The sequence below is a fragment of the Mesocricetus auratus genome, unplaced genomic scaffold (genome assembly GCF_017639785.1).
Source record: "Mesocricetus auratus isolate SY011 unplaced genomic scaffold, BCM_Maur_2.0 Super-Scaffold_100026, whole genome shotgun sequence".
NCBI classification, from domain to species: domain Eukaryota; kingdom Metazoa; phylum Chordata; class Mammalia; order Rodentia; family Cricetidae; genus Mesocricetus; species Mesocricetus auratus.
In genome coordinates, this window is record NW_024429207.1 from 16388252 (window position 1) to 16460340 (window position 72089).

The following is a 72089-nucleotide window of genomic DNA, read 5'->3' on the forward strand; positions in this document are numbered from 1 at the left end:
GAAGGCAGTCCTAAGAGTGACATTTGTAGTTCTAAGACCCATATTAAAAAATCAGAGCTACCTCAAAGGAACAACCTAATAATGAATATGAAAGCATTGGAAAAACAAGAACAAAACAAACCCAAAGGTGCTAAGCAGAGAGAAATAAAGTTCAGAACAGAAATTAATGAAATAGAATTGATGATAATAATAATAATAAAAAGAACCCATGAAACAACAGTTGGCTGTTGAAAAGATACACAGAATTGACAAACTCTTAGCCAAATTAACCAAGAGGGGGAAAAGACCTAAATAGTAAAATTAGGGATAAAATGAAGGCATTATGATAAACATGGAGGAAATTCAAAGATTCATAAGAACATTCTTTAAATTTTTATATTTCTCTGAACTGGAAAATCTAAAAGAAATGGTTTAGAGACAGTAATTTAAAAGTCTCTCATATAAAACAATGCTAAGGCTGGATAGGTTCAGCACACACTTCTATCAGACCTTCAAAGAAGAAATAACACTAATACTAGTTAAGTTGTTCCATAAAATAGAGAAGGAAGGAATACTTCCAAGTTTCTTTTATGAACCAGTATTACCCTGATACCAAATAAACAAAGACCCAGCAGTAAGAGAATGCAGTCTCTGTTAGGAGGATCCACTCTCCAGTAGATGGCCCATGCCCATGAACATTTAGGGCACCACTAACTAGATTGTGTCTATTATTAAAAAACAAAAGAGGTCATTAAGTAGAGAGGGTGGAGAGGTGGCGATGGATCTTGGAGGAATGTGGAGAGGACTAGGGAGTGAAGATAATCAAAATACATTGTGAGCATATATAAAATTCTCAAAGAAATAATAAAATACGTTTTCAACAGGAACAATTACCAGTAATCTGCTCCTCCCCTCCAAATCTTGACATTTTGACCTTGATATAGGAGGACCACACTATCTCAGGATGGTCTGAGATGGCTAAGTTAAGATTGTTTCTCCCTCCTGGACCCTGAATCATATCAAAGGGGACAGAGCAGAGATAGAGTTTTCCAGCACTCAGAGGAACCCTAATCCTTTAAGGAGTTTGTTTAGGGGCAAACAGAGATTCTTGACTTTGATAGAACCAGCATGAAGTGGAGATAGAATGTATTAATGATATTTTAATACAGATTTTAAGTACCAGTGTTAAAAGAAACAGGCAATTGTAGACATGGGCGTGGGCTTTTGTAAGAGCAAGTCATTGTTTTATTAAAGGGCATTTTAAACACAGATTTTTTTTTAGTATGGGAATTGAGAGAAAGATATCAGAGGAAAATAAATAAGACATCCAAATGTGGGGATCCCTGTCTCAAAGGAAACCCATGCTTCTTTGTCTCTACTTTATACAATGTATTCTAGGGATTGATGGGGAATATAAACAGTATCACAGAGCAGTTGGCAGGGGGTGGGGGGGCAGAGATGTGGGGGGCGTGGAATGGGTCCTGCAGGACAGGGGATTTTTACTGTAAGCAAATAATGATCTTGTTTGAGATTTCCAGAAAATGTCTGGAGAAAGGAGTGAGGCCCTTTCCAATGTCAAATACATTTAGACCTTAAGCCTGGCTCATTGCTTCTTTAACATAAAATATCTGTCTATAAATGCAATTAGCATCTGTGTCGGCAACCTTCACAACAAATATTAATTATGCTGGAATTCTTGCTTCTCAGCTGGTGAGAGGCTTCAGCCAGACTCCGGGAGAAGGGGCTGCTTTCTTTTGTCCCCATAAATTTTCCTCTCTTTCTATCCTCCGTCAGTTAGACTATGCATCCTAGCTCCCCTAGAGGTAGGACTGTAGTTGGGGGAATGCAAGTAGAAGGGGGGGGCATGAAAGCTGGGGCACAGCGGAACCGCCGAACTAGACCACTCTGTGGGTAGATGAGAAAGGTTTGTTGGGATGAAACTGCCAAGACCATCTCAGGAGCAGGAGAGGGGAAGGGAGAAAGAAGAGAAAAATGGCAGAAAAGGAAGCAGGAGGGGGCCTTTGAGCTGATGCAGGCTGTCCAAATAGACTGAACTAGGTGCCCTGGACCAGGCTAGTTGAATTTTGGGGGAAGATTAAGGGCGATTCCTGGTAAACAGAATCCCATCTTAAGATCCGTTTTTCTGGTAAACCGAGAACTACCAAGGTCATTCTGTTTAGGGCACTGTCCCTAGCACCACTGTTTGTGGGGGCTCTTCTTTGAAGCTAACAGGAGGATGTGCAGCTCTTCCAGATGGACCAGTCAAAGCTACCAGTGTGCATACGGGTGTTCACTGTGCTGATGCACGGGATAACTGGGTAACTGGATGCTACCTACTAGATCCCTGGAACTCTTGGGTTGTGCAGCAGTCATAAAGCATTCTTCTAATGTATGTTTGATGGTCTCTGCTTCATGAAATGGAGCTGGAAACTGGAATAAGGCCAAAAAATAATAATAAAAGAAAAACAAAGGTCTTGGTACTTGCCACTGCAACTTGATCTTGTGGTTAGCAATGGGATTCTTGCCATTGTACTATGTGTGTTTTGGCCCTGTCCTGACTTTGGGGTGCTGCAAGTATTTATTTTAGTTTCAGAGAAGACTCTTCCTGGGGTACGTGGCCTACTTTTAGAAATGTGCCTCTTTTCTTGATCCCAGAGTTGAACTGAATGGCTCAAATAAAATGGAAAGAAAGACAGTATTGACCTTTGGTGTCAAGATAACAATAACTTATCATCGTCTGTTCAATTGATGAGATATTAGTCAGAATATTTCTATCATCCACAATTCAAATCACAGCAATATTCTGCAAATGAGTTTTATGGGACCACTTAAGAATAGCATTTTCAATCAATTATAGAAGTCAGAATATCCACTATGTATTAATTAAAAATGCAAAGGAAAGAAAATGAAAAAATATTTTCTATAAAGAAACAAATAACAGATACATTTTTTACTTATTTTACCTTAAATGGATAATCTCATTCATTCTGTATAGTGATTTTGTGAAGGTCCTTTGGAAGTAGATGCTGAAATAGTCATATCCCATTTAAAAATTCACAGCAGCTTACATTGTACTGAAAGGTCAAGATTTGTTTACCTAAGGAGCTGGAGAGATGACTCAATGGTTAAGAGCACTGGCTGCTCCTTCACAGGACGACTGTGGTTCGAGTCCCAGCACACACATGGCCGCTCACACCTGTCTGCGACTCTTGTTCCTGGGGACCTGATGCCTTCTTCTGGATTCTGCCAGCACACTGCGTGCTGTTTTCTTTTTCTTAGCAACAACAGACATTTCTTAATTGTGGTAAAATGCACAGCACATAGCCGACCATTGCCACCCTGACCGTTTGAATGTGTAGATCATGAATATCATTGTGCTACATTAGTTGCTTTTCTAATCATTGTGACAAAACACCTTTCGCCATAGTGGAGGAAGGGTCCTTTGGGCTGAGTTTCAATAAGATTTTTGAACCTTCATAGCCAGGAGGTCACCGTTGCGGGGGCAACTGAGTCTGTGACCTCAGGAGCTTGCTGTGATGTGTTCTTGCACAAGAATGGTGGCACAGGGAAGCAAAGCACTTCAGCCAGAACCGCGTGTGGGTTAGCTTTCAAAACTCCACCTGCTAAAGACACTATGGCCTTCACAACAGCATCACAAGGGGAACATCTGACACTCAAGTAGGAGCCCGTGAGGGACATTTGCATTCAAACTGCAACGGCAGCCATCATCATCACTGTCATTCCTGACACCACCCACATGACTGGGTGTTCTGAGACCACAAGGAACCGAGTTCAAATCCCCAGCCCCCAACCACAAAGCCAGACACGGCTGCATGTGCCTGTAACCTCAGCATTCGGGGGCAGGAACAAATGAATCTCCAAGAGCTTGCTCACCATCCATCCTAGCTCAAACAGTTTCAAGTACAGAGACCTGTCCCTGGGCAATACGGGGGGAGAGCAGCAGAGGGAGCTATCCGTCATTCCATGTGCTTGTGCCCATATGTTTATGTGTATGTGACATACACATACACCCCAAACCCAACATATCACACACATTCACGGAACTCATTTCATCTTCCAAATGTACTCTACAATATTTAGAGAAAGGCAAGAAGAGCGGTCCTATAAACAGCTATTTGCAGTGTAGAATAACATATCTCCCCATGTATCTACTGGGGGAGTACAGACGTCCTTAAGTCTTACTCCTAAATAAGAACCACCTATCTTAACTGGGCAGTGGTGGCTATGTTGTCAATGGACTTGAAGCCCATGATTAGATCCTGTAGCCTGTGTATATTATATATAATATGTACACAGAATGTACTGAGTGTTCTGCAGATAGTTTTGAGGCCTGTGACATCAGTATGTATATATGCGTGTGAGTATACATGCACATACGTATACAGTTTCCATTTGTGTCTCATATTTGTGTCTCATAAATACACATATATGTATTTATATACATATATGCATATATATACATATATACACATATATATATATATACAGTCTCCATCTCTCACCTCAAAGTTTCATTGTAATAAAAAGGAGTCAAAGTAAATTAGAGGCCACACGGCAGGTGTGTACACATGATTATACACCTAAATGGTGACTTAAATACTAATTATAACAAGTCCTGCTGTGTTGAGAAAAACTAATGAAATTCAGTCTTGTAAGGGAAAGACTTCGTGAAAGACACCGTAGTGTAATGTTAGTGTAAACGTTTGCTCTAAACTGATACATTAGCCTATGCATAACTCAAATTTACACGACACACAACGACTCAGACCTCTGTTAAGCTCCTTCAAAGCCATTATAAATCACTGTGTCTAAGTACCTCCAAACAGAGGAGTCTTACAAGAAAACGTCATGAAAGCTAGCAGGCGAGTATTTTGTTGTTGTTGTTGTTTGTTTGTTTTTATTTTAACTACGAAGAATTTCTAAATATATTTCCTTAAATCAATGCATATATGGAATCCATGGGAACTGAATTCGGGCTTTAGAAGCGCAGTAGGAGCAAAGGAACCTATTGCAGATCTGCAGGAGGCACATTCCCAAGGTGAGTCCTCTCTAGTTATAGATGCCTCAGAAGGAAGCTGTTGGGAAGTGCTGAGCACTGCGCAACTTCCCTTCCCATCAGTTAGCACAGCACAATTTGGCTGGTGCCCTTGGTATTGACATTACATAACATAAACACAATTATGTAAGGGGATGGAGCCGGGTGCTGCTCGATGCCTTCTGAGCATGCATGTTTGCAACCGTTTTTTTTCCTCTGAGGATGCTATGCAGAATTGCAAGGTATCTAAAGTGACATCACATCCCTTCCTGGCACTGTCACTTCCTACTGCATGAGTCTATCTGTATTACAACTAGTCCCTAACTGTGTGTGTCTAGGGGCCAAATGGTTGGTTTGTTTTCTCTGTCCAAAACAAAACCGTCTATACTTGTGTTGCAGGTATAACCTGCTCTCTTCCTAGCTTTACACTTGGAGTTGATAGTTCCAGGTACCACCCCCTCCTTCTTACTCCCTAGTCTCTTCTCCCACAAATGGCCAGATACCTACAGCTGCTGTTAGGAACCTTACTCTGGTTTGAATCCAGGTTTCCCTTCTCATTAGCTCTGCAGATTTGCATAAGTTACTTAAGGCAATTCCCTCATTTGTAAATGTGGATAATAGTGCCTGCCTCAAAAACCAGAGTAGATTAACAATCTACACAAGTGTCAGCTGACAATAAACTTCCATTTCAATTTTTTTATTGCTGGTCTATCACATGGACCAGCTATTGGAATATCTAAGTGGATTGCTTTGCGGTCTTGAGATTACTTTTTATTATTATGTGAACAAACACTTGATTTCTAATACTTTCTAAAATGCTTTCTCTGGGGAAAGTTGTGATTTAACCACCTTCTTTGATTGCATTTGCGGGTGGGATGCCTGCCCTAGGATTAACAGGGATGCTAAAAGACTCTGGCTCCGGACAGAGGAGACTCACAGTGCCTTATTTGTTATACCTGCCCCGTGCAAGAGGAGGACAGGCAGGCTGCACACAGGAACACAGGGAACAACAGGGAACTGTGGGAGGCATGATTTAGAGGATCCGGGATGAAGTGTCTGCTGCTTTTGCAGAAGACATGACTGGCTTGCTCGAATAATTCTGCAAGTTGGCAGACCGGGAGCTGCCTCTGTTGCTCTTGATAAAGAACATTATTCACGTAGGAGACCTCATCCATGGGAGCAGAGCAGGGAGGAGAAAGTCCAGTTAGAACAGTCATCATTTTTATTTCCTCAAGTCTAGGCAGCACGTGATTCTAGCCCTCAATTTTAGAACTTTTAGTATATGTGCCAACATGAGAGACTTTCCTTCTTAATATGCAAGCAGGTACATATGACTATCCTGAAGATAGCCATAATTTGCTAAAAGTATCTCTTTTAAAATAAAATCTTTCTGGTGGTTAGTCTTAGCCTTCAACTTGACAGAATTTAGAAACATACTGGAGACTAACCTCTAGGTATATCTGTGCTGGTGTTTCCAGAAAGACCCACCTCAATATGGGTGGTACTATCCTATAGGCTGGGTCCCTAGAATGAATGAGATGGGGAAAGTGAGCCCAGAGCCCTAACTCCTACCTCTCCTTCTAGACTCCAGTGGCAATACAACCAACCGCCTCACACTCCTGCAGCCATGATGGATTATGTCCACCGATGCCCATCACATGTAGACTCTTATTCTGGCATTTTTTAATGAATGAGTATCTACTGAAGCTATGACTAAAACGAATCAGTTCACAATCCAACGAGATGTGCATGTTTACAGCAAACCCCACAGGGCCAACTTGTCCACTTTCAAGGCCAATTCTTCAATTGGATCGAATGCTGGTGTTTGCCTTGAGCCCAGGTCTTGGATCATCTCCATCAAAGCACCTGTGGTGGTCCTACTGTGTGGCACCTGCTTCACTTGACTCAGGCTTAATAACTGATGTTTACTGGAGGAAAAAAAGTATTTGGGGTGGTTTAGATCCTTGTGATAAGTGATACCATGTGTGCATCACACAGAAAAAGAAGGCAAGATTCCTTTCTGCCCACCAGCAGAGGGCCATTGTGTCACCTTTCCACTCAAATTGTGAATGACTGTTCCTTCATCTACCTGAGACGGCTCTTCTCATTGACACATGCCCGTGACTTCCTAAAACAGGGCCTGCATCCTTGGGTTCTGCTTTATAGGTTTGTTTCTTCATCTTTACTATGCTTTGTTTTTGTTTATTTTCTTAAACCCCAGACCAGCTGAAATTGAGGTTCCCTTGGCCTCCATGCTCTGGCTGTATTTTTAATAGACTTCAGAACTACTGTCCCTTTAGTGTCAGATATGGTACCAGTGATCCCCAAACCTTGCTATATTCTTCTCACTGCACAGTCACCTCTAGAGAGAGACTGGTGATACCCCGGATACGGTGGATATACCCTCCTAGTGTTGGAAAGCCCCTGTTCCAACCCCCAGGGGACACATACTGTGGACATGTTGGTGTTGGTTTCGTTTCTTCCCCAAGTCACCATGAATTTCCTTGCTGCTGCAGTGTGCCCTGTCTTGAGACTGGGTGCTACCATTCCCACACTGCCTCTGGGGATGCCAGATGTTTCTACCACAATTGCCAACCCCACTTGCTGTTCTTTTGTTAGGCACTGGAGGCGCTGTAATTAGAAAACAGCGTGCTTCCAAAAAACACACATGCTCAGAGGGCGAGTTGAACCAGTACACAAGATAGGAGATATGATGGGTTATTATTTTGTATCAAAATATAATTAGAGGTGATAGCCTCACATCAGTAACCCTGAAGAACGGATTCCCTTCAATGAGTTCTGTGTGCTCTGAATCAAATGTCCGTAGTTTTCTCGGCTGAGATGGCCTAGGTATAGATATAGTCCCGCCCCAATGAACATTAGATATTACCTCTGAGGTAATAGACCTTTTGCATCTGAAAAGGGTGCAGTCAAAAATGAAAGACAGGTGCCTCTCGCAGGCTGCAGTACTCGGGAGAGCGGGCTTGCGCCTACCTTGTCTAGGCAGCACAGTAAAGTAGGCTCTGGTGGACCGCGCACCTGCAGCAGACAGGCGAACTGGCCCTGCCCTCATAACCCCCCCCCACACACACACACCTTGGCAGCAAGGGAGAGCTGGCTCTGGAGGTGTGGATGCCTAACCTGGCCCCAGTCCTTATGTGGTGGTGTGGGAGAGCTGGTTCTGCCTCTCTCCTGGACAAAGACAGATAGCAGGCAGGTGAACCAACTCAACTACCACCAAGGCCCAGATCCGGGGTTTTGAACTGGCCACTCCAACATCTGCCCCATCTAAGAACTGCTTGGAGCATGTGAAGAGGCTGGTCCTACAGAACCAAAACTGTATGACACAGAGCAACAACAGGATATCTGAGAGACATCCCCGGGGAGATCCAATATTGATAGTGTGGCAAAAGCCAGAGGCCTCGAACCAGACCAGTTGCAACGAACATTTTCAAGCAAAGCCATTTGGGCAAAAGCGTGACACATCACAGCTTCCAGGGAGAGACCTTTTTTCCCCTTCACTTTTAGTTTTTGTTTTCTTTGGGGAGGGAGTTTGCAAGGGTGAAGGGCAGACATGGAGGAACAGGAGACAAGTGGGGTTGGGGAATGTGATGCTGAAATTCACAAACAATCAATAGAATGTTTAAAAATAAATAAATAAAAATTTAGAAAGAAAATGAAGAACAGGCAATATGGAGCCTTTGTACTCATTGCTGTAGTTGGATGGCCTCACAGGTGTCCAAAGAAGTAAGCCAGAAAGTCTGGTCTTTGTAGACCTGTGACCTCTTTGGGATGTGTCACCACCACTTCTGGTACAGCTAGGAGCACGGCATCAGGTGTCATGACATTGGGGTTGAGGCTGGGGTTGGGGCTGATAGATATGAGGCTCATAGTAACTATTCCCATGGTATAAACATGGATCAGACGGTACCCCCTCTTTTGCTGGTAGAAAAGGTTGGGAAGATCACTGTGTGGTTCAGTATATTGGTCATTGTTGGGTGCTCCCTGCAGATTTCCCATGAAATAATTTACTAAGAAAACCCTTTGCATGATTTTTACCCACTATGTAATATAGTCAAAGATTCACTGTTCATGGATTTTTATCAAGGTAACTCTGTATAGTTCCTCCACTGCCCCCTTATCCACACCTCACAGGCTACCCACGTTCTCCAGATTGCTTTAGCACATGGGTTCATTGCCCCGAATCACCTCAGGGGAAGCTGGAAAAGGACAGAGATGATGCTTGCCCATCTCTTGGCCCTGTATGTTAGTTGAGAAGGTCCTAATGTCTGTACACAGATTGAGGCCACCAACGACACAGTGATGTGGGAACACAGTGCATGGCCTGAGATCTGGAATACCGCTGCTGCTGCTTTCTCATGCTCAAGCTGGGTGTCAGGCCACAGCTGTTTTCCTGTGAAGCTTCCTCTAAACTATCTATCTCTTGTCCATTGTGGCATGTGTGCCATCATGCTGCCCTTTGCAAAGCTCGACTCCCAGTTGTGGCTTCTGTGATAGGATAATAATGCCCTGCCCAGTAACGGTCACCTAGTTAGAAGGAAGTGTTCTGATACAGGAAATAGTTTAGCTCTTTGGGGAGCATGGGTGATTTCACAGCCACTTTTCTTTAAAAAAAAATAAAGAAAATGAAATAGTACACGTGGACACATAGCTTCATTTTCCTCTAGAAATTTATCTCTAGGTCAGGATTCTCATTCAGATACAATCTCTGTGAACTGAAAGGCTTTTAGAAATGATCTCGACAACTCTCACAGCACACGGCCTTCCAGAAACTTCTTTCCCGGATGTACAGACTCTTAAGTGGCTTACCGTCATGATTTTTAGCGTTGTTTCATGAACAGTGTCCAGTTCATACCAGCATGATTGTTGTCAACATGTTTGCTGTGTGTGTAAGGGCTCTCTATTCTTTTCCACAGATGCACCTGCACAGGTTGGATTCACAAACCATCCTTCTAAGCAGGTTGCTCAGGTAAACAGACACCGGAGGACTCTTATTAAACTCGTCTATTTCTGGTTTTATTTGAGCTACCTAGCTATATTTGGAGCCAGATAACTTGGCTGGATCAAATTTAGGGGAAAACAAACGTGCAGCTGTTTGGTTACTTCGAATGTATCAACTGCCTGAAGAGGCTCTGTCTAAATCTGGAAAGCGCTTTCTACCGGAGATGCCTGTGTTGATGCCATAATGAACAAAGATAGAGGGGCACGTGGTGCTCACGAACCTGCTAAGAGCCAAAGACACTTGAGTCAAAGTCAGCCTGGGAGGATTTCCCAACCTCTATAATGAGAGCAAGTTATTATGATTTTTTTAAATGTAAGTTATCATTTAACGATTCTATAACGATTTTTTTGTTATAGAAGCAGGAACAGACTAAGACATTTGGATTACACATTAGATGAAATAGCTCTTTGTGTTGCTTAGTGTCGTCTACATTTAAGAGGATTCTCTTTACCTACTTTTGAATGGGAAAAGAGATGCAATCTCCTTTTGTCCAAGGCTCTTGAAACAGCATGGCACACACTGACACCTAGTCAAGCTATCTGGTATAGCCCTTATCTTACTTCTTGTCTCTTCTGACTTTCTCAGCTGCTGTTTTAGCTGCTTATTCTAGCATTGAGTTCTTGTCTTGACTCTGATCTGTACATTTGCATCTCCTGGCTATAAAGTGTTATAATTTAGTCTTGAATGTACTTAAAAAGGACCACGTGGTTAAGACCTTGTTCCCCTAAGTGGTAGGTTCCCCCAACATTCAAAAGGTTGGACCTAATGGATTCTTCAGGTTGTTGGGGGTGTGTCTTTGAAGGAAACCCCAGGTCCCTGCCCCACCTTGCTCTTGGGATATGAGGGGGGCCATTTGCTCTGCCCTGTCCCCCACCATGATAGCTGCCTCACCACAGGCCTAACCTATGATGGACTGGGATCCCCACTTGCTATAATGATGAAAGTTGATTAACACATGGGGGACTCTTGTACCTTGTGAAGTCATCACCTCTCCCTTTTTAGTAGTGAATTTGTGGACCATCTTGGGATGCAGATCACCTGGGCTGACCGGGTCACATGAGTCTTCGTACTCTGCATGCTTGATCTTCTTCACCAAACTCCCCCAAGCCTGTTAACCTACTCTGGTGTTTTAGGTAAAGCATATAGCCAGTCACTCTCTCCATGTCACTCTTTTATAGATTGCAATCCTAACTATTTTATGATTTATTCAATAGGTCAGGTTCTAAAAACGTAGTGGCAAAGAGGCTGAAACTATGCCAGCATAAAGTGTCCCATGCGCCTTGTCATCTAAAGGAGGCAGCCCAGCCAAGCTGTACAACCCCGGGAATGTGAGCACGAAACAAAACCATGTGGGATGAAGGTGGTAGGAAGGGCCTCTGCCAGTACATCCAGGAACTTCCCAAAGATCAGCTAACGCAGTGACTATCACCAAGGTTAAAGGCTTCTTTCCAAGCAGGCTGATACTGAAACTTCATTTCCGCATCTCTCTCTTGAATATAGTTAAATATCTTGTGAGTCCCTGCACACCCTTGACCCCATTTGCATCAGTCTTCTTTCTCATGTGACCATATCCCCAGCTTCCAGAAGAAGAAACGGAGCATCCAAGCAAACATGTTTCTATAGGTAGTCCTGGAGAGCTCCTTTCTCAATTAAAAAAAATTCTAGGCAGGTCTTAATATGAGGTCCTGGCTGGTCTTAGATTCATGATCTTCTTGACTTGGCCTCCTGGGCAATTGGATTGCAAGTGTACACAATCTTATTCAATTTGGTATCAATACCTTGTTCAGTGTTATAGGCACTGAATATAGAGCAGAGAGTAATGTAGATAAAATGCTATGTACAATGCATATTCTTTGGGAGAAGCAAATAATATAAAGGTATATAGTATCTCGGGGACAGACATTAAAGATAAAATAAGGAAAGTAATGGGGCCAAGCAGTCACCAGAGGAGGTGACATTTGTGCAAAAGACAATAAAAAGAAAGTGGCAGGACCCTGAGGGTATCTGCAAACTATCCCAGGCAAGGGAGACAGAATGAAACCCTAGAACAGGCCTTGAGAGGAGTGAAGGATGGGGAGACCAGCAGCAGGTGAGGTCAGAGACCTCAGGAGTGAGAGTAGATTAAGTGCTGACTTTGGGGCATGGTCATGGCTTGGTGTTTTTTCCAGAGCAGAAAGCAAAGGCTGTCTTCTGAGAAGTGTGGGCTTGCTTCGAGACGACACTTCAGTTGTCTTGTTAGTAGAAAAGGGAAGGGGTGGAAGGCTCTTGTAGTAGTCTGGGTAAGAGGTGCTGGTGGCTGGGGACAGAGAGGAGATAGGGGGAAGATGAAAAGGAGTGATGTTCTGGATGCAGCTTGAAGGTGGAATGAAAAAAATTTTCTGGAAAACAAGTGGGTAGTAAAAGAAAGAAAGAAAGAAAGAAAGAAAGAAAGAAAGAAAGAAAGGAGTTTTGGATGACTCTGAGCTATTTTAACACCCTTTGGGCATCCCAGCAAATCTCAAATCTTCAAGTCTATGCTAATATTCTCAGAATGGTAGAAAGTATTTCAACATAAGGATACCATTAATAACGCAAAAACCTTTGCCCAAATTATCAAGGCTTTATTTATTTGTTTAGATTTTTGAATATAATTTTCTTTATATATGTTTCTACTGGGGATGAAAAATGTCTTGTACAAATAACAAAGTTGGTTGTCTTAAGTTTGAGACAAAAGATGCTATTGTCTTGGGCCAAGATCCTTATGGGAGCTGTAAGGTGGAGCTTAGTGAGAAGGCTTGACTTAGGATATATTCTAAAGGTAGAGTCTAAGGGTTGTCAGGCTGGCCATATGGATAGAGAGAAATGAGGTGCGGGGAGGGGGAGACACTGGGACTGGGTCTGCTTCAGCTACTATGACAAAGTTATCATACACATCATGTAGACAGCTTAAGGGAAACAGAAGATCTCGGCTATAGGTTTCAGATGCTGTCTGATGATATTCTTAGCTTTGATGTTGGGGGAAAGCTAGGGATCTGTACATCCCAAAAGGACTTACTTAACGCTTACAAGAATTTTACATTGCATACAGGGGCGGGCAATAAATGGCTACTTAAGGGTTAAGATCGTCTATGATAATTTGGATCTGGATCTGCAACATTCAATCTCTCCACAATGATTGAAATATTAGACAGTCAATAAAACTTGTGGGATATTTAAGGGGGGTGTTCTTCTATCCCCAACACTGGGGCAATAACAACAGTAATATTAACAGGTAACAATAGAAAGACTGAGCAAGTCCTCGGACCTCCTATAAAAGTTCTGTCACTCATGAAGGCTCTGCTGTCACGTCCCAATGACTTACCAAACCCCCCATACCATCACACAGAAGGTTCCGAATTTTAAGAAGGTGTCTTCAAGCCACAACTGGAAGGAAGAGGAGAAAATTGGTGTTACAGGATGTTAGTGTACAAGCTAGGTTCATGGTGTGAGCATGGAAGCAGACCATTAGATGATTGTCCCATTTGTGGGAGGGTTCATTCAACAGTCACCTAGTGACGTCTTACTTATTCCAGGGACTCATCAGTGAAAAGGAGAGCAGAGATCCCAGATTCCAAGGGGCTTATATTCTAGAGTGTAGTGTGTGCCTGTGTGTGCCTCTGTATGTGTGTGTGTGTATGCTTGTGTGTGTGAGTGTTCACATGCATATGTCAGTGTGTGTATATTCAGATGACAATGGTACTAAAGAGGTGTGTGTGTGTGAGTGTAAGTGTGCCTGTGTGTGTATGTGCATGTGTGTATGTGTGTGTTCAGACAATAATGATTCTAAGGAGGTGTGTGTGTGTGTGTGTGTATGCTTTTGTGTGTGTGCACATGCGAATGTCAGTGTGTGTGTATTCAGATAATGGTACTAAGGAGGTGTGTGTATGTGTGCCTGTGTGTGTTCAGACGATAATGATACTAAGGAGGTGTGTGTGTGTGTGTGTGTGTGTGTGTGTGTGTGTGTGTTCAGATGCTAATGGTACTAAGGAGGCAGAGGAAATACCCAGGGATACATGGTTAGTTAGTTCTTAGAATTTAACTAGCATATGAGGTTTGTTACTTTGCTTATTTCTTTTTAAGAGCCCAAAGAGGTGGCACAGGTGACCCATACGTTTAATCCTAATACTTGGGAGGCAGAGGCAGGTGGATCTCAGTGAATTCTAGGTCAGTATGGTCTCAAAGAGAGTTCCAGGACAGTCAGGACTACTGTTACAGAGAGAAACCCTGTCTGGGAAATACCTCCATTTGAATATAATAAAATAGAATAGCAAGTACACACTTAGTACTCCTAGAGTCCCTGAAAGCATTAAGGCAAGCACCCTCAGGACAATCCTTGAGTGCTCCTCACAGGGATAGCAAGCAGTTTTAGCAAGTGGTAAGCTGTCCTCAGTCACCACTGCAAGTCACTAGGTTTAGACGTCTGCTCAGGATCACCTCTATTTAACCTGCTCAGGTTGTCCTCATTAGGGCTTTTCACTTAGAACACCACTGCAGCGATCATATACTGTATTTTTAGCATCTTATATAAACTTCCTTACAAATGCCTGTTATATAACCAGCCCCCTCCCCCCCAGGCTTTTCTCCAGCCTCTCCCAGATTTATGGTAGGGGTAAGCAGCTATGCGGGGGGGGGGGGGTTAGGGGATCCCTGGCCCAGAGGCTCATTCCACCTGCTCTGAGCAGGACTGAGTGTGCAGCAACAGCGTACAGTTCTCAAGACACGGTGCCCTCCCTTCCAGCCTTTTCCTTCTGTTCCATTTGCATCAGGTGTCATGCTGCTGTGTTCCTGAGCTTGGGAAACATTGTTCCACCAGTCATTGCTTTCACATAAACCTCTCTAGCTAGGCTCCCGGGGTAGAAGGCAGCTCAGAGCCGCTTCTAGTTTGTCCTCTGTGCAGATGGCAAATGGGAGCCAGTGAAGCAGGTGACCCCCCTCCCACAACCCAGGGAACACAGTCAGGACGAAGGGGTCCGAGTTCCCTCCCCTAGAAGACTTCCGTCAAGCCAGGAGTCTCTCAGCTCTGTTTTCCTATATAATGACTGAGACTTAGTAGAAGAGGGATTTTGAAGTCCTTTCTGTAGGTGTTTCACTTATAGAAACACTATTGGATATGGGCTGATAATATGAACATGTATAGCTTAGTTTTCAGTGTGTTAGCTAGATTATAGCTGCTAGAATGTCATTAACCTGAACCAGGAATTATACTGTGTGTGTGTGTGTGTGTGTGATGTATGTATGTGTGTAAAATTGAGCCCAGGACTGCTTAAGTATATATTCTACCTTTGTGTTACATCTCTCAGCCTATGCTCTTTCAAATTTAAACTTAGCTGCCTTTCTTTTTAATGATACTGTGAAAAACAAATGGTAAATTCATTGACTGTACAAACAGGAGGTTCAAATGCCCTCCTGCTGAATTGTGTGCAAGAAAACCATTGTGTCAATGTTATTCTTAGCATTCTAACTATATCAGGAAAGTCTTGGGGTGCGGCAGTGGGCAGGAGGGATAACTAGGGAACGATGGTGATAAGCATTTTCCAAATTAGGAAACAGATACGCTTTTCTTCTGACTCTCTTACATAACGGAGCTATTTTAGAAGACAACATTAAAAAAAACTGAAATGAAACACAAACCTCCTGACTTTACTACTTCTTTAGCAAAGAATGAAAAAAGGCAGTAATGTTTGCCGGAAGAAAGGAGAGAGCGCTTGAGGCTATTAGACGCCTCTTGTCCAGGGACTGGCTTGCAGGATGCCCTCTTTTTCATTGCAGCCTGCTGAATGAGTCAGAGACCAAAGGCTAGATTTTAGAAAATGAATGAAGCTACTAATTTCTTTCTCCTTTGAGTTTAAGAGGCAGCGGCAGCAAAGGGCATACCCTTTTTGGTGGCAGAGGATGACAGAAGAATGACCCATTACAAAGCCAGTGGTGACTGTGCTGGGTCTCCCTGACTCACGGGGAAGCTGTGCTGCATTCAAAGGCCACAGTGGAAGTACAGCCTCTTACATAAATAAGTTACATAAATGGGCGAGAGCAGGTTATGTAAATGTATAAACCAGCAAACATGAATTATAGCCATTCACAAATGCCTTGCAGGACGGGATGTGACTCCTCCTCCCGCCCCCTCCCCCCAACCTCATCACAATTGTGCCACTGCATTTCATGCCAGCATCAGGTGTACCCGTCACCCTCATTAGGGAAAGAAACTCCAAAGGACACAGGGATTCTTCGATTTTATTTTCTGTAGTACCCACTTTCCTTTTGAGAGAAATTTCATAACAAACATACAGATTTAAGCTGTATCTGGAAAGAAATGCATGTTTATCAATTTGTTATACTTTGTCTAATCATGAATACACATAATGAAATGCTTGCTGGGGCACATTTCAAAAACTGCAGGGGATGCGAATGAAGCATAAAAGTGAACAGCAGGGTGTGTGTGTGTGTGTGTGTGTGTCTGTGAGCATGTGCTATACTGCTTAGATTTTTTAAGTCTTAAGTGAATATCTAAGCATCTAACAAAAGTCATTGTTCTGCTGGAGCTGTGTTTCCATGCTTGGGGGTTTGCCTAGCAGGCAGGAGGTCCTGGCCTCAATCCCAGAGCTATACAAATTAGGTAAACACAATTGCTCTGCCCATTGTGACTTAGATTTAAGATTCTGCTCATGAACGATTCTCTGTGCTCCCCACCACAGATGACGAAGAAGTGCTCTTTGCCTGACTGGAGCTTGCTTCAGATGCAATTTGTGCGTCAATGCTGGAGCAGGAGACTGGGACTGTCCTTAACTCTTCTTCTTCCTATGCCTCTTTGTTCCTGTCCCCTCCGTCTTTTCTGAAGATATAATTTGCTCATTGTGTAGCCGGAAGACACTTTGGACCTTCAACACCTGTTCTGTGTAAACAGGGGTTAGCATCCATAGTTAGCTAATTTCAGACAGCATGACCATCGACTTGCTTTGTCTTGAAAATCGTAAGTAAAATTTTTCGAAGAAAGATAACAGCTTACTAAACATTGTAAATGATACTACCACAGTGAGAAGATGTTAAAATCTCTTTATAAAACTGACTGTGGGGTTTGAGTACAATATATTTCCCTTCCTGTTACCAAGTATCTGAAAAAGACCCAAAAGCCTCAAATCCCTTCCTACATTAACGATCCAGTACCCTATAATCAAATCTATAAATATTTCCATTGAGAGTATTAAACCCGCTGCTGTCACATTTAAAGGAACTAGGACCCATTATATATACGCCAAACGGTCTTCCGTCGACAAAGCTGCAGACTGCTTGCATTGTAGTGATCTGATTTCTGCCATCGGGAAAATATTTTTCCCCGTTTTCTCATTAAAAAGAACTTTAAGTCACTGTGGATTGGTGTGTTTATGTAGGATGTAGAGCACACCTTCGCTTTCTAAGAGCATTCGTGGGCTTGTTTTTATGGTTTAATGGGTTTTAGTGTATTGCACTTTTTAAATTTAAGATCGCACACAAAGTATCGGGCTTCATCGGGACAGTTCATTCCTGTCGTTCGTACTCTTAATGAACTTTCATCTGCACGAACCTAGCACCAGGAAAAACTCCGCGTGCTGGGAGGAAGCAGCCTCAGGACGTGGAGTGAGTGTGAGTGTTCGTGTGTGTGTGTGTGTGTGTGAGTGTGTGAGTGTGTGTGTGTGTGTGTGTGTAAGTCGACCGACTTCAGATTTGAGTCTCAAAGTCACCACACCGTGCATTCATTGTCCCTCTGCTTGTACTTGCCAGCAGTAACCCAGGGCATCCAGAGCCACCCAAGGCTTCCTTCTACCGCCGGGAGGGGTCGAAGTTCCTACTCAGGTGCAAGAGGTTTGGGGTCACAGTACTGCGGGTGCGCAGACGCCCACCATAAAGGCCTGGGGACGGGCCACGGCTATAGGAGGTGTCACCCGGCAGGCCGCCCGGGAGACTACGGGCTTTGTTCAGTCACCAGCCATGCCCTCCTGGTCAGAGAAGCCAATTAGATCCCCGCTGGGGATCATCTGATCTCTCGTCCCTCGCCAGGAGGGGCTCAGAAAGGGCGGGACCGGTGGGCCCGCTCCCGGGAACTGGGCGGCCGGCCGCGTGTCGGGAGGCCGGGCTCGGCAGCCAAGGCCCGCCCCGCTCCGCCTCGCTAGGCCCCGCCCCGCATGTCCAGACCCCGCCCCCGGGGCTCCCCGGGCGCGCGCCGCCCCGCCATGTCCGCGCGCCACGCCCCCCTGCTCGCCGGCCGCGTGCGGAGGAGCCGCGCGCCCCGGAGGTTCCCGGACCGTGGCGGCGGGCGGCGGTGGCGGAGCAGCCCTGCGCGGGCCATGTCTTCTCCGGCCGTGGCGAGGGCGTCCCCGGGCGGGAATCGGGAGGCGGCCGGCGGCCGGCGGAGCGGGAACGGGCCGTGGGAAGTGGGCGGCGGCGAGCGGCTGGAGCGCGCGGGCGCGGAGCCGGGACGCTGGGAGCTGCTGCTCCGCCGGGGCGAGCTGCTGGCGCTGGGCGGCCACCTGAAGGGAGCGCTGGAGGCGTTCGCGGCCGCGCTACGCCGCGGGGCCCCGGCCAGGCCCGAGCGCCTCGGGTCGCTAGTGGACTGCTTGGTGTTCAGCTACCGGCTCCGCCACGGGCTGCGCTGGAGCGCGGCGCCCGCGGCGGGCGCGGCCGGGCTGCTTAGCTGCCTGGGCTGCCGGGGCTTCCTGAGCGAGCCGGTGACCGTGCCGTGCGGCCACAGCTACTGCCGCCGTTGCCTGCGAAGGGAACTGCGCGCCCGCTGCCGCCTGTGCCGGGACCGCCTGCCGCCCGCCGCCGCCGCCGCCGCCGCCGAGGGGACCCCGCGGCCGCCGCCCCTGGCCGCCGCCATCGCCGACTTCCGAACCAGCGTCGTGCTCAACCACCTGGCGGAGAAGTGGTTCCCGGGGCAGCGCGAGCGCGCGCGGGCGGCCGGCCGCCTCGGGGAACTGCTCCACCAAGGGCGCTACAGAGAGGCCCTGGCCGCCGCCTGCGACGCCCTCCGAGCAGGTGACGCGGGGCTGCGGTGCGGGCCGGGCGAGCGGGGATCGCGGGTGTGGGAGGGGGCGGCGCCCCGGGGTGCTTCGGTCACGGTGGGGATCGCCTGGGAGTCGCGAGTGACGCGGCGCGGGGAGGGGCGCGGACGCCAGGTTCCCGCGTGTGCGCGCCGAGAGGGGACCCGGGCCATGGGGTGGGTGGCTGGCTGGGTGGCTGGGTGGCTGGGTGGGTGGGGGCCGCGGGCTTCCCGCTGCGCGCTGTCCGGGAACCCCAGCCAGGGTGGGGGGCGAGCATCCCCCGGACAAGGCAGGGTCCGGGGGTTCCGGGTCTACCTTGGTCTTGCACTAAAGTCACCGGGGCAATTGGAAGCCGCGGGAGGGCAGAATTGCATAAGCTGGGTGGGGGGGCGTTGTGTAACGGGTGACGTTCGGTGGGCGTGGCGGGAGCTCGGCGCGGGCACCGGCACCCGGAGGCCCAGCGGCGGCCGGGCTCGGAGTTGGTGGCCGGCTGTCCCCAAGGTGGTCAACTCTTACCTGAAAGCGTCTGAGGGATCGCTTGCTCCTGGAAAGGCCACCTGCCTGTCTCAGATCCTGCTGCCATAGACCTCTGGGCGTGCTCCCACGTTTCCCCTGGTGTTGGCGGAGAGTTTGCCCTACTCACAGTAGACCTGTAAAGGGAAGCTTTGTCCGTCTTTAGTTTGTGTTTTGGTCTCCAAGAAGCCCCAGCTTTGTCTTCGTCTCCTGGTTAGCGCTTTTCTTAAGATGGCTTTAGGCTGCGAAAAAGGGTCATGCAAACTTAGTAAAACCAAGAGTTCCTCTTTAGATCTTGGCTGTTCTCTACCGGGCTGGAAGGTGGGGATGTGGGGATTACCTCCTGGGGATTCTATACCAGTGGACCTTATCTAGAAAAGCATCTAGAGACATCTTTGGATGGTCATCCCTTGTGGGGGTCATGTCAGTACAGACATCTAGTAGCCCTTCCAAGGACACTGCTAAACATTCTGAAACTCCTCCTAATACATGAAAGAAGAATCAGGCCCGGATGGCAACAGTGTCATGATCACCTGATGCTGGGCTTGCTTTGTGTCTGTTGCCTGCCATGAGAAATTACTTAGGGAACAGTCCCCAGGAAATCGGTGACACTGGAAATATGAACTGATTTTGAGGCTAGAGTTAAGTTATAGTTGTCATAGAAAGTATCATCTTGTGAGTCTTTTAGTCATGTTGAGCAAGTGACAGTAGCTTCAATCGTACCCCTGGAGTTCAGAGCACAAATGCGTCACGTTTTCATTTTCTCCCAGTATTTTGGTGAGGAGCAGAACAAAAGAAAGCTTTGGAATCCACAGTTCTGTGGGGGTGACTCAAGTTCTCTGGGCGAATCAAGTCGAGTGGGGAAGCTGGACTCGGCCGCCCCAGTCATAGGCTGTGGTCTGACCTTAACCAAGAAGCAGAGCTAGGACACGCGACTTGTCCATCTCCTGGGTGGTGGCTTGTCTAGGCAGCTCAGACCCTCCACTTTTATATGTTGACCTAGGATTCATCTGTCTCTGTAGTTCATCTAACAGAAATTTTAATGGATATTTTCAAGGAAAGTTTTTTTTTGTCATCAGTATGTAATCTTGAATGAAACTTGAAGCAGTATTTGTTATTAACATCTGATGTAGTTATTTGATCTGATTGATTACATTAATTCAGGTGATGTTATGGAAGAATAGTGAGTTCGATTCCTAAGGTAGAACTCACTTAACATCCTGAGCACAGTCTTAAGATTCTAGAGCTTAGACCAAGATGGTATCTTTAATAGAAAAGCTGTGAATAATGAACTCTTGTTTCCAAGCTTTGCAGACTACATGTAGGATTTGTCTACAAGCTACAAAACCACACTTTTGCAGGACTAGAACCCAGGTCTCTTGCCTTTCACTTTGTTAGCGTATTCATTTTTTTCTTATACGTAGGCTTGTCAAAAATCAGTAGTTCTACACCTGAATAAGTATCTCAATGATACTGGTGAGAATAATATTTTTATCTTTTGAGTTCTTTGTGTGAGATAAAGGGAGGACAATCAGACAAAACATATTTTAGTTGGCAGATGGCAAATTTATGTTTCACAACTTATGGGCACTAATAAGAGTAGGCATATAGTTCGGGGTAGAGTACCTGCCTGGCATATGTAATATTCAGCTTTGCATTCCTAGCCTTCAAAACAAACAGCCCACCACAATTTGCTAGCTGCTAACCTCATAAATCCATCTGTACAGTTGTCAGAGTTAACTTTTTTGGGAGTTGGTGAGTTAGCTCGGTAAGCATTTGAAATACATTTATAATTGTCCAACTATAGTTATTAACGGTACTGTCAGCATTGATAATGAAAAATATCCTTTGCTGTAATTTTTCTTGTTTCTTAGAATGAAACAAATACTATTAGAAAAAATAATCGAGTCTGGAGTTGGCCCACACACAACCAAACTTATCCTTGTCGACAGAAAAAGAAAGCTTGGAAACCCTTGCCAAAATCAGAAGTCCCATTGAGATTACATAAGGTTCTGTTGCATTGAAATATATTTAGATAACATTTAATCCATTGATCTTTTGGTATTAACTCTGAGATGTTTCGTAACTTCTTCTTAGTATTCAGGGAGCTTATGTAAAAGTCTTTCCTGCATTGAATCTTTATACTCGGGTCTTTCGAACTGATCCCACTGTGGAGCACTGCTGTCTTTTCATTTGGGGTTTTTACACTGACCTCCCCTCTGTCCTGTGTCCCCCACTCTCCAAAAGAAAACAGCAGAGCTGTGTAATTGACAATTTGAACCGGCTTCTGTAAAAGTCAGGTGTGTGTGTGTGTGTGCACCATGCGCGCGAGCATGCGCGCGCGCGCACACAGGTGCTTTTATTTAAATTGTGTAAGGAAAGGGGGCATTTTTCATTTGTTGATGTTTTCATGTATTTACTTTATTACATGTGCACACACATACATGCTATGGTGTGCATGCGTTTTTTGATGTTTTCATGTATTTACTTTATTGCATGTGCACACACACACATGCCACAGTGTGCGTGCGGAAACCAGAGGACAGCTTGTGGGAATTGCTTTTCCTCTTCGGTGTTGGACCTGGGAATGGGCCGGCAGCAAATGCCTTTGCTGATGAGCTATCTCACCTGCCCAGATTTTTGTCTTTAGTATTAATTATATAGTTCTTGACTCTCTGTAGTTTTATACGTATGAATGGGTCCTCCAGGGAACCTTCAGACGGAAGGTGAGGCCTCTGTAGCTAGAGATGTTTTACGACGAGTGACAAAGCTCTAGAGAGACACCTACCAGAGTCTCGGTACAGCCTCCACCTACTGTGGGACCTGGGCATGGGGCCTGCCCTCTCTGTGCTCTGGTCTCTTCCACAGAGGGCTGCTGTGAGAATTAAATGAGTGAAAACATGTGAACTGCTTCAAAAAAGAGCCTCACACAGTAAATTCCCAGAAACCATAGTCTTACAACATGCATGCTTTGTTATGGTTAGGTGAATTAGCTGAAACTGAAATCCAAGCCTTGTGGTTTCAAGCTCAATTCTAGTTTCTATATACATTATTACCAAATAAAGGTTAAATCCTGATTGTAGATTATACATATCAGTAGCAGCCTGCTATATCAGTTTGAGGAAAAAATGATACTATGAAGTTTTAGTTATAAAAAGATTGGTGAAAGCAAATACATTCTGGATATGTTTAAAGAAGACTGTAAAGGGTTTTGCAATCTTCCATAACTCAGCCAGTATAAAGTGATTTCATTTTAATTTACTCCGAACATATTTATATCCTCACTGCACAAAGAACTTAACACAGGCAGATACATGCTTCTTATAGTTCACAGAATATTTTCTTTTCTATCATCTTAGCTGAACCCCACAAAATCCATGCCAGTTGAAAGGCAAGCATCAGTGTTTCTGGTTAGTGGGCTGAGGAAGAAAAGCCCAATGGTTTCAGATGGCTTCTAGTCAAATAACATCTAAGCACAAAGCAGGTGACTGGCCTCTGAAAATGGAATAGGTTTAAGTATTAGCATATAAGGAATATTAGCTCATACTATTCACTCAACAAATATTTACTGAGTATCTTCGATATGTCAGGAACATATGCTATTTGTTTTAGGTTCTGGGAATACAATAAAGAACAAAATAAAGTCCCTGTCATTACAGAGTTTGTATTACTGTTTTTTTTTTACTTGTAGCAAAATGATATGTATTCAAAAATATTTTAAAATTTGAATTTGTTAATTATTGACTTCTAATGAATTGATACTAAAGTCATTTAGTTACTAAGGGGCTTGAAAGGTCTTGTGTCACTAAAAAGAGTGATTATGTAATAACAGTCTTTTGTTATGGAAGATGGAAAGGCCTGCTCCTATAAATACCTTTTATGTGTCCTGTTTTAAATAAGTACCTGTCTTTTATTCATCAAGTAATACAAAGTGTATGAAAATGTAGTTACCTTAGATTTATTACTTGCACAGTAACTTTTTGTTTAAAATTGTTTCTATTTAGTTTAAATTATCAGTTTTTATTTTTTTATTTGTGTGTAAATGCATGTATCTATGTATATGTATCACTTATGTACCTGTGCCTGCAGAGACCAGAAGGGATGTCAGGTACCCTGGAACTGGAGTTACAGGCAATTGTAAGCTTCCCAGCATGGGTGCTGGGAATTGAACTTGGGTCCTCTGCAAAAGTAGCAAGTGCTCTTAACTCAGCCTCAGTAACATTTTAGGTAACATTGTCTAGTTTTCCATTTCTGTTCTTATCCCGTGTTTCTCAGAATTGGAGTTAGTTGTGGCAGAAGATGACTTCCCTCAGAGCACTCTATTATGCAAGACTGAAGCTTTCTTCAACCCCTCTTTTCCCCCAGCTCACTTGGGTCAGCTGCAGGGTCCAGTCTACGTGTCAAAAGATGTTTCTCACCTAGTCTAAGACTGATGTGGGTGAATGCAAGGTGAAGCATCCTCTTGTAAACACTGTCAAGAGTTAACAGGATGCCTTACTACATTCTGAAATTGTTGCAGTGTTATCAACAATGTTGTCACTGCTCCAGTACTTGTGTGTCAGGGCCATCTAGGTTTCTTTTTAACCTACACATGCTATTTTATTCAGTTTTTGAGCAACTTTAAGATACACTTTGGGTTTGTTTGTGTGTTTGTTTGTTTGGAGACAGGCTTTCTCTGTGTAACAGCCCTAGCTATCCTGGAACTGGCATTGTAGACTAAGCTGGCCTCCAACTCCCAGAGATCCTCCTGCACCAGAACATGCTTAACCATTTCAACTTGAAAGTTTTCTCTCAAGCTCTCCAAAATGATATATTGGCAAGAGATTTCTTTCAGTATAACGGATAACATATTTAAAACACTTACAGTACAGCTAATCTATACAATTCACCCATCCCAAGCTGTCTGAATTAAGAATTGTAGCACTTTCTATTATGTAAACCTTTCCTCTTCATAAAAGCCCCAGATGAGGCTGGGAAAGTGAATCAGTATGTACAGTGCTTGCTATACAAGCAGGGAGACGCGAGTTCTGTGCCCAGCACACATGGAGAAGGCTGAGCACATAGCTTATGCCTGTAATCTCGACTTTGGAGGAAGAAGGAGACTCCTTTGTGTTTGCTGGCCAGCCAGTCTAGCTGAATTGCTGAGCTCTAGGTTCAGTGTGAAATTGTCATAACAGATGGATGGACGGACAGAAGGACAGAAGGGAACGGACGGATGGATTAAACTACAACCACAATTCCCATTTCTGTATGAAACTAGATGTGGGGTTTGAAAATTTGTATAAAGAAACATGGCAACTTGGAAAGCTGTTCTTTATAGATTCTCAAAAATAATTCAGACCAATTTAGTCACAGGGCCTAAAATGGCCATTTAAGCAAAGTTGCTGTTTTTTGACACGATGGGGTGACAGGCACTCTCTGTCTTTACTAGTTACTGTATGGTTTCCATTGTCATGACCCCTGAGATCATTACTCCTGTCTCTGTTGAAGAAACCATCTCTGCCTCTGAACAGACTCATGCTTGTTGTAAAACATGATCAGGTCACGGCTGGCTTGCTGTCTCCAGTAGGATGAGAATTCTACCTGGCAGTGCTGTGATGATGGTATATTTGACACCACGGGGAATTGAAGACTGGCTAAACTGAAAATCATGTGACTGAGCTGATGGTGCGAATCCTGACTGGTGCACATGGGGATTCCCAAATTCCTACCACGTGACAGCACAGAACACCCCATCCCTGCCTGTCCCTGACGATTTTCTGGAGCAGAGAGTAGTCTGAGTTATGGGTTATGAGGATGAAGGCATGCCATCCATAGGCCATCACTGCTGCTGGAACAGCTGGAAGAGGAGCTCGTCTGTCACGAGTTTCCTGGTTACTCAGAGTATCACCTGCCTCCACTGCCTCCTCCACCCCATTCCCATGGGATGAAGCAGGCAGCCAATGCACCTTGATTTTGTCTTTTGATGGTACATATACTGGCTATTTAGAGGGAATGAGAGGGTGTGTGTGTGTGTATAATTTCTTTTGATGTTGGTTCTTACTGTGTCGTGTAGGCTAACCTTGAACTTATTTAGTGCAGGCTGGCCTCAAGTTCCCCATCCTACCTCAAACCTACCCACATGGGGTCTCATGCATGCTGGGCAAGCCCTACAGCACCAGGCTTTATCCCCAGTCCTTTGCACGTTTTATTTTGACAGGCCTCACTAAGTTGCCTAGGCAGACCTTGAACTTGAGATCTTCCAGCTTCTGTCTCCCTAGTACCTGAGGTTAAAAATTCACACCACCAGGCCCAGGTTCAAAAAAAAATAAATTTCAGGTGTGAGGCGATATCTTACTAAGGAAAGCACAGTTGTAAGGACTTGAGTTTGAATCTCTGGAAGACTCAAGTAAAGCTAGCTGCAGTAATAGTGTGCGTTGATAATCTTAGCTTAGCTATAGTGGGGTGAGAGACAAAAGTGAAAACCTTAAGAAGCTGAGTGGCCAAGCAGCCTGGCATCTACAGCAAGGAACCAAAGATGTTGTCTTTAGGTAGAAACTGAGGACTTGATGCTTGAGATTGACCTCTGACCTCCACATGGGTGCTGTGGCATATGCACACCTGTTCTATTTCACGAGATTTGTTTTTAAAGTTTTAAATGCTCTTCAGTCATAGCTAAGTCACATAAAGGATATTTGTCATTTGCCACAGACGACAGCAAGTCGGGGCTTCTGGGAAGTAGTCTGACTTCACATGTTGTTGATCCTAATGATATTCTGTACCAAGGAAGACTCCAGTGAGACGTGTCCTGGAAAGGGGGTTGGTGAGCTGAGTCAGGTTGGATGGAAAAGTCATCCAGAGAAGAAAAGGGCTTTGTAAGGGACAGAATGACGAGGAAGGAAGACCTGCTTGGGAGGAGTCAGGACGTGGAATGGCATCCACAGGGCAGTCGTCTCATCGGGGATTGAAATGGGGCATGGGAGTGATAAGAAGTAAGGCTGTAGGAATCAGGGCCCTCAATAACACCTCTGTCTTGTGCCCAGATGGAGAAGACGGTAAGCCAGTGGAGAGAAAGCTAGCTTTCCTAATGGGACTGAAGAGCGTCTAGCAGCCTAACTTAGGACTCCTGGCAGGAGAACTGGAAACGAGAAGAGAGACTTGGCATTGCAAAGGATGACTTTGATTTGGAAAGTCATTGGTATCACTAATAGAAAAGAGAAAGTACTGTTTGATGAAAACAAGCTGAGTTGAGGCTAGCTGTAGCAAGCGGATGGAAATACGATTGTGAAGTCAGGGTGAAAATTCAAGACTGAGGTGTCAGGCCCTAAAGGTAAATAATGGCAAACAAGGAGATCTGTGCCTGGTGCTGGTGGCAGGAGACAGCCAGTTTAGATCACAGGGTTCAAGACCTTTTTGTTCATTTGTTTTGGCCAGGTGTCACCATGTAGCCCTAGAATCTATCAGGTAGCCCAGGCTAGCCTATAATTCAGGATCTTGCAGACTCCTGAATGTTGAGGTGCCAGGTGAGTACTCCCATGCCAGGGTATAAGCACCACAGCAATTACCCTCAGTAAGGTTAGCCCACGCCGTGTTATCTCAGTGACTACCTTTTCAACAGTGGATAATGTGCCAGGCATGCTGGGTGCGTGGGCACCTGTAGTAGTGAACTGGAGCTCCTCCATGATGTCACAGGCGGTGACGTCCTTTGTTTGCTCCAGGGTCTTCAAGTGCCGATGGAGCAGGTGGGTCATCACTGTTGACTTGCAAGCTTCAGTCGATGGCACAGCCAGGGCAGATTGCTATTTTCAGTTGCCTTTCTTGAAAGTGTATGTCGAGAGTAAGCATTCTGTATGTTTGGATATCCAAAGGGCCTGAACTAGTGTGCTTGGCTCCCTTGTGGAATTGAGGATGGGAGGTGAGGGGAGTGGGCCTGCTCTCTTCAGAAGTGACGGAAGTGTAAGCTAGATGATGCGGCTGATGCTGTTTTCTAATGAAGTCATTCAGAATAGTTATTCCATTAACATTTGATCTACAAGGATCTGGGCAAGAGTTTTAAATTCTCTCTGTGTTTTCCTATCTTTTCTTATTCCAACTATGCCCACTTTTTAGAGCGGGCTTTGGGTGCTACGAAGCTGAGTGCTTGTAGAGAAGATTGACCCCCTCTCCACTTTTGTCAGAGTGAGGACAGTTTCTTTTCTCGGTTTATAATGGCGTATGCTTATGCATAGTGACCAGGAAAGCATGGCGAGGGTGGCTTCATGGTGGTGGCCTACGGGGGCCTTCTGCACTGTACATGACACCAACCAGGAAGCTTGTCAGGCTGGAAACCAGCTAGGTTATAACCCTCTAGCCCCACGGCCATGTTCCAGTAGTATCTACCATCTGGACCCCAACTGCAAAGCTTCCCCCAACCTCCCCAGACAGCCTGCAGCTGGAGGCCAAGCTCTTACAGGAGCAGGAGGGAGACATTTCATATTCCAATCCTGGCAGGTGGATAGGAAGATCTGAGTGTACTCTGTGTGTCAAGCATGGTGAGAACTTGCGGTAAACATGCGAAAGGAAAAACAGCCCACCAAGGAGTCCAAAGACGGAGTGGGCTGCGCTTCCACGGCGAACTCCCTCTTGATAGGGCTCTGCCTCACCCTGGTGGCTGGAAGCCCGAGTGTGATGCAGAATCCCATTTCCTGGATGCTCACTTGTGGACAGCGTTGGACCGTGTTGGCACGCACACTCTGTTCCCCAGTCAGCGCTGCTGATGCTGCGTCTTCATTGGATAAGATGCTCAGAGGCAGGTGGAATGTAAGGGAGCTTGAGCGCTCACAGACTCCAGCTTAATTGTTGGCTGATTAATCACCAGGCTTTTAAATTTTCTGTACAGTTTTTTTTTTCAGAGATTAGTTTTAAGGTATCACTTTAAGAAGAAACATGGAATTTTTGTCGTGTCTTTTTTATCAGGTCTGGGAATTTCATGCAACAAGTTTGGGTGATGTTCACCCTTTCTCTCAGTTCCTCCCAGATCCACTCCTCCCCCCCAGTTTTGTGTTCTCCTCCTTCTTCCCCACCCACCAAATGTAACTTGTGTGGTCCATGGATTCTTGGATGCGCGGCCTTCCGCCGGAGCATGGTTGGTTGACTTACCCATTGGCTGCAGTCTTAAAGAAATCCATTCTTGTCTCCCCGCAGCTAGCAGCTGCTAGGTTCCTCCTCTAGGAGTGGGACTTCGTGGGCACGCCCCGTCTCCATGCTGGGCTTTGCTCTGGCTTGAGGATGTTCATGGGGCTTCCTCAAGCTGTCACTGCCATTGCAAGCTCCTAGGTGCAGCACCATGACTTTTTGTTTAGGAAGTAAGGTATTTCTCATGAAATATTAATTCAAGATTTTTCATTGATGTAAAATTGAGGAGACAATATCGCTCCAGTTCTCAAGCATGCTGTAGAAGCTTCAAAGTGCCTGATGGAGTTGTTAAAGTGGGACTATCTGCAGAGAACACAACTTAAAAACTAGAGTAAACTAGGAGCAATTGGATTTCATTGAATGTATTTTTGGAGGCATTGTGTCCTTTTTACAACAAATAGTTTATTCTATAAGTATAAGGTCATGAAGGCTCAAAATGAATAGCTTTAAAACTGAGCTGAACTCAAGAAAGCCAGTAACAGAGGGGGAGGACTGATGATCAAAGGGATTAAGACTGGGCTGGTTTAACCCCCAGAAACAGCTGACCAGACAAAGGTTAGCTCTTGAATCCCAGGCATCAGCCTGGGAATCCAGCACAGGACTGATCAAGACCCCCTGAATCTGGGTGTCAGTGAGCAGGCCTAGGTAATCTATTGAGCCTTGGGCAGTAGATCAGTACTCATCCCAAGTATACACATGGACTTTGGACTCCCATAGAACAATGTGAGATGCACTCTCACCCTGAACTCTTGGGGAAGGGTCTAGGCCCTGCCCTATATGAAATGACAGACTATGGACACCCCCATGGAGGGCCTCACCCTCCCTGGGGGAATGAGGGGATAACAGGGGGGGGTTGGGGGGAGGGCACGGGAGGAGGGGAGGGAAAGGGAGAGGGACCTGGAACTGACTTGTGAAGCAACCTTGTTTCTTATCTAAATTTAAACTGGAAAATAAAATAAAATAAACGATAAAAAAAAGACTCAACTGAACTTCACCAACCATTTATTAAATTTTTGCTTAGGCTTCAGCTGACAGTTTGTCTACCTGCAGTAATTAATTAAGGTAATAGAGGACAGCTAAGTGGCTGGCTTCTTTTTTTTTTTTTTTTTTTACGAGACAAGGTTTCTCTGTATTGTTTTGGAGGCTGTCGGACCAGACCAGCCTCGAACTGACAGAAATCCACCTGACTCTGCCTCCCGAGTGCTGGGATTAAAGGCGTGCGCCGCCACCGCCTGGCTAAGTGGCTGACTTCTAAAGCCATCGGATAATAGTTAAGTTTCTGAAGCACACGTGTGAAGGTAACAGTGAGTGATTTCCAGGAGCATTTGAAATTAGATGTCTCTGTGTAGGTACGAGTCCTGCTGTGGCTGGGAATGAAAGATTTGACCACGAACTAATTCTGATCAGTCCATTCCCTTAAGAGTCAGGACACTTACTCCCTCATGAGACTGAGCCTTGGCCACTTCCATGTCACTGTGGAACTTTTCATCTGAAGTGTTTTTGTTTTGTTTGTTTGTTTTTATAAACAGTGATTTATAAATTAAAGTCTCAAGGGTGAGTAATATAATTATATTTTAATTGATAAAATTTCAAAAAGGCAAGTTTTCTAAACATGTAAGACATGGCTTGGAAATCTTTATGGAGTACTTTGTTGGAAAAAAAGTTTTCTTATAAGTAATTTTTATCACAAAAACATTTTCAGTATCCCTAATTATCATTCTTGTCACTAAAATGATCTTATGATAAAACTTCTGTTCAACTTTTGACATAAGAAGTGTGTTGTGCCAATGCTGTACTTGGTTTGTAAGCTTTAAATTTGGCAGTTAATTGACTTTGAAATAACAAGTTTTTCTTAAGCTAGTACGACAGTGTTTTGCGGATTATCATAGTAATCATTCTAAAATAATCATGTCTTTGTGAATTGTTTATTTCAGAGCCAAGTGACCTGACTCTCAAAATCTACAGAGCGGAGTCCTATGCTGGCCTCCAGGAGTTTAAAGCAGCCATAGAGGATCTAAACGCAGTTCTCTTTCAGCTTCCAAACTGGCCCGAGGTAAAGTGACTGTTCGCATTTGCGTGAACTTGACAGTGGCGGCCATGAGGACTTCAGTTATAGCTACAGGTCATAACAGAATGGCTGGTTGGCCTCAGATGAATATATAGTTTGGAGCTAAGTCAATGAAGTGTTTACCAAACAAGCTTAAAGACCCAAGTTCAAACCTAGGACCCGTGTAAAAACCAGGTGTCTTGGTCCAGGTTTATAGTCCAAGTGCCAGGGAGGCAGAGACAGGCAGAGCCCTGGGGCCTACAAGGTGGCATCAGCCAGAGCCGACTCGAACAGTCGTTAGCCTCCTTTAAAGCTGTTTAGATTTTATGATCCTGTGACTGGTGAGACCACTCCTGACCACATGAGGTGTTTCCAAACTGCCTGCTGTGGAAGTGACCCACACACTTCATCTTTGCTGAATTAATGGTGGTTTCTAGGATTTGCCTTTTGATGGGACGAACTCATATCATGGAGAAAAGGAAGACAGGACAAGGATTTTGATAAGGTTGCAACTGTACTTATTTAAGACAGATTAAAGAGAAAGATACACTACTTAGTATCTTGGGAGACATGGACTTGTTGCTCTGAATTTTTTTCACTTTAAAAAAAGTATTGTTTTTATGTTTACCATGTTTAATTTTATAAAAGCTTTTTAATAAATATGTTTATTTAATTGTTTTAATTATAAAATGTCCTCAAAGAATAATTCTACCTTCCAAAGACCATTTTATATATGTATGTGTCTACATAGATTTGAATATATCTGCGTATGGAGAGAGAGAGAGAATTGGAACTGAGGGTAGTAGTTATAACCACGGGGAATTTGTAGCATGGAATCCAGTTAATTGATCACTTAGATTCTCTCACATTGTGTAGATAGTATGAACATCATATTTTAGCGTGAATATACAGCCCGCCATAGCATGAGGTGTTGAATTACATACACAGGTTGTTCACTAGACATATTTAAAAGTTTAATAGCAATTTCTGTTTGTTAACAGCTACAAGATAATGACTTAAATTTTACCTAGATTATTTGTCACTAATAGTTAAACAGTAATTGTTTAAATTTTATTGAAATTATTTGTAACTGGTAATGATCTATTCAATGTATTGGAAGAAGAAACTCATAGTTTAAATATTAATATTATTTGCCCAGATTTAAAGAAGAGGTTTTTACATGGTTATTAACACATGCTTTTATATATTTTAAAGTCAATAAATTCTACATGTTATCTTCTGTTTCCATCAAACAACATGAGTTCAATCAACATTACCCTTACATGAGTAGTCTTTAAATTGGTGATTTGGGGATTTAGCAGTTAAGGTCACTTGTTGCTTTTCCAGAGGAGCTGAATTCAGTTTCAGCACCCAGGGAAGGTAGTTCACACCACATGTTAACTCTCCTTCCTGGGGATTCTGACACCCTCTTCTGGCCTCCTCGGGCACCTGCATGTACACACAGAGACAGACACACACACGTAAAAGATAAGTCTGCACATCAGTAATTTCTCAAGTGAAGATGGATCCCTGGTCTTGAGAACACTAACCGCTATGAACTTTGGTCCAATCATTTTGAGGGCCTCAGTTTCCCCAGTAGCACTTCTTTGGAGTAGCAAGTAGGCTTTCACATGCTTTGTCCTTCTCAGAGACCGTTAGTTGCAAAATTAGCATATCTGAGAAACCTTTGTTTCCTGGATGGTTTTGGGCAAGAGTTCTGTGCATAAAGCGTGGTATGTGCTTTGTTGAAGGTCTACTTCAGGAAGGGGAAAGTCCTCCAGGACGCCGGGTTCCTTGGCGATGCCTTACAGCTCTTCCTCCAGTGCTTAGCCCTGGATGAAGACTTTGCACCTGCAAAGCTGCAAGTAGAAAAGGTAATGCATTTACCACTCCTCCATTGTCTAAGCCCGGGCTGACATCATCATTGCACAAACCAGGACAACGCCCACCAAGCTCTTTAAAAAAGGGTGACACATGGAATGTAAGGAGGAATTTTATGTGAGGAGCCATTTGACAAGCATGTTCTTATCTCCATTCTTGACGAAACCAAGAAATTTCATTCACAGATATTTCAGTGTAGTAGTTTTGCTTAATTAATGCAGATACTTCCAGATTTAGTTTGAACATCCCTAATTTAAAAATCAAAAAATCTGAAACCTTGGGGATGAGATGCCATGCCATATGTGAAAAGTTCATTTTTGACCTCATATGACTGATTGATCATCGTCAAAACACTAAACACAAGAGCACTGAAAACATGATACAAAATGGCCTTCAGTTTATGGGTACAAGATACAGACAGACAAATTTTGTGTTTAGACGTGTGGCCCATCCCCAAGGTACCTCACTATAAGTACTCCAAAATTTAAAAAAGAAAAAGAATTAATTAATTGAAACTGGGCGGAGCACTTTGGGAAAGGCTGTACTCTGTTCATTGAGAACCACACTGACAGTCTCTAAGGAAAACTGCTTTTTGTGCCCCACTCAGGAGGCTCTGGACCTGCCTGTGCCCTCACTCAGGCCTGTCCCTTCCCCGGTTGACAGAAGTGCTGGCCCACTCGGCGTGTTTGGTCTCAGCACGCCACACGTCTGTGTCTATAGATTGCCCTGTAATGGTTGAGAGAAGGGCTGTTTTAGGAGACAGCGAGGGAGGGAAGGTGCGGGAAGCAAGGGGTGAGAGTTCCATGATGAGATACTTCAGAGGAAAGATCGACTCAAAGCAAGTTAAGCAGGTGTCATCATGGAAACAAACGAAAACCGACATTTAGCTCTAGCCAAACTGACACAGCATCTGAAAAGAGAGGGTCTTTGAAAATTCTTTGAGGAACATCCCGATTTAGATCCCCAGGCATGTGACCTCAGTGTTCACAGGATGTGCCACATCACTTGTCCCTTGTGGCCTTTTGTAAGGGTCACCTGCATCAGTGTCAGGTACGTTACCTCCTGGTGAGGCTGCAGACACTGAAGAAGATTGGAGCTTTGCATCTTCCATGCTTGTGGGCATCCTCCTCTTTGGTAAGGATTTCCTACAAATGGTGGAGCGCTATACATATAACGTAGGTAAACATTACAGTTCAGCGAGATTTTAGAGATGTACGTAGCAGTGTGACAGCTGCTTCTATAATCTCCGAACAGTTCCTTTCCAGTCAGTTCTCCATCCCAGTTCTCCCAAGAAAGCTGCCATTCAGATTCCTGTCCCCACATGAAAACTCTGCCTATTCTAGAATTTTATATGAATGGAAACATGCAATGTATACTCTGGGTTTCCATTTGCTTACATAATGTTTGTGGGACTTTTGGTTTTGACCAAGTGTCCCATCACATGAATCCACCACAGTTTGTGGTTTTCAGTTTGTAATGGTCTTCATTTGCTTTGCTTCTGTGATGTTCTTTTGGAGGTGGTGGTGATGTTTGTTACACTGTCATTTCAAAGCATTTCATGGAAAATACCTAGGAGAGGAGTTGCTGAGTTCTAGAGTAGGGGCATGTTTAGTACATTTCCTTTTTTAATTAGAGGAAACATGAACATGTATGTGATAGATTTTTTTGATGTTTTAGTTTTTGCAGTATCTAGGTCGACACTCTGAGGCTTGCATGTTCTGCATGAGAGCTCTTTACCAGTGAGCTACATCCGAGGCCCCAGATGGCTTTGTATTAACTGGATTATTGCTTGAACACCTACAGAAGACATACTCCAGTCACACTACATATATTTCCTTACACTGATTTGTGAGTAGCAAATTCTGTGTGTTTGAGTGGTGGCACACTCATAGGTAGAGTTTATGAAATACCCTGCTGCACACAGAAATATGGCATTTTATAAAACACCTTTTTCTTTCAACTAGTAATTCCCTCTATCTCAATAAACCTGTTTGTCGGAGTGAACACCCAGAAGGTTTGATGGTGCCGCCAGCTGCATCTGAACCCCCAGCTCTTGCAGGGCAGCTCTTTGCTCCCAAGTGCGTGCCTAACAACCCAGGCTGCCATATGGGTAGTTGGTCAGTGACTGGCTAGGATCAGTGTAAACATGGGACCTTTAGAGTTTTGTGTTTGAGTTCAGATTCTTCCGTTCACACACACCACAGTACTCCAGCTGCATCCTGAAAATAGACTGTAGTAGATACCTTGATCTGTGTTGACAGAATAGGGCCCACCACTAGATTAAATAGTTTCTGCTTCTCTTTCAATTTCTTCCCTTTATAATCCTTATGTTTAAAAAGCCAGCCTTTCCCTTGAGTACCTTCTCAGGCCACTTTCCTTTCTTTCAAAGGTTTGACACCCCCCCTTTTTTTTTCTTGACATGATATGGTTCCTGATGAGACCATAGTTGGAAACCTTTAAAATTTATCGATTTTTTTCCTGATCATTAAAAATAATATCTGGTACAACGCCTCCCAGAATTTGAATAGATAAGTTTATATTGTTGTTTTTCGCCAGATAGTACATATCTTCTATTATATTTTTATAATATTTCTTACAGATTTTGTGTGACTTATTGTCCCCTGAAAACTTAAAGGAAGGTCTGAAGGAGTCTTCCTGGAGTTCATTACCGTGTATTAAAAGCAAATCTTTCGGCTTTCCTTCAGTAGTGGAAGGGCCTCACTCTCCTGGTGAGCTCATGCTGAAGCAGGTAAGGGGTGGAAAAGATGACCATTTGCTCTGTATCCCTGACCTCCTCACAGCTAAGGCCCTCTCATGGTCAAACACTGAGACCTGCTTAAGTGCGTATTGCCTATCTAGTTGTAGTAACTGGATCTTGTCTGCAGTTTTTGATTTATACTAAAGCTCTATCTTTAGAATATTTTCTCACTGACCACCATTTTAGGTCACTTTACTGTCAGAGAATTTCCAGTGTTTTAGAACATCAGAGGTTGTAAATATCTTATTCTCCGTCTAGGAGCATCTACATTATTGTCTCTGCTTTAAACATCACTGTGACATCAGTCAGCTTGATGTCTAAGGCTGTGTGAATACGAACAAAAGTCATTTACTTGCCCAATTTTAGAATGAAAGTTCTGTTAAATGAGTGTTCAAACGCACGTTATAAATCTCCCTTCCATTTTTCTTCTGGGCAAGAAGACTAAAGACAATGAAGAGAGTTACCTTTGTTCATTGTGTTCTACAGACTCACGAACAACCAGAGGAGGCCCCAGAGCCTGTCAAAGGGAGCTTAAACCGTGCTCAGTCAGCACAAGTCATCAATGCGGCGGCGGCAGTGCCTGCCAGAGAGGATGGCTTAAAGCGGGTGTCCTCAGAGCCTCTACTGTCTGCTCAGGGAAAAGGTGTTCTGCTGAAAAGAAAGCTGTCTCTCTTAGAGCAGGATGTGGTTATTAATGAAGATGGGAGGAATAAGCTGAAAAAGCAAGGTGGTAAGGCTTCTGTTCTACCCTTACCCCACCAAAGTATTGATTCAGAATGGCCTTTGAGCTTTTCCCCCTAAAGAGTAAAACCCTGTGTGTTCATTTGAATAGAATCTCCCAGTGAAGACTGTGTGTTTTCATTAGCTTATGGTGACATCCCAGAAGAATTAATAGATGTCTCCGATTTTGAATGTTCTCTCTGTATGAGGTAAGTGTATCACATTTTATGGAGATGACTGTATGGATGTAAATGTAGTGTAGATAAAAGTAATTGTAGGTAAGATAAAGTAGTGACATTGGTTAAGGACCAGAAGATGGAATTTTAGTCCTAGGTTTAGCTTTCTACACCCTTGAGGAAGTAATTAGACCTCTGAATCTCAGATTTCCAAGTTTAGAAAGCGAGGCCAGTGTTCACTGTACCTCAGTGTAGGGAGGATCTGGTTGTTCATCTAGGAAAAGACTGTTGGAAGTTGTAATGTACTCTGAGATAGATTTGAGTAGGAATCTAAATTATGTATTTTATGTATGTCATTCTGTCCTGCTCATGGTAACCATTAAGTCCTCTTAGAATAACATGGGATAAGGATTTCCATTGTGCAAATATTCATGATCCTGGCTGTTAGATGGTTTGAAGGGCTTTTCTCATTTTCATGAATTGTGGTAGAATCAAGGGACACAGCCCCCCCCCCAACACCTGTGACTGGCCATTCTAGGCTGATCCTGAGTCTCTGTAGTGCTCCTCTGCAGGTGTCTTCATTCTGAACCTGTTTCCTTATCCAGATAATTCCAAAGTGTATACAAATCTAACAATATTTAGGGGAAACCAATGGGTATCTTTTAGGAAATAATTATAGAATAAATACAGTTTTTCTGTGCTGAGAGTCATATCTGATATTACATTCTGGTGCTTCCTCAGTCATATTTATTACAGGGTCTCACTGTGTAGCTGGCTTTGAGCTCATGATTGTCCTACCTCATCTTCCAGAGTGCTGGATTTAAAATATTGGGTTTAGGGCTGGAGCGATGGCTCAGAGATTAAGAGCGATGGCTACTCTTTCAGAGGTCCTGAGTCCAATTCTCAGCAACCACATGGTGGCTTTCACCCATCTGTAATGAGACCTAGTGAACTCTTCTGGCCTGCAGGCATACAGGCATGCAGGGAAAACACTGTATACACAATAAATAAATACATCTTTTTAAAAAAAATGGCCTTAAATACCTGTTCCACCATGCCAAGCTAGATCATTCTTTCTCTAAATTAAGTTATTATGCAAAGGAATTTTATCATGACATCTTTATACTTATATCATTATATTTTGTTTATAATATTCTTTTGGTGTATTTTATGTAGCAAAGCTTTTATAAAACTACAAAGGACCATTTTTAACTTGATGAGGTTATATAAAAGCCTAATGATCACTGATGATGTACTTTATTAACTTTTAGCTGTCTTTACATTTACCTTGAGTTAGCTTTCGAGGCTCAATTTGGATGGGCCACACTCAAGTGTTGGGTAGCCACAGGTGTCCATCTAGTGGCTACTGCAGTAATCGCCGCGGTTATAGGCCCCTGGGAGCAAGCTTCTGTTGATGACGATCTTTCAGAAGGATCAGGAGGGCACGGGACACTCACTTAGCATTGTCCTCTTCCCCTCTCCTGCCCCCTAGCTTGGCCTCCTTTCTCCTTCCTCCTCTAAGTAGAGATTGTGTTGTGGTCCATTATTAACAGGTGCCTTTCCGATGCAAAGGCCCCTGATGCGAAAGCTAACAGGTACTCTGTTTGATTTCAGGTTGTTTTTTGAGCCAGTAACAACCCCTTGTGGACATTCATTCTGTAAGAATTGTCTTGAGCGCTGTTTAGACCACACGCCATATTGTCCGCTCTGCAAAGAGAGCTTAAAAGAGGTAAATGTGCATTTTATCTGTTTATTGGCCTGAAGTTTGGCAAGATGGTTTGGTTTCTATTCAGCCACAGAAAGAGTGATTTCATTTTCAAAGTGAGGTGCATTATATATTCTGACTAAGCACACTGCTTATTACGAATTGTACTGCCTGGTTTTGTGTGTCAACTTGACATAAGCTGGAGTCATCAGAGGGAGGAGCCTTAGCCGAGGAAATGCCTGCATGAGATCCAGCTGTAAGGCATTTTCTCATTTAGTACGGGGAGGACCCAGCCCATTGTGGGTGGCACCATCCCAGGGCTGGTGGTCTTGAGTTCTACAAGAAAGTAGGCTGAGCAAGCCTGGGAAGCAAGCCAGTAAGCAGCATCCCTCCATGGCCTCTGCATCAGCTCCTGCCTCCAGGTTCCTGCCCTGTTTGATTCCTGTCCTGACTTCTTCAATATGAACAGCAATGCTGATGTGTAAGTCAAATAAACCCTTTCCTCCCCAACTTGCTTTTTGGTCGTGGTGTTTCATTGCAGCAATAGAAATCTTAAGTAAGACACCATGTTGTTTAGGAAAAGAGAAGTTGAGAGTTGGGAAGAGACAGGTCCTAAAGACAGAGCCCTTTCCACTGCCTGGTCAGGGGAAGGTTTAATTTTAATGATGACACTCCTAGGGAAATTCTGCTGCCCTGCATCTCACCCTGTTCCAGAACCCATATCACCTGGAGCAACTGCCCTGTACAACCTTCAAAAGGTGGAAATGCTCCAGCTTTACCATCCTGTTGGGTGGCCACCAACGGCATGTCACTACTGAAGCACTTGAATACTGGCTAGAGTGTCTGAGGGACTGGTTTTCATTTTGTTTAATGAACTAAAGCTTGAGGCACAGTGACCAATGCTTGTTACACTGGGCAGAACAGCTCTAAGAAGTGCTGGGGTAGAAGAAAGCAGGAAGTATCCATTGTCTCAGAATCAGATCAGCATTAGCACACGGTGAGGAGACAGGTGGGCTCAGTGCTGTCTCCTGAACCCCTCCATCAGGATCAGCTAAGTGGGGCTCAAGCTCCATGGTACTATGTAGCAACTGCATCACTGGGAACATGCATCCATGGGAGCATGTCTCCCTGTATCTTGTACAGAGAAAAGTGTCCTCCTCCAGTGAATTAAATGAATGAAAGTTTTTTGAGTGTAGTTATTTTCTATATAAAAAACACCTGTGTGGAAACACAGTGGTGTGTGTTGCTACATCTGATATGTGTCTTACATAGCAAGCTGGTATGTTGAAAGCACAAATATGTACACACACACACACACAGTTTGCACAGTCAAGAAATCTAAAATAAAGTCACTCTTGAAGGGTTTACCAATTGTAACAGCTTCTCAGTGTTTTTGGATAAACTATGCTAAACATGCTATTTTTTCCATACTTTAGATAATCTGCACTATAATTGCTCCTGTTTTCCAGTTAATTATTCAATTCATTTCTTATTTAGAAATACTTTGTCTTTAAAAGTATTAGCAGTTTGAAAGAAACCTTGAACATACCATTTGAATGTATAACTAGGTATTTAAAAATATCTATCCTGATTCTAACTTTGAAGATACCTTATGTTGTACCATTTGCAAAGTGTAAATATAACTAGTATAGAATTTGAAAATAATAGTGGTATGCTCTACAGTTTTGCAAATTTCCTGCTTGCATTTTGCCATAGTCAGTTCCCCATTAAGTGTGGTTTAAAGACAGGAACATTGCAGCAGCCGAGTATAAAATGGCTGTACTTCCCTGTTACAGAGTCTGCGGTTGGTCTGTCCCTTTGTAAATGAATGATCTTAGCTATTTGACAGTATCCTTAGCTAAGTTCCTAGGAGGTGACCCACTGGATCAGTGGCTGTATTTTTATAATGCACCTAAGAACCACTTGTCAGATTGCCTAGTCCCCTGCAGCTGCTACACAAATTTATACTCCTCCCAGGGTTGTAAGGCACGGCTTCATCAGCTGTAACTGTGTAAACATTCGTGTTTTCAGAAATCTTTATGAATTCTACGGAATATAGTAAGAAGACCGCTCTTAGAAGTGTCGTGATAAACTCCTGTTGTCCACACACAGACTGATGGAGTACTGCCCTGGTCCTTCTGGAGTCGTAAATCCAGTACCTCTTCTAGGGTGTCCACTGCTTGGTAGCACCTGTGTCATCTGAGAACTTGCTACACTACACCCTCTAAGTCCGAATCCTGGGGGGCTGGGGTTGTCTAGCAATGTGTTTCCTATCAACGCTGAAAACTACTTCCACAGCTCCCTACCTTCCCGAACTCTTAGGCTTCCCGGCGTGCTCTCCATTGGCACTTGGCGAAACTGCTGTTTTTGTTGGCTCTGCAGATTGAAGGATGGCCTCTCTTCTGAGTTCTTTCTGACTGCTTGTATTTAATACATGTGTATTTTTTGTGTACATACTCTGAGCATGTCCCTGGTCGTAAGCAACTTTTAGTTTAATTACAGAAACGTATGTATCCATATCCACATGATACAGTGTAGGGGTGGATGTACCCCTTCACTGTGGTAAAAACAGTAAAATACTCAGTGTAAGGTAAAGAGAAATTAAGGGAGACGTCATAAGCATGCAGTCAGCTCCTGACCCGAGAGAGCTGTCATAGACAAGATTGAGGTGGATTTTTTTTTATGAGTGTATCAGCAGTGTGGGTAGCAGCTTGTCAGAGCGTTTAGAGGAGCACAAACGTACCATTTACACAGAGGTGGGGATGATCACAGAGAAAGCAGCATCCCCATGCAGACGGTGATGGTAACAATGGAAGGAAACCCTAAGAGAAAAGTTTAAGGGCTGACTGGTGGTGTGTGCCTCTAATCCCACTGCTTGGGGAGCTGATGCAGGAGAACTTCAAGTCCCAGGCCAGCCTGAACCACACAGTGAGACCTTATCTCACCGAGACAGAAGCAGCACTCCCAACGACAAAGCCACATGGAGCTTTTATCTTTGAAAGTGGACAAACAGGGATTGTTTTGTGTCTCTGAAATAAGACAAGTGCATTGCTTCCTTCATCTACATCTTCCTTTGGCTTCTTAGAAATTCTTAGGAATTGGCTCGTGTTGTGGGAGATGGCAGGGGCTCGGTTGCTTGTTGCCAATAAGAGTGGTGCTCATGGCAGGACAGTTTTTACATGTGGGCTTGTTTCCAGCTGCGTCTCCAGTCTGTCACGCTGGAGCAGAGGCCCAGGCAGCTTTACTGTGTAGCTCCATGAACTGCAGGGTTCCCCTCACTAATTAAATACAGTCAGAATCCAGAGTGTCAGTCTACAGCAAAGGTTTGATCTCTCAGTTAAACTGTTTCACCTGCTTTATACTGTAGGAAAGCAGCCGCTGGAATGTGGAATAATTCTGTCTCTTAGTATCTAGCAGACAGGAGGTACTGCGTCACCCAGCTGTTGGAGGAGTTGATAGTGAAGTATCTGCCGGCTGAGCTGTCTGAGAGGAAGAAAATCTATGATGAAGAAACTGCCGAGCTCTCGCAGTAAGTCTCTTATTCAGTTACCCAAGATTACGAAAGCAGCCAGAGAACCAACCCTCCCTGAGTGAGCTGGGTCCAGCCAGCCAGTCTAGCACAAAGGCATATTTAGCTAACTGTTGATCAGGTGTCCTGTCCTGAGTCCATGGGATCGTGGAAGCGCCACCAGGAGAGTCCAGGTGTTCTGTAGGGCGTCACCAAGGCAGCTCTTTGGGCTGAAGCAGTGTTAGAGATTATGGAGGGAAATCCTAGCAGGGGAATGGGGTAGAGATGAACTAGGTACGGTAGGTGCAAACACTGGTTTCCCACATCCTGGAACAGGAGGATCATCAGCCCGCATTAGCAGGGATTTTAACAGGCTAGAGCAGTGGCTCTCAACCTTCCCAATGCTGCAACCCTTTAATACAGTTTATACAGCTACTTCAGAACTGTAATTTTGCTCCTGTTATGAAGCATAATCTGTGTCTTCTGATGGTCTTAGGTGGCCCTGTGAAAAGGTCATTCAACCCTCAAAGCGATCATAACCCACAGGTTGAGAACCTCTAGGCTAGAGACTTGGAATGGGGTGGGAATGAAATAGGAAGGAATGCCTTAGGGGTCAAATTCTCAGTAAAGACACCAGTAGGGAGGGCATCCAGGTTAGTAGAAGAATGAGAAACATCCAGGGGTGACTTTGGGGGTGCTCCCAGCTGTCCCCACTGCCCAGCTCGCTCTTCTCTCCCTTTCCCTGAATATTTTTGCCATTTTGATCAGTCACTTGTATCTCTCTGAATTTCTTTGATGGGTTTTTAATTTCTTAACTGTTTGCTTCACTTCTCGACTAAACACATTGAAGAACATTGTTAATTTTGTGTGCTGTTACTATTTAGCAGCTGCTTGTTTCTATTGCTTTTCAAAACACAAGTGGAGCATCCGGACTTCTCACTCTTGAAAGAGAAGGAATTGTGCTTGGGTACTTGTATTTACCCAGGCACACCTATGGAAAGTCTTCCGAGGTCAGTGGCCTTCAGCACAAAAGTTCCTTCGCTCTCCTTTACAGCCCATTAGTGATTTGTCCTCCCAAGAAAATGAAGGCGAAGGTGTAATGATTTCATTAGACCCAAGATTAATGACAAATGGGAACACTTACCAGATAATAATGAACCACGGGAGCATTTCTCTGCTCTTCCTCTCCGATCTGCTGACCCAAGTAGAAAAAGAGACCATGCAAGCCAGACCACCTTACTCTTCCCTCCTTGGGCTTCTGTCCGCCCAAAGGGAGTGTGGCCCCCACTACAGGTTCACTGGCAAGATGCCTACAAGAAACTGCTATTTTATGATAGAAGATACAGGGATGAAGACTCTGGCTCTCTCTGATACTCCACAGAAACCTAGATTAGAGAGATGTGGTAACACTACAGATAAGAAGCACAGTGGCGAAGGCAGCCCACCCTTAGGAGAAAGTGAGGAAGTTGCACAAGCTGAGGGTGGTGTCAAGAAGCTAGGGACATCCATTCCTGTTAGTAGGGCTGTTTTTTAACTTGGCCTTTGTGTTAAGCATCATATACCTTAGGTCATTAGTAGTCATGTAGCAGCAACAGGTAAAGGGATCAGAAGCGAAGCTATAGGCCTGGAGTGTGCGCTCCACAACCTTATTGAAGTTTACTTGAGCAGACATAGACCATGCTGGTTGCATTGTTCCCCATTGTCCTCTTCTAAACAGTGCGGGTCACCCTGTGAGTCAGTGCAGCCCTGGGCCTCCTAGTGGACAGCGTGGCACTCCATCTTCAGCTTCGTAACTCTAGCGTCTCCTCTTCCAACTGCCAGCTTCCAGCTACTCCCCGTAGTGCTGCTGTGAAATGCATTTCTGCATCTGTAGGGTTGTTTCTAAAAGGAAACATGAACACTTCTACCCCCACACCTGCAGGGTTTCTGCTGAGGAGCCCAGCGCTTGGGTGTGCATTTCCAGCACCTAGGCATTGTCCTTGCCCTATTACTGCTCACAGTCTGGCAGAGGAGAGACAACTGTCATTTTAGTTACCTGGCAAAAACATTTTTTTAATTTCTCCACTGATAGCTTGAAAATATGCTTAAGAATTTTTGTCCATTTTAGGAGTTCATTTTTTTCTTCATGTTTTATGGGTAAAAGCTATAACTCTGTCCTGCACTGTGAATATTTTAAACAAAGCTCTCAATGTAAAATGCTAGTTATGATAAATTTCCTTTTGATTCTTAAAAATAGCTGGCTCTATATTGATGCCTACTGTTTTAGAATTCAAGGTTATAAATAAGAGGGACATAATGAGATGTTCAGTCTCAGGGTTGCAGCAATGTGAACTTGAGGGAGGGAAACTGCTTCCTGTTCTAGCCAGGAATTGAGAGCACATACTTAAAATAGATTTTGTTGTTATTGGTTTTGTATCCTTTTTTTTCTGTTGTAAGCCTGATATGTGTCTGCCATCTGGTTCGGTCTATGACAATGAGATTTCTTCTCCTTCAGCTTGACCAAGAATGTCCCAATATTTGTTTGCACTATGGCCTACCCCACTGTGCCTTGCCCTCTCCATGTATTTGAGCCCAGATACAGGCTCATGATTCGAAGGAGCATACAGACTGGAACCAAGCAGTTCGGGATGTGTGTCAGCGATACACAGAACAGGTAGACTCCCTGTGATCTTTGATATCTTTGTTTACACTGGAATTCCCTTTGTGTCTGAATGAGGCTTTACACACTTATGCTCAAACGCTGTTTTCCTTTTAGTTTTGCAGATTATGGTTGTATGTTACAAATTCGAAACGTGCATTTCTTACCTGATGGAAGGTCTGTGGTTGACACGGTTGGAGGAAAGCGGTTTAGAGTTTTAAAAAGAGGAATGAAAGATGGATATTGCACTGCAGACATTGAATATCTGGAAGATGTTAAGGTATTAAAAATGTTCTTTTCTGATGTGTTCTGGTCTGCTGCATCATAGGGCCTGGTACCTACATAAGGTGAGGTGTTCTAGTCACAGGAACCATTCTTTTTTTTTTTTTTTTTTTTTTTTTGGTTTTTACAAGACAGGGTTTCTCTGTATTGTTTTGGAGGCTATCGGTCCAGCCCAGCCTCGAACTCACAGAGATCCGCCTGCCTCTGCCTCCCAAGTGCTGGGATTAAAGGCGTGTGCCACCAACGCCCGGCAGGAACCGTTCTTTTAGTCATCATTGCTGATTGTAAGGATTAGCTCCTGTTGCCTTTCCTTTATCTTGCTGGTGAATCGTTTGCCCATTCAAGAGAACATGGGGCTGAGAATCTACAGCCTCCTCATGTTCCAGGCATCCCAGACGGTATGGTGCCTAGATCCTGCTTACGCTTGTTCATACTGTATTCACTTAACAGCAGCAGTTGACTAGACTGAACTTCCAGCTCATCGAAGTTTTCAGTTTGTGAATCTCTACCTTATTTTATTTGATTCATTAATAATTAAAACTTTCCTCATTCATAGATTAAAATTTAATGGGAAAGTAAATACAAAATTCTTTAATGGTTGCTCCATGTGTTAGGGTTTTTCCTGGGTCAGAGACAATCTTAATTATGAAATAAATACAACTGGATGCTGCTTTAAAATGACAGCATGTCCTAGATCAGACATTGCCAGTGTATACAGGCTGCTGGTAACTTCCTAAGGAAGGTTATGGTGGCCAACATCTCTCTTAGACAGGGTTGATGTAGTCTCTTGATGTTTTCAGGACCCAGTTTAGTGTCTGGAATTAAAGTAGCAGAAAGTGGTTGCTGTTTTCAGTAGCAAATTGAAAGGTAGGGTAAAACACAGGTCTTACAGTCGTGCTGTTCACTGGTCTATTTTGGCACTTCATTTCAGTCTGTTGGGCCAGGGCATCCTCACACAGAGTTCTTAGAGTTTTCACAACTCTGAGACAGTTAACAGCAGAAGAAAGAGTGGGAGCTGTTGCTTTGCCCAGGAACCTGTGATGTGTAACGGAAGTGATTGACGGCTGACTGACTCCACACACTGTGCCTTCTTGCACCATGCTGCCTCTCTGGTGACAGGCCTGACTGTCCTGATGTTGCCTGTTCTCTCTTACAAAGATGTCATGTGGGAGGAGGCAGAGGCAGGTAGATCTCTTGAGTTTGAGGCCAGCCTGATCTGCATAGTGAGTGTCAGGACAGATGGGACTACATAGAGGGACCCTGTCTCAAATAAACAAACAACAAGGATGTCATGGGGACAGTGTGTTCTCTCAGTTGGGAAGAATGTTGAGTGAATTGAAACTTTTAATTGATTGATAAATTTTATTAATTGACTTTGTCTTAGTGTACCTGGCTAATGGAATAGTTTGTGACATGTTCTTTGTAAAAACTCATGAACCTTGTTTAATTGTAGGTAAATGTGTATAATAATATATCACATTTGATGGCAAAATCCCTTGAGTGTGTAGCTGAACACGTATGGCTGAAGCTCATATCCAGTAGGATAGCGTACAGGAAGTGTGTTTAGATGCTGGTGCCATGTTTGGGTGCCTGAGCTCTTGTCGTTGGTCATATCTATGTCTAGCAATTCCTTTTTACCCTTTCATATGCTTTGGCTTTTTGCTTTTGTTTTTGTCTGTTCTGGTCTGGAAGATCTCAATTTTATTATTTACCTTTTCTTATTACATTCTCTTTTATGTAATGTCTAATGAAATTTTAAGCTCTATTTAATTATTATAGAATGCCCTTAACCTTAAAAACGCTTGCCTTTGAAATTTCTGTTTACTTCTTGGCTGGTTTTGGTTTTCTGTCAGATGCACAGCTCTTTACTGTTTTAACATTTTTGAGCATGGCTCATGGATATATCATGTTATACAAATCACGACTGATTTTAATGCTTAGTTTCAATTTTCATTTTTTTTTCAGAAATCACATGAGTGGCCTTTTGTGTCTTGTGTCTTTTGCATTTCAAAATCTTCCTGAGTCCCTTTATTGTTTTTTGTTAGTCATCCTTTGAAACATGAAAGTGTGAATCAGCCTGCTTTTTAAAAAATGCTTCATTCATTCATTCATTCATTCATCCATCCATCCATCCATCCATCCATCAGTAGCACTCATGTGCCGGGGTACTCATGTGGAGTTCAGAGGACAACTTTTAGAAGTTAGTTCTGCCTTCACCATGTATGTCCCCAGCCAGCCGTTAGTTTCTGCAGCAAGCCCCTTTACCTGGGAAACTGTCTTGCAGTCACCTGCCTGCTGTTTGTTCAAATGAATTAGGGTACCTGTATCAGAGCATATCCAGGCCCTCAGCCAGTGGGACTGGAACGTGGTAAAGCCTGTGAAAATGGACGGGTTCCTTGATCGTCCGCCTGTGTTCTGTGAGTCTCCTGGCTGGAAGATGCTTTTCGTTGTACAGTCACCATTTGGTGGTCTAAAGGGTTCGTGGAGGGGCTAATGCAGGGACCCACAGCCTTTATGGCAGAAGTTGAGAACTGCATACTCTATCCTCTACCTTTTGATTTGCCGATTTAGGGGACACACATTTGCTGTGTCTTTGTTTTTGTGTTTTGACCCAGTTCTCCGGTAGAAGATGTGCTTATGCTCCTGATACTACCTTATGCCATGTGGTTTGTACCCTCGGTGACCCGTTTTTCTTTTTATTGTAGCAACTGTTTTATTCCAAATTTGTGTAGACCTTTGAAAAAACTCACTGTCCACCATCCTTTCCTAGGCTGTCAGTCAGGCTGCTGCCTGCTCTCAGTGGAGATCAGGCCGTGCTCTTTCCAGTGAGTTCTGTTAGGACCCTGTAAGGCAGAAAAGGAAGCTGTTATTGCAAGAGGCTGTCACTCTGATCACCCAGCACTGATGCGGACGGTCCTCCATTCTTCAATGCTTCCTGTGTTCCGTGTGGTTGATGCTAAGGGCTAGGGAACGGGACATAGATCTCACCGACTGCTCTTTCTAGATTGAGAATGGAGATGAAATACAGAGTCTGAGAGAGCTTCACGACTTGGTGTACTCGCAAGCCTGCACCTGGTTTCAGAATCTAAGAGACAGATTTCGAAGCCAAATCCTTCAACACTTTGGGTCAATGCCTGAAAGGGAGGAAAACCTTCAGGTAAGAAGACTTGGGTGTTGCTACTGACGATCTTACTTTTTCATTAACTTCTAATGAATAGCTTTACTCATTCCCTTGCTTTATTTTGTTTGACCCTGTCTTCAGAATTACGAGTGTATTCCCTAGAGCACTGGTGTCTACTCCATGTAGTATACGTAAGGATGCCTATAGGAAAAGAGGGTCACAGAGGGAGGGAGGGCTTGTCTGAGGATTTCTGGAGGGTCGAAAGATTTAAAATGGGATGTAGCCTCCATTAAACTCACTACAAGGACATGAGCTGTCACTCTGATATTGAGAGATGCATGATTTTAAAAAGTCTGCTCACCGCTCCTTTCATCCCATGTTTTATTCCCCATTTCAATTCACTTTTGACTATTTGTGTTTAACATTTCCCGTATCATAAAACTATCACTCTCGGGGTCCTGCTCAAGTACTGGGGGTTTACATTAAAACTGAACCTAATTAGTAATGTGGTTTAGATGCCTTCCATGCGTGGAGCTCTGCAGCAGCAATTGCAGAAACCATAAGGAGTCCCTTACCTTGGGGAATCCAATCACAGACCCATGGAGGAACCAGTGTTAGGCACAACGTTATGAATTGAACAAAAATACTTATGGTTAAAAGATGGTAATTTCATAGTGGAATAGATGTAAATATGCAAAGATCAATCGGTAGTAGATCCCACCCCTCATTCCATTCTTCAAAGATGGCTCTGAGCCCGTCAAATCCCAGGGGTTCTCTTCCTCTGAGGACAGGACCCATGCTGTGTCCAGTGTTACACATTTTGTTGTATCAACACCAAAATGGGCAAAGATACAGTTGTAGGGCCCCAGGGAGTGCACATCTGTCTGTCAGTCAGCAGCAGTAGAGTAGGTGGTTCTTCAGAATTCTTTGGAACACCCCTCCATACACACACACACACACACACCTACACACACACACACACACACACACACACACACACTTTGCAAGAGTTTCCAGAGAATAATGACCTCTTTTCCAGTTTCTGCGCATGCTAAGGGTGCCATTGGCCTGGTGGAGCCTAACCTGGAGGCAAGTGGTGGAGGAGAGGAGTCTGGGAAGCAGTCTCTGGGAGGTAGACGGGAGTAGACATGATGCAGAGTTGAGAACAGACAATACATGGAACCATCCTGTAAGCACTATCGGGGTTCCTTTGTCCTTCTGAAAGTTGGTGTTTCATGCCTTGTGAACCCCAGTGCAGTGAACAGCAGTAAGGGAGGGTTCCGAATCCTGTTGTGTCGATGTGTTGTCTTGGTACTGTTCCTGAAATATGCAGGAACTGCCTTGCCAGAAACACGTCAGGATTTTCAAAATGGGAAGCCAAGTTATTTTTCTTTTTGAGGATTCTAATTTTCGAGTAAGAATTTCAAAGTAACAGAAATAGTGTCTTAAATAGCCAGGTTTGGCCCTGTGGGGCATCTGAGGCTATCTGGAGGCATTCTGACTGTCAGAGCTGGAGAGGTACATTCGTGTCTAGTGGGTGCCAATCCCAGGCACCTGCTGGTGGACTGCAGAGTGTGGGACTGTGGCTCACAGAGAAGGATCCCAGATGTCAGCAACTGGAGGCCCAGAGCCTGACCTTGCATTGACACAGAAACAGTTGACTGTGGAGTCCGGGCGGGATTAAAATCCTGACTCCATAGCATATGTGAGCTGAGAGACCATGGATGATTATATCACTGTTCCTCAGAGTCTGTGGGCTCAGTAATCGCCTGCCTTATACGATGAAGAGCTTTGATAGTACCTGGCATGTAGGTTAGTTTCTACTGTTACATCCTCTTAACAGTCTGAACCGTTTGGTTGGTTTTAGGCAACCCCCAATGGCCCTGCATGGTGTTGGTGGCTGCTGGCAGTCCTTCCTGTAGACCCTCGGTATCAGCTCTCCGTGCTGTCAATGAAGTCCCTGGAGGAACGGCTGACAAAGATACAGCATATCCTGACTTACTTTTCTAGAGACCAGTCTAAGTAAGGAACTGCTTGGATCTCACCAAGCTTGCTCTTAGCCCCGAGGCTGAGAAGCGGTTGGATCTCATTTTAAAATTACCCTAATCTGGCCACGTTGTAGGCCAGATTGTCCGCTGCCTTTGCACACCCAGTGCTGGTTTAAGAAATTAAGGAAACATTTTTTTTTGTTTTTCTTCAACCTCCTGAATCTCGTGGATCTGCAAATGAATACCTTCAACTAGGTCCCAGACCACTAAGAACTTGCACAGAAAACACACATGAAATGTGTGTTAAACCTCTACATTGTGATGAAGTTGCACTATGTACCATACTGTAACTGAACTAAGTACTCCGTGTGCGTATGGTGTGTGCGTGCCTGTGTGAATGCAAGTGTGCCTGTGTGAATGCAAATGTGTGTGCGTGTGTGTGCACATGTGTGTTTGTGTGGGAAGTGTGAGTGCTTTTTCTCTGGCTTTAAATTTTAAAAGACAAAAAAAAAAAGCCATAGAGAGTGAACTTGCTGAGGGTCCTCTTGTGCCCAAGTTTACAACGGTAGTCGTAGGAGTTTTCGCGGATTGAATTTGCCTCGGATTTATTTGTCCTGATGCTTCTCTTTGCACAAGTATATAAACTATGGTACAGAGTATCATTTTTTGTTGTTGGAAATCCTGCTCTTGCTGAACTGTCTTGGCCATTGACTATGACACAGTTTCTTATTTATGTAAATACTTGCATCCCCGTGGCCAGCAGGCAGGGGTGCAGAATCTAGAGCCAGTCTCCAGGAACAACTGCAGACCTGACATGGTACTGTGCATCCATTTATAAAACTCTGAAAACTGTGAAAATAAGGTTTACATTCAAATGTACATAAAGGTAGGTGGAGAACTCGATTCAACCCGTTAGCTTGTACAGTCTAGGGGGCTTTTCACATTAACTGCCCGTCTCTGTCATTTAGGGTTTGACATGATAACTTGTATTTATGGGATTAGGTAGTGCATAATCCGTTGAGGATCTGGGGGAGGAGGAGCTTAACGTAGAACTAAGCTTGTAAGGTTTGTTTTGTTTTTACTCTGGTCTTGGTGCAAATGTTAGTTATGCCTTATTCATATCACAGTTAGAGCCCCGTGCTGTGACATGGTTATATCCATGCTGCCCTAGCCCTTTTATAATTATTCGTTGCAGATTTGTGACTGTCTCTATTAACTTTCTTTTATGTAAGTAATTTGTACAAATTTCTTAAAATTTTTGCTTTTGCTTATTTAATTTTGAATAAAAGCTAAATTCCTAATACTTTTTCCCCTTAAATTGTAAAGTGATGTCAAAAAAGAAAAAAAGTCAATACAGGGACTAAGCTATATATTATATGTAGTATAGAACACATGTGTTTGGTTTCCAGTCTTGTGGCATGAGACTTAAGTTAATGGATTTTTTGGGGAGGAGGAATGGGGTTGGTGTTTTTTGAGAAAGGGTCTCTCTACATAGCTTTGGCTGTCCTGGATCTCACTGTGCAGACCACATTAGCCTTGAACTCACAAAGATCCAATTGCCTCTGTCTCCTGAATGTTGGGTTTAAAGGTGTGTGCCACCACACCCTGCAAGCTGTGGTTTTAAAAACACTTTATAAACAAAGAATGTGAGTCTTGAGGCTTCAGATCTAACAACAATGTCTAAAGCATTGATTTTTAACTTTTAAAGAACCCACATCCCGCTGGGCGTTGGTGGCGCACGCCTTTAATCCCAGCACTCAGGAGGCAGAGACAGTCGGATCACTGTGAGTTCGAGACCAGCCTGGTCTACTGAGCGAGTTCCAGGACAGGCTCCAAAACAATGCAGAAAAACCCTGTCTCTAAAAACCAAAAAAACCCCACATCCCTAGATTAAAGACGTTCTTCTTTCTAAATACACTAAAAATATGTCTTGTCTAGTGAATTTAAAACTCAAAGATAAAATTCTGCATACATTCTTCCCCATCAAGGCGCATCTTTGATGTACACACTTGACGATTTCTGTCTCCAGTTCCTTAAGGTTTCCTGGATACTGTTTTGGTTTTGTCTGCAGATCAGATTTCACTGTGGCCCAGACTGGCTTCAAACCTGCTGTTCTCCTGCCTCAGACTCCAACTGCTGTAATTCCAGGCACACACCTCCACGCCCGTAAATCCCTCCTTCAGGACTGGCTGCAACTGAAAAGACTCGAAGACCCCACTCAGACCCACAGTTAACCTGGGGACAGCCATCCACAGCATCTGTCAATGCAGGCCTACATCTCAGAGACTCTGGAGGCTGAAGCAGGAAGACACTGAGTTTAGGCCAGTGTGGGCAACTTAGCCCCTGAAAATTAGCATGTGCCAGGTCCTGGCTTAGTTCTCCAACACCATTAACAAAGAAAGTGTTCACAGAAAGCAGCCAGTGAGTGGATAGTAAATTACCCAGTGCCACCTTATTAATCATACTTTTATCTTTACCAGGACAATAATTTTGAATTGTTAAACTTTCTTGTAATTAAAAATACTGCTAAGTGCCTATTAAAATGGGAATGTGTGTAAATGATTTACCTATAATTTTTCAAGATACCAGATGGTGAAAGTAGTCCCTCAGTAGTGAATCCACATATTTAATGTATTCATATGTGCTACATATGAAGATGGGCTTTGAATGGTTTCTATATATGTATGCATACATACACACCAATGGAAGTTTGTGGGCCTTGTATATCATTTATTCTGATTTTGTGGCAGATGTTTTATAGCAGTTTATAGCTTTTTTTAAAGTCTGAGTTTTCCTTACTGTATATTCTATGTGTCTTATCAAAGAGGAAAGCAAAGAATTAAATTGTTTGACTTACCACCTTAGGTACTGATGCCCCATCATAGCTGCAATATTTTTAGCTAAAGTATCTAATTTGCTACTTTATACGACTGTCTGCATGTCTAATTCTTCTACGTCTGACTCAGATGCTTCAGGGAAGAGGACAGGGAACCCCACAGCACTCCTTGTACTTTCCTCCTGATACTTACAGGAGTAACTAAGATCATTTCCAAACCCCACTGAGGGTTCTCCAGCTGCGCCAGCAGTTCAGACAGGTTTAAAGGGTCAAAGACTGACACCTGAACAGAGCTGAAATAAGTACTAAACACTGACTGATGTGACAGTCATTTGTAATCTCATTACTCAAGATCACAAGTTCAAGGACAACCTGGGCTACATAGTGAGACTCGTCCTGATGGGAAGAAAAAAGTTCCAGCCAAGGAAGGAGATTATGGAATGAGCAAATCACTGCTTTGTCCCCAAGTTCAAATAATAATAATGCAAAGGAAAGCAATGAAGATTGCATTATGAGATCAGAGCCTCAGGAATTGGCAGGTGCTTTTGAGAACATCTCAGGTCTAAGTGAAAGCTGGCATCTTAGGCCAAAGGAAATCTTGGCTTTTCAGAAGAGGAGAATGGTAGGCAGATAGCTCAGGGAACACCCCACACCTCACCCCAAACTCAGAGATGGTCTTGGTAAACTCAGGGAGGGTGGGTATGAATTCTGCTGTAGACAGAAACAGCAGATGTTCTCAGGCCAAAGTATTGAATATGAGTGTTGGGCCAGGAAGGATTCACCCTACTTTACAAGGACTCTGTTCTATGGAATCAAGATCCTTTACCCGGAGACAAACTTCCTCACATTGGGCAGTATGTTCCCAGATGTCCCATGGTCAACACAGCTAGCTTACCTTCTTTGGACCACTAACCCCAAATGGTTTACCTCAAACAACAAAGATGGGTAGACAAGCAAATCCTACACAATGAAAAAGACAGCAACGTGCTGGGATCAGGGGATGTCGCAATCCTCCCAAAGATGGGCGAACCACAAAAGTTTCTTGGTCTTTGCCATCATTAGGAACTTCAATAACATTCACCCAATGAATTAATCATCAAAGTGAAGTCTGTTACTGAGCCAAATAGAAGACTGAGTACAGATAATGAATCAGTGGAGGATGGAGCTAAAGTCTTTCCCATAACATGATGTATATCAGGAGAATAGGAATGTGAAGGGTAACAGACATGAATAATAGAAAAAAAATGAGCATCTGGCCAGGCTAAGAAAAGTTTATTAGTGGAAGGAGAGAAATAAGTGACTTCCATGTTGAGACTACTGCAACATTGTATATGCATTCTTAGGGACCAGATCCATCCATATAATAAGCTAAATACTACATATGCAGATAGACTGGAGCATCTTCCAGCATTGACCAATGATGAATGACGGGCCCAAGGACACAAATTTAAGAACATGAGTTTTCTGCATAAGTCATTGTTAATGCAACAGTATTTAAAAATTGTTAGGGTTGGCAAGACAGCTCAGCAAAGGCACTAGCCACCAAGTTTGCTGGCCTGAGTTCAATCCCCAGAACCCGAAAGGCAGAAGAAGAGGACTGACTCCCATAAGTTATCCTCTGATGTATGCTGTGGCGCATGCACACACACACACACATAAACACAGTTATAAATAAGCATACATTAAAAAATACGGTGCCTCATTGCAGCAATAGTAGCCATAACTAAGACGGTGGGCGTCATGAAATTAGCTCTCAGAAAAACCCTGTAAGGAAGGTGTTCATATACAGGCAGAAGTGTTGAGCACAGTGACTAAGTGCCTGAAAACTGCAGCTGCCATGTGGTCAGGGTAGCTTTGAATCCAGGCAGCCTCCATCTAACTTGCTGCCATATCAAGTAATCCAAGACCAAAAAGTGAAGATTCTAAAAGTGATTGTTGGCGTAGGCTTTTCATGTGAAGGGTACATTTACAATTACGGAACTACGATATGTTTGTGAATACTATTGTGAAATGCTCAAGTCAGATTCAGCTCTGTATTTTGGGAAGCAGGGTAAACTGATAAATCTCTTGAGACAGTGATAGTTCATAAATGTATCAAGATCATTGAAATGTTCATACCCTTGAGCCAATAGAATCTGGGAGACGTTGAAGTAATTTAACAATAAATAAAGCCGCATGCATGATAGGTGGAATATTTTTCAATGGCTCTAGAACAGCAAGGGCAGAAATAGCTAACAATTTAAACAGCAAGGAGATACTTAAGTAATATTCAATCATTAAAATACTTAAGGGACTGATGTATGAAAATTCATGACTTGACTCTTCTTAGAAATCACTGGGGAAGTCAAGTATTTACCCTCACATATAGGACAGAAGGGCATGCTGGGAAGGTTTCCATAATTATTATGCAGTGCAGCCTCAGCTTTTGTTTTCAAGACATACAAGGAATGGTCCCTGCTCTGGGCCTAACCTACAGCAGTTACCAAAGTCCCCACAGATGCGTGAGCTCTGTCTAGAGTTGGATAAAGAGGAGTGGGCAGATTAGAGGTTGCCACTCAAGTTTTGCTTCCTGTTTACATGTCTCAAAACAACTCTCGCTGACTTAGGAATTCACACTGTTGCCTTAGAGCAGTGTTGAAATGATGATTTTGTCCACACAAGAGATTATATGTAGGATAAACCTTGTTTGTGTGAAGATTTCTAGACAGATTTTACATTCTGTGCATATATAGCAGGATAATTAATTGGAATGTTTGTATTCTCCACTACTAAGTTGCTGCACATTCATGATTTATGTAGTCACTATTAAAATTTCTGGAAGAAGAAAAGGGAGGAGAGGGGGAGGAGGAAGAGGAGGAAAGGGGGAGGAAGAAGAGGAGGAGGAGGAGGTGTTGGTGGTGGTGGTGGTGGTGGTGGTGGTGATGCATCCCTTTAATCCCAGCACTGGAGAAGCAGAGGCAGTTGGATCTCTGAGTTTGAGGCCAGCCTGGTCTACAGAGTGAGATCCAGGATAACCAGGTCTGTTTCACAGAGAAACCCTGTCTGGAAACAAACACAAAAAGATTTCTGGAAGTAGATACCTCAGTTTTACATTTCTAGCCTCTAGCAGTAACCTAGCATGATGAAGGGAGACCCTAATGGTAGGTATTCTGTCTCTTGTTAAAGCTGAGCTGGGCATTGATTGCACATGCCTTTAATCTCAGCACTCAGGAGGCAGAGGCAGGCAGATCTCTAAGTTCCAGGCCAGCCTGGTCTACAGAGTGAGCAGAGCTACACAGAGAAACTGGAAAAACAACAACAAACATCACCATCAACATCATCTAAGCAATCGAAGGATTTAGGTGAAGGTTTGGAATGATGAGAAAAGCAAGGGCTTGAGATTAGTTCTGACGAATATGTTTCTGAGATCTGTGGTTCTTAGGAGAAAGTGGGGACCCTTTGTGTCAGTCAGGGGTATTTCTTGATTAACAAGATCTTAGTGAGAGGTGGCTGAGAGATGTAGCTGAGAAGATGGAGACCATATTCCAGTTTGTTTCATGTGCCCCACACCCCAAGAATAGTATAAAAGCAACAAACTCCCCAGACCTGTAATAAGCTTGTTTATTGAGATGTGAATAGCCACTTGTAAACAACAATTTTATTACATTTGAGACCCTATGCAGTGGAGGAGGGGGTGAGTGTGAGAACAACAGTTATCACAAGTCATACGTGTGGAAGTCAAAAATCAACTTACATGAGTCTGTTCCCTTCCTCCACCATGTGGAACTCCAAGATTAAACTCAGGTCTCAAGGCTTGGTGAGTATCTTTACCTGCTTACCCCTGAAGTATTGATGCTTGTTTTGTCTTTTGAAGAAAAGAGTGTTTGCTTTGGCTCACAGTTCTAATGAACACAGTCTCTCCTGGTGGGGAAGGCATAGTAGTAGCAGTGGAGTCTCTGTCACCAAGAAGAAAACGGAAGTACCAAAGACTTGACTGACTGACTGATTGATTGGTTGATTGATTTATGTTAAGTGCTAAGGATTGAACCTAGGGCTTTATAGGCTAAATATAGTCTCTGCTACTGAGATCTGCCTTTTCCTTAAAGACCTGGATTTCGGAAACCTAATAACTTCGTGGTGGGAGAAGGAAAACTTTTATAAAATCATAGAAGTTGATTTTTCCCTGTAACAATCCCACCGCAGTGTAAATTCAGAATCAGTGTTTGATGTTTTATTAAGATGAAAAAATAGTAATTAGTATTTGGTTCATCTCTTGAATTTGGGACCTGAGGCTCAGATCCTCAGGAGCCAAGAAAAGCAGATAACTGAGAGGAGGCGGGACAAAAGGATTGGGTGTTGGTGTTGGTGCTGGGGGCTCAAGAGGGTACTAGGCAATAGAATCCAGGAGGTCTCCTGGCTGACCAAGAAACAGAAGATCAACAGAATCAAGGATTTAGACATTAGCCTGAGATCTCAAGCCCAGGAAGAAAACAAAAACAGTGCTAGCTTTCAGAACATAACAGATACGTGATTCTGGCAATTTGCTAGCCTAAAAGATTGTTTTTCAAAGCTAAAAATATTTTGAGATAAATACGATACACCCTGGAACTTGCCGTCATGTGGAAGAGGCAGGAAGTCAGGAGGGAAGGTTGCTTGGGAGACTTTGCTTATTTTCTCCTCAGGGAACCAGAGATAATGAAGAACTGTAGGGCACGATCCCTAACAGAGGCCTTAGGGATCCGCCACTGGGTACCTTCCCATTGTGATTGGACAAGGGAGTTGCTTGGTTTCAGCCCTAAAAATAAACACAAATAACTGGGAAAAAAATCAAGTTCTCCTATGCTTCTCCTTCATGCTGGAGGCTCTCAGCTGTGCTGCAGGAATCAGTCCAGGGCTGTATGGCTGCTAGGGAGGAGGCTGGAAGGATGTACTTTCTTGGTCATAATCATCCTCTTGGCTTACTCATTCATATTTCCCAAATTCTGTGCCAGGAATCCAGAAAAGAAAGCAAAGGAGAAAATCAGGAATTCAAAGTGTTAACATCCTATGGTCAGTCGGGGAAGACGATGTCTGTAAAAATTTTTCCCACTTAGACAGTTGTTCCGGGAACTCTGTCACATCTGTGATCTCCACTGAATTGAAGGATAAGATTTTCCGAATCTCCTAGTCAGTTGTCTCTCGTGAGATGGGAGTACAAAGTGATCTTTTTAAAGGTCCACTTTAAAAAGGGTGCTCCACAAATCCTATGTACTAAAACCATGTGGGGTCAAATCATCAAAACATACTGACTCTCCTGGATTGACGATATCCCCATTGGCCTAGAAAGTTTATAGCTTTTCCATTTCCTGTTGGCCTAATTACTTTTCTTGTTGCAGTGATAAAACACCTGAAGGACAAACCCTGTGCCCTTTAATAGTGCTTCATCAGTATTATTGGACACATGGACTGGCTGGGGGGAAACTGTCTATTTCATTAGTGGACACATTCTCAATAAGTTATCAAAATCTACAGTGCATATCTAGAATTTTAATCAGTTATAAATTATCACTAATTACAATTCCATGTGTACACTCAAGCCAGAAGAAACTCAATCCAGAAGGAAATGTTCATACTTTTAGGGCTCCGTTTCCTAGGAAATAAACATTTACAATATGTTAATAAAAACATACACTCTTCCTGTTGCAAAGAAATATATTATGGGGTAGGAGCGATGGCTCAGTGGTTAAGAGCATTGGCTGCTCTTCCAAAGGTTCTGAGTTCAATTCCCAGCAACCACATGGTGGCTCACAGTCACCTATAATGGGATCTGATGCCCTCTTCTGGCATTCAAGTGTACATACAGATAGAGCATCACATACATAAAATAAATAAATCTTTAAAACGTTATTTAAAATATTGTGAACAATAATAGACTTTCAAGTATAAGACATATACACATACCATTCTAGAAGGAGAGTGGAATAGAAATTTATTCTACTAGGTACATGTAAGCAATTGTCCTTTTATTCTAAATTGTGGCCAAAATAAGCTGAAAAGTATGTTTTATCATTTAAATTTACAATAAAAAATGTGTACTTAACCTAGAAATGTACTAGGAAGAACATGGTTTTAGTTTTGCTTTAGAGAAGTCACAATCAAACGTGTTTGAACAAGGGACTATTTCAACTGTCCCTCTGCCCTGAATTATTCTGCAAGCCCCTCCCCTGTCCTCTGTCTCCTCCTTCCCAAGGATCTTTCCTCATACTCATCTCATCCTCTACCCCCTACTTGCTTGTCCTCATCAAGGGCAGGAGGAAGTTTGACTCTTGGACTCTGACCTCAGCCTGCTGCCCTTCCCAGCTATCTATCCTAAGACCTGCTAAGGGGCTTTACCTTGCCCTGGTTCTGTGGCTCAGAAGCCATGTTCTTTTTCTCTGAGTGGTAAAATTCTAGTTATCCTCTAACGCTGAACTAAAAACACCATTTCTCCTGTCACACAACTGTCTCTGCCCTCAAGCAACAGGAAATCCTCTATCCACTTTCCTCCGTAGTACTTACTATCTTGTCTGACTATAGTGTTCTTCGTGCTTCAGAGGGGATGTCCCTCAAAGCCTGTGTTGAAAGCTCTGCCACTTGCCTGTGGTGAAATCCACAGAGAGCAGAACCTTTGGGAGGCGGGACTTACTGGGGAAAAGTTAGGACCCCGAGGCATGCTCTTGAGGGCAATATTGGGACCCAGCCCCTTCCTTTCTCAAGTTTTTTGGTTCCTAGCCACCGTGAGAGAGCAGTTTCCCTCACTCATACCCTTCTGCAGTGGCCTGTTGCCTGGTCACAAATCAACAGGACCAAGTGATTATGGACTGAAAACTATGAACTCAGATAAACTTTTCCTCCTTGTAAGGTGATTTGTCTCAAGCATTTTTATCCCAATGATGAAAAGCTAGCCCAAACAGGTACTATAATTACCTGTAGATGATTTGTATTATTCACTCAAATTTCCAGGGGGTATTCTCATCTCCATGGAATTTCACTTGGCAGAAATCAAAACACAAAAACAAAACCACAAACTGAGCCATCATCTATAACAATTACACCAGAAAAATTATCTATGATCTGTGCATATTTGAAACGTCTTCTTCCCTCTTCGAAATTATCCAGGAGAGCTCAGTGAAGTGTCCCTATCCTTAATTCACTTGGCCTAGATATAAGACAGAGCTACATGAATCAGTTACTCCAGGAAGCAAAGTCAGGCTCTTCCAAGGGAAGGCAGGAAGGAGGGAGGGGGATGGGAGGGAGGAGGGAGGTACATACACACCTAGGAACAAATAGAGCATGGAGATAAAGAAATTAAGACGCAGTGACATACAGACATGTCATTGTCAGGCAGTGTAATTGTTAAAACACTTCAAAGGAAGAAAACAGGATGTCATATGGGCAAAGAGTGTTTTGCTTGTTTTGTAAAAGCTTTAAGAAATCCTGTGCAAGATGGGAGAGTGGAAGGAAAGTGTGCCTTTAGTTCCAAGAATATTTCTGCATCCGTGGGGCTAGAACAGACACTAGAACAGAACAGGTGCTCTCCTGATCAACCCCAGACACCACCAGCCAAGCATGAGAGCTCCATGGAAAACCAGATGTGTTGCTCAGAGAGTGGAAAATTAAAACTCTCATAGTCTATTGATTTAGGAAATGCAAAACAGTGCAGTCACTTGGAAATTTCTAGAACTTCCTTAATGAGGTTAAATGGGGTTCTCATATGACCAAGGAATCATATCCTTTCAGAGAGGTATACATCTCTGCATAAATACGTTTTCATTTTACTTTCAAATACCCAAAACCTAGGTGAATATTAACTGTTTGTTTGGGAAACACAAAGACGGCTCATCAGGTAAACACACGGGTGGCACAAACCTGACAACTCAAGTTCAGTCCCTGGGATCCACAGTGGAAGGAGGGCTTAAACGGCTGTGCCCTGGCCTCCACAAGGATGCAAGACACATGCATGCCCTTCCCCCAGCCCCGTTCCACACATGCATAAACACTAGCAATAATAATATTTAAATTCGTGTTTAGCTTTGTGAAAACATGGCAATTAGTTGTCTAAAGTGGCAATACCATTTACACTCCCTTTAGGAATACAGTGCTTGGCTGTTTCCATCAAGTGCTTGCCAACACTTGCCTTGCCGGTTTTATTTTAACTCTTCTAAAGCATTCTCAACATTGTTGTTGGATTGTGATCTACAGCTCCTTGGTGTCTATACTGTGAGCATCTTTTATGCTTATCCATTTTTAAAACTACTTGCTCAAATCTTGCTCAATTGTGTCATTTGAGAATACTTTAAATATCCCAGAGAGAAATCGTTGGTAAAGAGGACATATTTAAAACTTTGGTGAAGTCCCATTTCCTGTCTGTCTTGTCTGTCTATCTGTCTTGTTCTCTTTATATAAACTCTGCTTGTCATATGACACCTAAGAAAATTGTACTTTCTCCTCGGTTTTGAGGACTTTTCTGTTTTCTTCTAATAGTTTTGTGGTTTTGGTTTTTATCTTGATGCTATCAATTTTAAGTTAGTTTTTGTGCGTGTGAGTGTCTTATGGTTTCTTTTGCTGTGAATTGACACCATGACCACGATAACTCTTATAAGAGAAAACATTTAATTGGGGCTGGCTTACAGTTTCAGAGGTTTAGTCCATTATCCTCATGGCAGGAAGCATGGTGGCCTGCAGGCAGACATGGTCCAGCAGAAGGAACTGAGAGTCCTACATCTGGATCCACAGGGAGCAGGAAGTGAATGAGACATCTTCCTCCAGCAAAGCCACACCTGCTCCAACGAGGCCACACCTCCTCCAACGAGGCCACACCTCCTAATAGTGCCATTCCCTATGAAACTATGGAGGATATTTTCTTTCAAACTATCACACACTGGGAAGTGTGTGTTTGTTTCTTATGTGGATGTCTTCTCCAGTTTTTACTGCTAAGAATACAATATCACAGTATTGGTAAAGCCTATTCTTTTGTTGCTACTGCTGTTTTTCTGGGTATATGGTGTGTGTGTGTGTGTGTGTGTGTGTGTGTGTGTGTGTGTGTGTGTGTGTGTGTGTGTGTGTGTACATGCCCCATGGATCCACATAGGGATTCTGGTTCAGTTTCTGAGGGTTACAAAGCAAAGGCTCTTATCCACTGAACTCTTTCCCCAGCCCCTGAGTAAGCTTATTTTGGCTCACACTTCTGGTTCATGGTTGAGGAGTAGCATTCAAGGTGGCATGAGGCATCACATGGCAAGAGATGGGGAGCATATATGAGACCAAGCCAGACTGGCTTCCACAGCAGATCCACTCTCTAGATAATCCACTGTGATAGTATTCCAACAGACATGAACAGACTCACTCATGGATGGAAGTAGAGCCCTAATCACCTCTTAAATGTCCCTCTTGGTCCTGTTTCTGCATGTCCTGATGAAGATTCAATTTCAACACAGATTTTTGGGAACAAGCTGTATTCAGCCCATAGTCATTGATATCCAGTTTTCCGTATACTATCATGGAGGGATTGGTCAAGCTTACTATGTGTAAGTTGCCTATGTTCAGTTCTTCCTTTTGGGGTGTGGTTCTATGGATTTGTACAGACATATACAATCATAGAGCCAGCTTCAATGCCAAGACACTGATATAATCATCTATCAGTCCCAAGTCCCCATCTTCCCTGTACCTGGAAATACTCTGTGTCTTCTGTGCTGTGTGCTTCCCCCCCCCCACCCCGTATACAATGTTGTAAGCAGAGCTTCTGCACCATTGGTGAGTATAATTCTCCAGTCCAGTTTCTTCCATTTAGCACAAGGCACTTGAGCCCCATCCAAGGTGCTGTGTGCATCAGTCAATCATTTGCTTGTGTTTCTGAGTAATATCCTGTTGTATAAAAATACCATGTCTGTCCATTCATTCCCTGGCTGAAGGACATTTGGGCTATTTTTAGTGTTTAGCTTTGCTGACTAAAGCCACTTGCTCTAGGTTGAGCTGCTTATCACCCAAGATTCCTACGTTGCTGTCTCAACCCTGGGCATTCGAGAGCTTAACTGCACAGAAATGGGATCTTTGCAGTTGTGGTTAAGCTAAGACTTCTTCAAAGGTCCCACGGAAGAAGGAGTCTTTAATTCAGTATGGTTGTTATCATATCATGGAGGAGAAGAGAGGCTTCCAACAGACAAGAGCAGACAAAGACACTGTAAGCCCTGTGACTATAGAGACAGGAGGGCAGCATCTACAATGCTAAGAATGCTAGGGCCACCAAAAGCTGGAAGATGTTCAAAGGAGAGAGAGAGAGAGAGAGAGAGAGAGAGAGAGAGAGAGAGAGAGAGAGAGAGAGAGAGAGAGAGAGAGAGAGAGAGAGAGAGAGAGAGAGAGAGAGAGAGAGAGAGAGAGAGAGAGAGAGAGAGAGAGAGACTTTGGACTCGAAGTCCTGACCTATGGGGCAATAATTCTGTTTTTTGCAGTGTTTTGTTGTGGAAGCCCTAGAAAACTTGCTCATAGTTTCAGACCGATGACAAAGAGGTCAACACAGTCGTGTGGAGGAACAACGCAGTGAGACTGTGCGTTGCTGCTGATGGGAGGGACCTGGCATTAGGGGTGGGGCCAGGGGGATTAGGTACAGAAAAAGTTGTCCAGAAGAGCAAAGTGTGGGGTCCTGGATGAAGCTGCGTGGGCAAACTCAAAGCCATTTTGCCTTTGGCTCCAGAGATGTTTCCACAAGTCCATTCAGAGGAGCTGCGAGCTGTGAGACACGCACGGGTAACCAATGCTCCTCCTCCAGATCACAGCATCGGAAAAACTCCAGGAACTCAGGCGCACAGGAGTCAGCCAACCAATGCCCGCCCGGAGAGTCACCGACTAAATGGTTTTCACGCTACCGGCAACCTCGTCATTGTTTCCGGATGAAAAGATGAACAGGTGAAAGACACAAAGAATAAATAAAAAGAAAGTTTTTCTTTTTTAAAAGATGAGCGGACTCTACAAGAGTATGGAATTTTGGAAGGCCAAAAGTTACCCATGCATTTATTAGGATAATGGGCTCTGGCCATTAAGTTATTTGGGTTTTTATGTGAGCTTTGAAATCTACTTTTGGCAATATCTAAAGTTTAGCATTGGCAACATGGAGAAAACAAGAAGCTAGCACCATTTTAAAATTTAGATCTTTGGTCCCCAAAATTACTTACTAGGGACTGCTCTGTGCCTGGCACTGACATAGTCACTTGGGTGCAGGCACCAGCCCTTCAAAACTTAGTTTAGCAGGAAAAGAGATGCATTGCATACACATTATCAAAATTCCCTGAGAGGCTGTACGAGCTGGGAAGCACGGAGCTATGAGGGTCAAGAGGTGTGGCTGAATGGAAACATCACGGATGATAAATTATGTAAACATAAGTCCAAGAGGGTTCCGCATCTGCATCACACCACTCAGGACAATTATTTCCAGATTCACTCATTCGCTTAGAATTTCACTTTTCCTTAATAGCTGAATGATATTCCATTATGTAAGTATACCACACTTTATTGTGGACATCTGGGATGTTTCCATTTACTGTCTATTGTAAATGGAGTCACAATGAATATGGATGAGCAAGTTTCTCTGTAGTAGAACATACAGTCCTTTGGGCATATGCCCACAAGGGGTGTAGCTGGATCATACAGTAGATCTTTTTCCAGCTCTTTGAGGAGCCTGCACACTCCTGTTCCGTGGGCCTTGGGAACATCTTGCCGTACTGGCTGTGGTTGTGGTCCGTGGGTGTCACAGCTGTGTAGGACTGTCGGCAGTCTCTCTTCACTCATGTTCCAGGTCTATGAAAGCCAGTCTTCAGGAAAGAAGGGGCTTTCAGGTCAGATCACTCATGTTCCAGGTCTATGAAAGCCAGTCTTCAGGAAAGAAGAGGCTTTCAGGTCAGATCCAGCGCAGAGGCTCCAAGCCCTGTGACTGAAGTGGGCACCATGCACCATTTTCATACAGGAACTACATGTCCATGATCTTGAGAGAGAAATTCAGAGTTCAAACGGGGCATGTTTAGACAGAAATCCTTCCCGCAAAGGAAGATAAATTTATGGGGTTTCTTTTTCTGATCACATAAAATTTTGTCAAGAAATGCATATTCTTATTTTCTCTGTTAAATTTGAAATTCATTGAATTCCCAGATTTCTTTTAAAAAAAAAATTCTCTTAGGACTAATGCTGCTCAGAATTCCTTTCCCTTTTAGAGACACAAGCACCACCTAGTGGCGCTGGTGATCAACTGCAGACTAAAATGCTGACTGGAAAATCTCAAGCAAGCCTGTGCCACTTGAATATAGAAAAAGATGTGAAAGAAACAGGGAGATGCAGGGTATGGTGGCTCACACATTTAAGACCAGCACTTGGGATACAGAGGCAGGCAGATTTCTGTGAGTTCCAGGCTTACTTTGGCTCCACAGGGAACGTTAAGCTGGGTAGGGCTACATGGCGGGAGCCTGTCTCAAAAACAAACAAAAAAACAAGATTTGCTTTTCAATGTCTAGATATGGGTCTCATTTCCTGCCTCCAACCACTAGCCAAAAAAAAGGAATTTAAATGCAATGATAAACTGTAGTCAGATTTTTCTTGGGGTGGCCAGCTTGCAAAAACTGACATGGAGACTTACTATTAATAATTATGGAAACTCATCCTTAGCTTAGGCTTGTTCCTAACTAGCTCTTACAACTTAAATTAGCACGTATCTTTTAATCTACTTTCTTTTACATGGCTCTGTACTGCCCATCCTGCTTCCTCAACATCTGGCTGGAGACTCCACCTTTGTCTGTCCAGAGCTTTCCTTGTCCACAAGTCCTGGCTACACTGTCTGCCTAGCTATTGGCCGTTCAGCTATTTTATTAAACCAATAACAGTGACACATCTTCACACAGTTGAAAGGAAAACCACAGCAACAAACACTGAAAAGCTAGGTTCTATGGATGTGAGGGAGGGCCTGGAGACCATGCTGCTCTGGAGACCCAGGTGCACTGATATTAAACGGTTACTTTGTTACATTGTTTCTATCAACTTAGCTTCAACCAACAATATATACAGATACACTCAAAGCACAAAGTACAGTCTTGCCATTCCTCCCCACTATTCCTGTGATCCAGTCACTTAAGTGGTAAACTTCAATTCAGTTGGACATGTCTTTAGATGGATGAGGCTTGCTGGAAAATTAGTCACGCTAAGTTGATAAAAAAATTAGAAAGACACAAATGCAGCAGGAAGTGCCAGTCATATGCCGCACTTTTTCATTTGTATAAAATGTCTCAATTGATAAATCCAAAAGTGCCCCTACATACTTCCAAAGATCCAAAGTGCATAAAAATTGATTATACGTGAATAAAAAGCGAACATTCAACCTCATGCTGGATAAGTCACATGTCCACCCTTACAGGGTCTTTGATGATGAGTCACCTGTCACAAAGAACCTTTCATGGGTCTCTTGTCTTAAGGGACACATGCCCGTCTGTCAGGTAGCCAAATGTCAACAATTCTCGTTTAGCTAAGTGAATACTATTGGCTAGGTATTGATTTCAGTCTGACCGGTCATACCTTCAGTGATCTATTGTCAGATTTTTGTCCACTTGTACCTCTTGACAAGTAAGAGTTCACAGTATCCTCCTCCCTTATTACCTCATGATATCTGTTAGATTAAATTTAAGTCATCCTTCTGCAACCTTCTCCAGTGTCTTTGGTTTCACAAAGCACACTGGGACTGCTGTGGCTGGTGCAGTCTGGCGTTATCCTTTCCAGGGCTGTTGTAAAACCCCAGTTGCTTCCCTGAACTCCTTCATGCAACAAGCGTCTAGGCCAGTTGGCCCTCCCTTTCCACAGATTCAGCCAAATGCGGATTACGGAGTCTGCCCAGTGCACTTCATACTTCTAGTGATTTAAAGACTTTAAGCATACGGGAAGGTGTATGTGGGTTCTATGCAAATAAAGTCCAGTTCTCTAGAAAATCCTTGAGCCATAGTGTGTGTGTGTGTGTGTGTGTGTGTGTGTGTGTGTGTGTGTGTGCACGATAGCCTATTACTTAAAGAGTCATAAGAGTGAAGAAACTGAAGATCAAATTGGCCTCTATGCCGTCTTAACAACAGCAATGTAAATTACAAAAGAATGTGAGGTATAAGAGAAAGAAAAAATTAGCTCAGTTTTTAACCTACTAGGTTGTAAAGCAATTAAGAGGATCATTAACATTCTCTGTAATGGCTGAGGTGTGTGGACATGTCCCCTAAGCCCTGCTAGCTGGAGTATAAATCTGTGTGTCTTGAGGAGGGGGCCATTTAATTTTTTAATTAATTAATTAATTATGTATACAATATTCTGCCTGCAGGCCAGAAGAGGGCACCAGATCTCACTACCGATAGTTGTGAGCCATTGTGTGGTTGCTGGGAATTGAACCCAGGACCTCTGGAAGAGCAGCCAGTGCTCTTAACCTCTGAGCCATCTCTCCAGCCCCTCAATCTTTTTTAATTTTAAATTTTTCATATTTGGTGACACAGAAATCTTCCTCTAAGGTAAATTCCTTAGAAATATTCAGGCCCCAACACAGTATTAACTACAGCATTGTGATGTCACACAAACACACAAAAAAAATCAGGAGGTTCCCAAATCGCTGCTGGTAGAAGAGTGGGGATCAAGTGTACTTTCTAGCTCTAGGCACAGCATTTAAAATGAATGGAGCCTCGTGGGTTTGGCTAAGTGAGAGATGCCAAAGACGTCCTTGAGAAGGGGAAGACCCAAGTCTTCACTCAAAACACAGGCAGCCCTCAGAACACACAGGAACTGCCCCCAAGGGAAGTCAGGAGGTGAAGTTGTTTCCCTCCCCTTTCCTCTCGCTGGAAAATTCTGGCAGACTACCATATCAACCGATTTTCTTACTTAGATTTGTTCTCAAGTCCAATTTCCCTTCATCTCTTGTTTCATATAATTTCTGTTCTGTTGCACTTTCATAGAATTTCCTCAAAATCAGTCTTTGGAACACAATAAACTGTTATTTCAGCGACTATTTCTATAAATGTCAGTTACCCTTTCTTTTATAAATCTTATAAATTCCAATGAACTCTCTTTTCTAAAAGAAAATTTTGTTTGGTTTTGTGTAACATTCTGTTTCATTAACAAACAGGAAGTGTCATGTTTCCCCCTCCTTCTCAGTATTCTGTTTCCTCTATCTTTACTTCCCATTTGTTAGTTCAGGTCTTCATTTTTCCTGTTGGTGATATTCCTGGAATGAGTGATGACCTTTGATTCCTGACTTTTCCCTGTTTCCATCAGAGGCCGGAGGGGCGGGGCAGATGTGAGCCAGCTTTCTGAAAGCCTCACCCAAGAACGGTTAGTCTTCTGCTCAGGGGACTTTGTGAGGGGTCCTTGCTCTGTTTTGCTGCTGTCGCTTTCATGAAACACCCTGAGCAAGAACAGCTTGGAGAGGAAAGGGTCTACTTATCTTATCCTTCCAGACTTTGATCTGTCATTGAGGGAAGTTAGATCAGGAACTGAATCAGAAACCAAAGAGAGAAGTTGCTTACTGACTTCCTTCTGGGCTGAGTCAGCCACCTTTCTTAAACAGCCGGGGTCTACCTGACTCAAATTGGTACCACCCACAGTGGGCTGGGCCCTTATGTCAATTAGCAATCAAGAAAATGTCCCACAGATGCCCCCATGGGCCAGTCTGACGGAAGCAATTATTCCTCAACGAGGTTCCCGTTGCCAAACTGACAACCAAGATTGGCACCACTGCCAACTTTTCTGCCATGGAGCGTGCGCAAGCAGAGTGTGGGGAGGAGGTGGAGACTTGCCGTTCTGTGTGTGGATTGGCTCTTCTTTGCCCTGCTGGCATTGAGGGCTAGAAGGCTGTGAGAGGAGAGCTTTGCCTGCAGATTCTCCCACTGCACCTACCCCCGACTCTCTTGACAGGAGCTGGGTGAACAGACTCAGTATCCCGCCTCATGGCTCCTCCCCACACAGTGTCAAGTTCTGAGCCCTTGAGTGACCTTCAGAGCAAAGTCACTCAAGAGTGCAACGTCTCACCATTTCCCTTCACACAGGGTCTTATTTTTGGTCTTAGCTACTTCTGTCTTGTGGATCAATTACCTCTTTTGTTGTCTTCCTGTCTCCAAAGCATTTGTTAAAGCCTTTGTCTCTTGTGAGTTGCCTCTACTGCTCCGTCCTTGTCTCTGTGGGTGGATAACAGTTTTCTTTTCATTATCCCCACGTTAGTGGATTTTTCCAGATAGAGGAAATAAGTGCATTGTCTTTTTATTTTAGTTAAAACCTAAAATTTGTCTTTGTCACTCGTTTTTGGTTGTTTGTTTTTATTTTATGAAACAGGGGCGTTGGGGTCTGAGGGAAACTGAACCTCCCTCCCTCTATGACCCAGATTGGTCTCATATTTACAGCCTCTGGGCTTACAGAACTGAGTTGTCATATCTAGCCACTATCACTCCTAAGAAAATGGGATTAACTATTAAGTAAAGAAAATTACTCTGTACTAGTCTACATCTGTTATGTCACCAGGTGCTCGTGAGAGGTGACATGGACAGCCTGTCGGTGTCCGAAAAGACAGGCCTGTGTTTGCTTTCAGGTGAACAAAAACTTGATCTTAGACATGGCTGGTTTGTTTCTGAGGACACTGTTTTTATTACATTAGGAAGAGAACACTTTTTACATGTCTTTAGAGTCTCAACAATGAAGGATTATGCTTCCTAATTCAGCCACGTCTCTTGCTTAAAGGCAAAGACTCTGTAAATGCATGGTTAGGAGATTTTGAGACATCATAGAGTGTGCACACATAAGCATAAATTGTGCTGCCGACCCACACCTACTCTTTAGAGCAGACCTTGATACCCTGGGGCCAAGGTGAACAGAGCAACCTGAAATTAAATCCAGCACTAGTGATCCAATCAAGAGATACTGTGAGCAGGAGACATAGTTGACTGCTCTCAGTGTGCAACGACATCCTCTTCCCAATAAATATGTTTCAATAAGTAGACAGAATACACCAAAATAGACAGAAGTGCAGTAAACACATAAACCTGTAGCATATCCATCCGTCACTGTCAAGGATTGTGCTCTGTAGATTTATATTACCGGAGTCATAGTAGTTGGCTTACACTATTGTCACTATGGACCTGTGAGGAGTGCACTGTACTTCATGACACTTATAATATTAGTGCATGACGCTGATGTACCAGCTCCATAATAATCGCATGCAACAACACTTGTAGACGTGGTTTGCAACTGGCTGAAATGTCACTACATAGCGGTATGTGACTGGGTTTATAGATATGACTGGGTTCAGTTATGGTCTCGACATGAAGTATTCCCACAAAAGGCTCATGTATTGAAGGTTTGAGTCCCAGCTGGTAGCACTCTGTGAGAGGTTTGGGAAACTTTAGGGAGTAGGACCTTTTTTTTGGAGGACATTGTTCACTGGGAACCCGTCTTTGTAGGCTATGTATTATCTCGGCCTCCTTCCTTGCTCTCTGCGACCTCTGCTGTTGCTTCTCTTTCTCTAGATTCCCAGCTACCGTGAGATGAGAAGCCTTCTCAACCACAAGCGCCCTCTACCAGGATGCTCTGCCCTCTACCAGTGCTGAGGAACCGCAGGCTGAGCCCTCTGAAACCATGAACAAAAAACAAAACATCCCTTAAGCTACTTCCACGAGGTATTATGACAAAGGGATGTAATGCCCACATAGAACGAGTCCTCTAGTCTACAGGATGACAAAATAAGTATATTTCGTGGTTTGTAACATTTATCTCTCAGGGACCTAGAGCGGGCACAGACAGCATTGCTGAGATTGACAGCACTGCTGGAACACACATTAAGTTTCTCAGGTGATCACTTCAAATGTCAACATAATCTGGGGTCCAATTAGCTTAACAATGAATCACTTCTTCCCTCAAATCCCGTGAAGTGCCATAAGAGGCTCTTATGAGATATGGCTACAAAAAAAAAAAAAGGAAATGAAAAAAGTCAGGCAGGGCAGGAGCTAGGAGAAGTGACGGCACGTGTGGGTTCTGTGACCAGGTGAGGTGACGACATGTGTGGGTGCTGTGACCAGGAGAAGTGACAGCACGTGTGGGTAACCAGGTGAGGTGATGACACGTGTGGGTGCTATGACCAGGTGAGGTGATGACACGTGTGGGTGCTATGACCAGGTGAGGTGATGACACGTGTGGGTGACCAGGTGAGGTGACGTCACGTGTGGATGTGATGAGGTGGAAACTAGGTGACATGCTTGGGAGTTGAAAGGAAGCCCCAGGAACACAGGATAGGAGAGAATGATCTAAGGAGGAGGTAGAAAGGAATCCCTTAGGAGAAAAACTTCCATTCAGTGAGCCATTTGATCTGTCTCGCAGACACGGTGGTGAATGTATTTACAATCTTTAACACATTCTTTCTGCCAGTCATAACACAGACTTTGCCCCCCTATCCCACGTTTCCAATATCACAGAGCCGCAATGGAAAGAGTTGACGTCACACAAAATGTGATACCTGTCCTCTATCCCCCATAGACTTTTCTCTGGCTCTTTTGTAAAGTCCTTCAGAAAGCTGTTTCCAGAAAACTATAGGAGCCATTGTACTGGATTACAACCAGAGAGGTTGTACAGTCCCTTTGCTCCCAGAGGCCACATGTGTGAAATGACATCATTGTCTCCTAGACATACTCCTGGTAGTGCTAAACTTAAGAACAATAATAAGACAGGGCAACTCCCATGAGGCTTGGCTCTCCTCTGAAAAGGGAGAAGTTGCCAGATGGCCTATGACAGCAGCTCACTGATGCAGGGGGATGTTATTCACCTCCCGTGGCATTTGGTTATCAGGAAAGTGGCCTTTCAAAATTCTCAATTTGGTCTCGACATTCTTCCTTCTAGAGAAAAAGACATTCTCCTTCAAGGCTTTCACTATGGTTTGGATGTGAGCAGTCCATCCTCACCACTGACACTGGGGAGGTTATGGAACCTGTGGGACACAAGGCACAGTCAGAAGAAATGGGTTGCTGCCAGCAGGCATTGAGCAGTGTAGCCTGATCCCTCTGCTCCCCTAGTCTCTTTCCTCAGTGCTACTTTCGGGAGGTGCTCCCACCTGGGAGGTGCTCCCTCCATGGTACCCTCCCTGCCAAGATGGTGTATGTATCCCTGAACCAGTAACAGATGAATCTCTCCTGTCCTGGGTTGTTCTGTTAAATATTATCTGTCACCAGCAAGGTATTGTAGCCTTCTCAGAGTTCTATTGGACACATGGTGGAGAGAATGTTTCCATTATAATAGTGATCTGAGGGGCTTCTCCAAAGGAGGCCATGGTGCACAAATCATGGTTTCTGAAGCTACTATTCTGCGTGTCTGCAGTGAAGGGCTCCGATTGGATGGTTTCTGAGTTTTCACTCCAGTTGTAAATTCCATGATTTGATGGGCAGGCAAAGAAAAGTATAAAATTCTTGAAGACTGAGCTGGGCAGAGCGAGCGTTGCAGCAGTTTGAGTTTTTATAGGTTACTAGTCACTTGCGGGGCAATCCCTAACCTTCCTATCCCATCTCCTCATTTCTAAGAAACAATAACACACCATTTAACTACTTCCAGTTGAGACACATGAGACGATAGGCTTGTGGAGAATGTGTGAATTGCGTGAAGATCATTGCCAGTTTTATTGCAGGTAGTTGTGAGCAGCCAGGAGGGTG

General features: G+C 43.7%; 1 protein-coding gene and 1 long non-coding RNA gene across 3 annotated transcripts; one reads left to right on the top strand and one right to left on the bottom strand.

Moving 5' to 3' along the window:
• Positions 1–16289: 16289 nt before the first annotated feature.
• On the bottom strand, positions 16290–19839 carry LOC121134124. Its single transcript, XR_005871152.1, has 2 exons — positions 19607–19839; positions 16290–16965 (listed from the first exon to the last, which is right to left on the bottom strand). It is a non-coding gene; the product is annotated as an uncharacterized LOC121134124 (long non-coding RNA).
• Lonrf1 (LON peptidase N-terminal domain and ring finger 1) lies at positions 18317–50881 on the top strand. 2 transcript variants are annotated; one of them, XM_040731816.1, is made up of 12 exons: positions 18317–19085; positions 30691–30809; positions 32555–32677; positions 35284–35433; positions 35929–36172; positions 36275–36371; positions 37953–38067; positions 41451–41572; positions 44046–44204; positions 44307–44469; positions 47476–47628; positions 49460–50881. In XM_040731816.1, exons 1-12 carry the CDS (start codon positions 18395–18397, stop codon positions 49616–49618), a joined length of 2295 nt encoding a protein of 764 aa, XP_040587750.1. In that variant the 5' UTR covers positions 18317–18394; the 3' UTR covers positions 49619–50881. The 2 variants fall into 2 exon arrangements, with proteins under 2 accessions (XP_040587750.1, XP_040587751.1); XM_040731817.1 differs by having other exon boundaries at positions 35929–36169.
• The last annotated feature ends 21208 nt before the right edge of the window (positions 50882–72089 follow it).

Excerpts from the sequence above, each read along its gene's own strand:
- Lonrf1 (XM_040731816.1), top strand. The coding sequence starts at position 18,395 with ATGTCTTCTCCGGCCGTGGCGAGGGCGTCCCCGGGCGGGAATCGGGAG. Across the intron at positions 36,372-37,952 it reads GAATGTTCTCTCTGTATGAG|GTTGTTTTTTGAGCCAGTAA; the intron begins GTAAGTGTATCA and ends GTTTGATTTCAG. Across the intron at positions 44,205-44,306 it reads GTCAGCGATACACAGAACAG|TTTTGCAGATTATGGTTGTA; the intron begins GTAGACTCCCTG and ends TTTTCCTTTTAG.